This window comes from Tripterygium wilfordii, chromosome 8 (genome assembly GCF_013401445.1).
Source record: "Tripterygium wilfordii isolate XIE 37 chromosome 8, ASM1340144v1, whole genome shotgun sequence".
In the NCBI taxonomy this organism is placed as follows: Eukaryota; Viridiplantae; Streptophyta; class Magnoliopsida; order Celastrales; family Celastraceae; genus Tripterygium; species Tripterygium wilfordii.
Window position 1 is genome coordinate 12,369,048 of NC_052239.1, and position 51,660 is coordinate 12,420,707.

Below are 51,660 nucleotides of genomic sequence, written 5' to 3' on the forward strand. Positions count from 1 at the left end.
CAAAGCAATGGACCTCACTTGTCATCTCATTCATCCACACTATTAAAATGCAACACTTATTTTACACTCTTACATTAGATCCTTATGTGAGAAATCCTCCTCTAATATATATATATATAGGAATTCTCACATAAGGGTCTAATGTAATGGTGTAAATATATATATACACACAGTGTAACCTTAGACATAAGAGGAGAAGATCTCTATCTATGGCCAGTAATCAATCTAACCCTAAATACAAGGAATCAATCACATACAAATATGGTAACATAATATTCTTGTGATTACTCCAATATATAACACATGTCAACATTTTGTTTTCCACCCACACCCCCATCATTTGAGAAAAAACGTAAAGTCTAAAAAATAATAAAAAAACTTACTTCTTTTTGAAAAGAAAGACATATGATCGACCAAAATTGATAGGTCGACCGAAACAATTTTGATCGACCTATTTCTTTCTTTTTTTTGTTTTTAGTTTATATTGATAGTTATTTTTTAAAGATAATATCGCCAATATACGATATCCCAAACATGTTGTATAGGTGATAATATCACCATTATCTTTTAAAGATAATATCACCAATATCTATTATCGATTTTATTTTTTTAAAGATAATATATAATAATTGATTTCAATGTTATAATTAGCACTTAATATATTGGTGATAATATTATCAATATTTTTTAATTATAATATCACCAATATATATGATCGATTTTATTTTTTAAAATATAATATCACCAAATTCACATAAAATTTGGATGATCAAATTTTTTGTTTTTGACCTATGCCTGTTATTTAATTTTAATAATAAAAAATATAAAATATATTTGGGTAGAATGGAATTGTTCCGGTCGACTTCTCTCTTTCAGTTTTAAGTAGGATTAAATAAAAAAAAAATAACTATTAACTAACAATTTGTATAAACCAAAAAATATAGAAAACAAAAGAAAAAGAAATAAAACAAATAGGTAACCAAAAAAAGAAATAGGTCGACCGAAACTATATGCATAGTTATCAGAACTGAATCGGACATTGAACCGGCAATAGTACCGATTCCGATTTTTCCGGTCCAATCGGCGGGTCACCAGTTCAACCGGATGAGTTAATTTATAATATATAAATATATTTTATATTCATTTATAGTATATACTATATAGTAATAAACTCAACTCAGTTATTCAAAATATCATAAAAAAAAATACATTTTACTTTTAGCTTTTGTTAATATCTATGACATTGCAATTAATTATCACTACATTTTACTTTCTAGAAAGATGTTAGAAAGTGGGGTTGAGGGCTCGATGATGACGGCCGCAAGAGAGATAACATATGAAGAAAGGGACAAGGGAAAGTAGGGTCTATGGCCCTTTTGGGTTGTGAAAAAGACAAAAAAGCATATATTTTGAAAGAAAAATAAATGGAGTAATTTAGGTGGTATCTCTTCACATCAAGTACCAGTCCATTCGATTCTCTTTTATGGCTCTTCACTCTTCCCGTCTTCCGTCTTCTGGGGTTTTGGGTATTTTGAGATACAACGGGAGTATGTGACCATGGCACAAGATGGTGGCGCTATGGCTGCCAGTGGAGAGACCAAGAGAAGACGAAGAAAATGGAGCCTTGCTACTACTCTGTCCATATTGGAGACAGAGAACAACAAGGATTCTATCTCCTCTGTTACCCTGGTTGGTTCTCTGAGATTAGATTAGCCCAATGTGGATTAGTGAGGCACTCCTTGAAGGTAGAGAAGATCCTATTTTGGAGGAAAGTCAGCTTACCAAGATGTCCATGTATCAACCGTCGGTTTAATAGAAATGACAGTTCATGATTTTTGAAGGTCTGACCGTTGGTTCTTCCGGTTTACTTGTCATTCTGGTTTTTTGACGTTCCGACCTGAACTATCACCGGTTCTGATAATTATGCTTATATGTCTTGGTTTTAGTTCACTTTATGTCTTTTCACCAATGATTGAGGGTAAAGGGAGTGTAAATAGAGTTTCTCAAAAGTTAGCCAATCCACATTAACTTATCACTGCATAAATTTTTTTTATTTTTTATTTTTATTATAAGGTCATAAATTGTTTCTTTATTATTATCTATAGTCAAAACCCCATCCCACAACCAAAAAAAAAGTTCAGTACCTCAAATATCAGAAACATTGGTCCGATAAATTTTTTTAAAGCAAAAACCAACACCAAGCTTTAGTTAGCAAGAAATTGGGGATTGGCTTCTTCATTACAAGGAAACTAAAGTTTGCAGAGCAGAAAAGAAATTGACCTTAAAAACCTAGTCAACATGGCCATCTGCACGATTACAAGAAAACAGTTCATCCGAGTTCCAGGGCAACTGCCCAAGAAAGTGAAAGACTCAAGTTGGATTTCCTCCAAAACTTCCATCGTAACAAACCATCCAGAGTTACTAACAAGATCAGAGGGTCGGACATTATAATATCTTAAAAAAGAAAGAAAAAACACAATGTGATTGTACTACTGGTAATCTATACATTAGTATGCGTATCAAACTGACTTAGTTGTCTAATTGGATGACTCGGAAATGGTTGTTAGATTTGGCTGTAGATTTTTGTGGTGAATGAAATTGGTCGTTGATTTGAACGTCAGATTTTGTTGTGGTTGTTGGAACAGAATGTTGGGTTGTGGTATGTGAAATGAGTTTCTTATTGTGTGTTTTGATCATATAGAAGGTATGATGAAGGCAAATATTAGTTGGTAGACTTAAAAGGTAGTGGAATATTAGACGTGCATGTCTCATTAAATTTTGGGGTTTTTTAAAACATTTTGAATTGTATTTAATGTATCTTGGGTACATTGGAGTTTCATTATTTCATGGAATATTATTGATTCTATTGGGACTTGTTAACTTGGGATTTAAATTGATGTTTCTGGTTGACTTCTATTAATTTTACGTTGGTGTTTCAATGTTCGCATGGATAGTGGCGTTAGTAGTATTGCCCAGTTTGACTGATAGGTTGCATTAGTCATTCTTTTATATTGGTTTCGTGAATTGTTGATTATGAGAGATTATAAATATTGGTGATTGTGACTTGGTGTGGGTGGTTATTCATTAGTGTGATATTTTGGGATTTGATTTTTGGTAAATTGTCTAGTTTTTATCAAAAAGTTGAGCCACGATTTGGAGAGAAACATTTCACCGTTGCATGCACGCTGCTCCCTATTCAATATGACAGAGAAATAAATATGTATCCCATTGTGAATGCTCTAAATATTTTTAGTTTCGAAAGTGATTATAGTGGATCTATCTTATAAAGAAGGTTTGAAGATAATTAAAATGCATATATGGCATGTGAGACTTAATTCAGAGAAGAAGTTTGGAGCGGACGCATTTACCAAACAAAAAGAGACTTACTTAAATGAGTCTCTTCATTCTCCATTGCAACCCCTTTTCTTTGGTCAAAATAGAGAGAAACTGACAAAGAGAAGTAGAGGAAATTACAGAGGTATTGGGAAATCCTATAGTTGTTTATCTCCTTCAAAAGAGATTTGCAATCATCAATGATAACGCCAATGTAAGAGCTATCCAAACATGAAGACTTCATAGCCTGCACGATGATCAGCGCATCAGACTCAATAATAACATTGGAAATAGCATTATCTCTTAACCACCGAAGGGCCTCACGAAAGCTTAAAGCTTCAGCCAACCTAGCATCCAAAAACCCTCTCAAAGCACCACTACCAGCAGCCTGCATTTGACCCAAACCATCACGTAACACCCAGCCGAACCCCAATTTATTTTGAGCCTGGAATAAAGCACCGTCCACATTACACTTCAACCAGCCAACACTTGGTTTTTGTCAGCAAACCACCCCTTCATCCATCAATGGCAGCTGATCACCATTGGGAAGAACTTGGGCAGATTGCCATTGGAAACGGAAGGAGCTTGCTAAATTCAACACTTGGGAAACGGTTTGTCTCTTATTATTCCATACAATTTCATTTCTGTTTCTCCACAAACCCCACAACACCATGCATACCAGGTGCACCAAGTCTAGGCAAGAATTATGAAACACACCTGAAATCCAATCAACAAAATTAGAGGCTGTATCTCCACCCAAGCCAATAATAGAAGATCTCCAGCAACCAGCAGTCATCGGGTTAAATCATGTTAAATCATGATTTAAATAAACAATGAATATTTTATGTGCTAATAATGTTTAGAATATAGTAGATATGGAAAAAAAAATCCAAACTTTTTTTTGGATAAAACCTAAGTCCAAAAAAACACCATAAATCCGAAAACCTAAACTCTAAATCCTAAACACTAAATCATAACTCCTAAACTTTAATATGTCATTTTCAAAGAAAAAAAAATTATGATTTTGGGAGAGGGTAAATTGTAACAAATTATAACTAAAAAAATTGTAGCCCCAGCTCGCCTTTAAAGGGATGGGAGAGCTCCAATTCTCTCCCAAAACTCTGTTAAATCATGAATTAAAATATTTGATTGGGTATTTTTGGTGTTTCATAATGTTGGAATATGATAGATTTTTGAGGAAATTTTTCTCTAAAATACTAAATTCTAACCCTACACCCTAAAATTAAACCCTAAACCTTAAATCCTAAACTCTAAATCCTAAACTCTAAAATTAAACCCTAAACCCTAAATCTTAAACCCTAAAACCTAAACTCTAAACCCTGAAATAATTTGTAACTTATAAACTCTAATACATCATTTTCACACAAAAAAAAAATCATGATTTAACATGATTTTTTGAAGGAGAATTGTAGCCCCCCATTCCACATGGCTTGGCTAATTTTCGAAGTGAACTGTATTGGGAATGCAATAATTTGATCATCAAACCTTTATACTAATGAATTAGTTGCATCCTTTTTGAGACAAAATAACTAAGTTGTTTCAAACAAACAATTTCAACCATATCTAGAAATACACTTTTCCAGCTGATTGGCTAATGTGAGTTTGAGCCTCTCCCATCCCCCGTAATTGTAACGGTTCACTTATTTCATGAGTGCCGCATAGAGATAACGACAATAAATACATTATTCTATAAAAAAGAATAAATTTAATAAAAGAAAACCTTCAAAGAGAAGAGGGTGGGGGGAAGAAACAAGAGCACAACAAAACATAATAAAACAGCCCAAAGGACGAAAGGTAAGCCAAAATTTTCTACATCAAAAAAAAGATGGATACACCTTCATGAGAGACTCGTGCACCACAGAAGCTCATTCCGGCCTCCGAACAAGTGAACTCTCCAACGAGTGGTCGTAACAAAAGCGCCTTAATATGTTCCAGTTCTGAATACTCCGGGTCCAAAGATTGAATCACACACGAGATATCCACCTTTTATTTTCAATGATCATTGAACCGAGATGGGAGACTTTCAGCAACTCCTCACGTAAGATTTCTATCCAGGGAAATCTTAATAAAAAAAGAACACTGTACAGCCTCCATCCATCACCAAAAAGTGCGCTTTAATTGATTGCCTGATTGGCCCTTCTATGTTACCTCTTTGGCCACAATGTTGAACTCTTCATGCCTTTGTCACCAAATGGTGGAAGACTTCATTCCCTCTACATAGAACCAGATTAGCAAAATCCCAAAATGGAAAGAGTCAACTCACAAAAACCTCCTCCTGAAATTTCGGGTAGTTGCTTGATACGAACGCATGAGCAGTCCAACACCAATCCCAACCCCAAGGCACATCCCTAGGCCAATTCCAACACCAACTCTAACACCAGCATTGAACCATGAGAGTTGGCCATCCTCACCAGTGTACATCTCTTCCGAATAGTAGCTGTTTCCAATTTTTCCGGCCATGTCATAAGCATCAGTGTCTGCATCTGTTTCTGTTATCTGAATAATCACATCAATCAGTCAAGACCAGGGAAGCTAAGAGTAACCATACAAATACAAGCAAATGTAGCAATGAGCTATTCAGCTTCACACTTTGCAAATTTACATATACTATTTGATCCACCGCTTGTCATAATCTGAAAGTTGGCTCCATATGTACTTCAAAACTAAATCACAATCTCAGAAAAAGCATGGAGTTTAAAATAATAATGGAAAGATAAAAGCATATGAGGCAACATGCAGTGGCTTCTCCTTAAGGTCTAGGTATTCATGACTTTTGATAACCTGCATTCATTGCTAAAATTTATCGCTAAAATTCAATTCCCATGAAATACTAGATGGAGGTTCTATTTCTTTTTGTTTTGAATAATGGACTTTGATCCTCAGATGACTGATCTGGCATTTCACCAAATGAATAATAATAATAATAATGGACTTTGAATAATGAGGAAGACCTCTGCTTATTTTCTTATAACAGATATTAGCCGCAATATGGAATAGGGCATTCCATAAAGCAATAGAAACAAGTAATATATAAACATATAAACAAGCAAGCATGACTTTTTCAGTCAATAGCTACTGAAAGTTAATCTCGCAGAATTCTTTATTCAATCATTATTTTTCTACCATTTTTGCCAAAGCTGAAACATGTAAACCATCAGTTTTGTTTCACCTTCTCTTATCAGTATCAATTGGGTTATCATTTATCAGCATTGATTTGTGCTCAGAGCTCAGAGCCTAGAGTTTCCCGGGCAAGAACAAATCAAGCAGGATGATCTTGCAGTTTGTGCCCTTAGCTACTGGTTGGCTAGTGTAGAAGGAAAGAATCGTAGAATGACCAAGAATCTTCTCCCTATTAGTTCATCGATATGAAGCAATACCAGTGGCGAAGGTCTTGCATGTGGGGATTATTATCATATGAAGCTGGCTGGAGCCAAAAGGAATAAAGGATGAGAAGGAAGGAAGCATGAGAACTTTTGCTGATGTGAGAATCTAGGGCAGCACCTGACCAGTTTGCATATCTGTCCTACAGATGCTTCTCTTGGCAGATTAAGGTTTCAAAATAGAGAATTTAGGGATAGGGTAAGGGTAAGGGTATGAAAAGAAAACGAGAAATAGAAGAATACTATAGGGAACTTTGAGAAGAAACTTGTAGTTTGGTGATCCACACTGGGTATGGCATTGTGTCTGGAAGCCTAATGCTCCCCCTAGGTTGACTTTTTTTGCTGGTAAACTACTTGGGGCAGAATTTTGACAATGGACAATCTTAAACAAAGAGGATATAATTTGGTTCACCGATGCAATCAATGCCAAACTGATGTCCATTCCCCACATGTTGCACACTGCTAATGGTCTAGGAATTTACGGGGTAATGTTTAGAATCATGTAGGGATTAACTAGGTAATTAGGGGCACAATGGAAGGTGAACTTCAAGCTTGCAGTCTCCTCAGTCAAGCAGATCTAAAAGGAAACTTATTCATGCAGTTCCCATGGTAACAATGCGGTTGATATGGAAAGAAAGAAACAACCGAGTTTTCAACAAAGTTAAGACCTCCAAAAAGAGATATTCACCATAAACTGTTTTAAGCTTAAAGCTTGATTATACTGTTGGAGGCTATTAACAGTGGCTCTCTGTAAATGTGCTTGCACCTCTCTGGGTGCTTTACAAAAATTATTTGGTGGGGGGGGGGGGGGGGGGGGGGGGGGGGTGGAATACTCTAGCTAAGCACAATTCCAGAGTATATTAAAGACCTAGTACCAGAAAACCTTACAAAAAACAAGAGCGCAAAAACCTCACAAAATAAGATAGCATCTTGATATTGACAAATCCATACACAACCCCTATTTGTAATCATATTAGTAATTTCGAGTTGAAGACTAAATAATAAGAAGTTAAGAACTCATAAACTAACTATGACTAAGAAAATGCATATGAACCTCCCGGCTACTCCGACAAAGTTCCAAAGAAAACACGTTGACCTTGCAAATTCCATCACCAGTAGATAATACGAATTTAAATCAAACCTTACAAAATTCATATCCTAATAATTTCAACTCCAGGGCCGCCTACGAGAGACAAAACAACAGCAGGTTGAGCAGGCCATTTGCACTAAGATTTGAAAATGAATTCCGAGTTAAGATAAGAGTAGAGTGGTTTTGAGTTTTTGACTTGTCACATACCTAGTCAATCAGGTTTGTCATTTGTTGAGATTTATTTTCTTTGGAATCTTTCAAACTGATAATGGTAACGTAGGAAGGTTATTTAAAAGTCATAGTGGTGTAATACTACTATGCTAGGGCCTAGGAGGAGGAACTAGAATACCAAGAAGCCAAGAAACAAAACATGTAGTGTCGTTCTCCTCCTAATCATTTTTTAAACAGAAACAAAATCAATCTTATCCTAATAATGTACAACAAAGAAACAGAGATTGAATTACTGGAAAAAAATTGTATATTAAATAGCATCTTTACTTTAATGTTGCACCCTACCGAAATTGAATTTCACAATAATTGAAAATTAACATAACAGTGCTGGAATATCATTTTTTTTTTATTTGTCATCACCAGTGTTCTCAACAGTCAACAATTGGTTCACAACAAGAGCACAGAGCTCCAGCTGCCTTAATTTCACGTATTAACATATTGATCACCAAATCAATCAAACTTTTCTAAACAAAAGAGATCTTATTCTCCAAAGCACTTATATCTTTCAATCTGAATTCACATCTCTAATTAGTCAACCAAGTTAAAAAAAGTATTTCTAGCATCTAAACCCATCATATTAATAATGCAGAACACAAGAGATGATAAAAGTGTTATGAAACTGAAAACTACCTGCACTTTGCTGTGGCGAACCAGTACATTTCCACCCTTCTGCTCCCTCCCAAACTCCTCATCCTCAGGAATCGCATCAAGCGTCCCATGCCTCAAACCTTTTCTCCTTGGACTTACCTGGATCGTCTTTGTTAATATCACAGGCACACCGCCACAGCACCCAGCGATATAAATCTCAATTGCAGGTGCAGATACCCCCAGCCTCGGCTGAAAAAACGCTGAACTGCCAGCCCCAATGCCTGCGGTCATATAGCAATCCATACTCCAACCAGTTCTTGAATCAATCTCCAATCCCACGGTCCCATTCCCCCACGTAGACTCCATCCTCTCCAAAGAACCGCAGAGAATCATGTCCTCGTTCTCCAACACCTCAAATTCGATACTGCCCGTAACACGTACGCCATCTGTGCTCACATAAGTAACCTCGGGGTAATCCTTGTTGAGGCGATCGCGACGGAGTGTGAGGGAGGCTGAATCTGCAGCGGGGATATAGGAACCATTGATTTCAAGAGAAACGCCGATCTCGCGACGGAAATGGCAGAGCGTGAGGTGATCGGGAACGCTGTCCATCACGCAAGGAGCAATCCGGACATAAAAGAGTCGAATTTCAAGCCATGAAGATTGATTCAACGACGGATTTGGGATCAAGTGATACGAATTCGACGTTTTAGGGATCGAAACGGTGAGGTCACGAACTTTTTCTTTGTTATCATCCATGAGACCCTAGAAATTCGGTTTTCGGGATGGGAATGATGCGAGAATCGGGGCTGAGAAAGAAGCAAAAATGAGAGAATGGCTTGGAAAATGGGGGTTTTGGTTTCATGTATGGCAAAATTAGGGGTTTTAGGTAGTGATTTCGCGAGGTTTGTTGGGGATATTCGGTACTGGTGTTTGAACGACCAAGTCAAAAACCAAAAGAGATGTCAAGCTTGCGACCTATCCTCGTCGTTTAGATGGTGCCTGGCAGGGATCAACGTTAAGTTAATTGTGTTAAAAAGGTTCCCTTTACTCGATCACAAAAAAATGTAATTAGGCCGAGACCCATAATAAAATAAAAAATATTTGGGGTTATGGGCTCAAATAGACATCTATAAGCATTTAGGCAAAATGTAATTTTTTCCCCCTCAACTATACAACGATTTTATTTTCATCCTTAAATTATTTTTCCCAATTTCGTGTCCATATGGAAAATACTCCTTTTGTCCTTTAAGTGAAACCGAGGTCTGAAAATGCATGTGTTGCACCCAAATAACACATCATAGAAATCCTATATGACACGAAATTGGGAAAAATAATGTCTTACTTTGTCACACACGTAGCACTTGCCTTTAAAACTCTTGAAATTGTCACTCTTAGAGACTTTTTCATTGTACTTCCTTGTCTTATTTTCAGAATTGTAAGGTTGCTTTACAATATTAGCTTTTGCTTCATTGTAACTTGTTCCTTTATAAAAATCACGATTATCTTCCTATATTCGCAATCGTACAATTAAATCTTCAAGTTTCACCTCTTTGTGTTTTATGCTTAAGATAGTTCTTGAAATCTTTTCAAGTTGGTGGCAAATTTTCAATGATTGCAACAACTTGGAATGATTCACTAAGAATCATATATTTAGCATGAATTTTATGACTAATTACTTGAAGATCTTGTACTTGATTAATCACTTTCTTCGTATCAACCATCTTATAATCCATAAATTTACCAACCACAAACTTCTTTGAGCCGACATCTTCTGCCTTATATTTAATCTCTAAGGATTACCATAATTTCTTAGCCGTTTGGATTGGACTTTAAACAATATATACGATGTTGTTGAATCTGTTGAGGATGTAATTCTTCCTGCATGGGAAATCTAAATGTTTCCAAGTATTTATAGTAGTCTCAATTTGCATATTATTTTCGGCCACATCAAGTTTTGGCTCGTCTGCATAAAGGAACTTGGTCAAATTCAAGATAATGAGATAAAATAATATTTTTTATTATCATCTCTTGAAATCTGCACCATTGAATTTCTCTGATTTTTCTCCATGAGAAAGAGGCTTAGTTAGCGTAGGAGTATAGACTATATTTGTTTTATTATATATTAAAACTAATTAGATTATTTAATACACAATGTGGCGGGATTCTTAGGCCACCATATATGGACATGAGTTATGTATAATTCATATACATATACATGAGTTATATTTTTATATCAACGGTTGAACCTTTGTTGTTTCGGTTGAATCTCGAAAATCTCAAACTTTTAGTCAACACGGTTTGAGACACGGTACGATTTTTAAAACTATGATATAGAGTGATATTGGAACAACCATAGTGACCCTTGGGACATTTGTCAAATTGTTCCCACTGTTTGTTATCTCGTTTGACATTTCTGTTTGTCGTCAAACAAATTCAATTATAAAAATATCACAAATCAATCTTAAAAATGTTGTACGTTGACTATAATGTTGGGGCCCATGAAGTATAATGAATTTGCTTAACAAATTATTGTATTTTATCATATATAATATAGTAACAAAAATGAAAGAGAAATCCAAACCATAATAGTATAGAAATAGAAACTGTTTGTAGGAAATCGAATTGAGTACACGTAAATGATCAAGTTAAGCATTAAACATTATCTCTTCAATATTCATTTGTCCCCCATAATTGCTTCTGATAGTCAAACAACAATCTCCTAGGATAAAACTTTTACCCTGAAGGAAACAATAATGACAATATTTTTTGTTATGCAAATGTGATGCAGATGTTATGTAAATGTTGACAGATCATGTATATTATACATAATGTTTGAACAAATACATGTCTGTCGAAAAAAAAAAGAACTCAAAAGGTGTGTCTAATGGCAAAATCGCTCAAGCACTTTTTGAAATCGTTCAGGCAGCTTGATCTCTAAACTATATAACGATTCTATTTTCTGTTCTCGCTCAAACGACTAACATCCTAGAATTGCTTTTGTTTTCGCTCAAGCTAATTTTGGAATCGCTCAAGCTTATTTCTCTCTAACAACACTCTTTTGCTTACGTTAATCTATGTTCAACCAGCATACATTGAAACTACTTTTCATTTACATCTATAATGTATTTGATCTAATGACTACTTGACTTTATTGACTACAACTCTACATGAACTCCAACAATAATATAATGTTTTCAACTGGATAAATGAAAGGGAAAAAAAAAAACACCCTACTGTAGCTCGTCTGAGTTGATTGAATTGACTGGTATTTTTTTTTATCGTGTTTTGATTGAATTGAATGGTAGATAATATTAAAAATGTGAACCATACAAGTCCACTCTTTGGCTGTCAGTTGAAAGTACGTAGGTCGGCTAGGCTGTTGCATCATGATAGGGTTACTACACTTTTTTGGATGTATACGACTGCTAAGAGTATGTCCAATGGACACTTGATAACACATTTTCAAGTGTTGAAAAGTGAACTTTATGGAAAATTTAGAATGCTAAAGTTCTACAATGGAAGAAAATGAACACTTGAAAACACACTTTCTTGATAATGACACTTGAAATATAGGTTGTTGTTAAAAATGACACTTGAAATATGAAGTATGTATATAGTTGATGAATAATGAAGAAAGATGATGAAAAGGAAGAAAGAGATGATAAAAAGGAAGAGAGAGGTGATGAAAAGGAAGAGAGATGATGAAAAATAAGAAAGAGATGATAAAAAGTAAGAGAGAGAAAATAAAGAAGATGAATATGAAGTGTTGATGAATAGTGTATATTGTGGGACCCACTCACCCAATTAAGTTATGCCACGTAGGAGAGAGTAGAAGAGAGAGAATGATTTTGAAGTGCTTGATATAGTTTTTATTACTGGAGTTGCTCTAATCTGCTATTATAGCCCAAAGACATGATCCACCCTTGAATTTAATATCAAATGTATAAAGTTGGGTCAAATAACTTCTTTAGAAGCTTTTGATCAATTTGGGATATGTTAAAACTTAGCTGGGCCAATTGCTTTATCATCAGAAGTGTTACGGATCTTAACAACTGAGCTATTTCTCAATTATCTTAGTTGTTGAGGTGTATGCATAAGATTTGATGTGCATGTAGACACCTTAACGACTAATATAATTGGGATTCCAATTGCCGTGATTTTTATCTTTTTCAAAGAAATTAATATTGAACCTTGTCTTTTTTGGTTGAAGACCACTTTAAGCAATTTAGATTTCTATACGTATAAAATCTAAAAGAACAATTATTATGACCACATACGTTGATACGTAATAACAAGAATGAGGGGGACCTTCAATAATGCAATATTGCTTTTCATCAGCATCAATTGTGGTGGTGATCACAATTTCAAGACCTGCATTGATAAAACTATTGCATATCTTTTTTCTTTTTTTTTTTATTTTAAATATCACTCACAAATATGTTTTTTATTGGAATCGAATCTTGAACATCTAATCAAAATTATGGAATATTACGAGTTTTATTATGTCATTACACATATGTGGTCGGCTTGTTGTGGTTCCCACAAACTTCTCACTTGCGTGGCAATTGACGGGACGAAAGATTACACACCTTGTTGTGAACTAAGGTTCAAGTCTCACTAGAGGCATGAGTGTATACATGAATTTTCTATGTGTTTACTTCATCATTTGATATTTCGAACACAATAAATTTAATTTTTGTTTCGAATTAAAATATAGTTAGATACTTTAGACCGACTATCATAAATTTATAATTTAAAAAAACTACCGTACACACCCGAGCATCCCTCCAAGACCTAATCCTGCATGATCCAAGTCATTTTCAAGTTTGCTTACGCCTCAGCATCATTAACACCGAATGATTCGATTTTGTCTCTCTCTTCCTTTATTTTATACTTCTTTTCAAGAAACAGCATTAATACTCCCTATTCGGTCTTATCTCCCGACTCTCTCTAACCTTCTCCTCTCTGTTTTCGATCTGCGCACAGAATCTCTGTAAAGGCAATCCACCAATGAAGGTTTGTTTCCCACTTAGGACCTACTCATTTACCGAGCTGGACTTTCTCTGTCTTTTTTTTTTTTGTGATGGTTTAGGAATTAAAGGCATACTACTTGGATATCCATTTTTTGATTCTTGGTTCAGGCATTTAGTCGAATAGATCATGTGTATTGTAAAGGTCTCTTTATAAATCACACTTTTCCTGTGTAAAGCAAGATTTTGGGATATTAGTTCAGTGTAGTCTAGTTTGCTTCTCTGATTGAAAGATTATTAAAGGCTTGGTTGATTCTGAGTTTGCATCCTTAAACTTGATTTTGTTCATTCACCTTTGCTTTCTCTGACTATTTCCGTGTTTTGTCAAAATGTTCTAATACTAAAAGAAAAAAAAACAACATGTATTTGTGTATGTGCTGCTTTTATGTAGCCTGATTGGTTTGATGTGGATCTGTTGAATTTGTTTATGCAGAAGGTTGTATTAAAGTTGGATTTACATGATGACAAAGGCAAGCAGAAGGCTCTCAAGACTGTCTCTACTCTTTCTGGTATAACAATTTTGTCTTAATATTGTATTTGCTTAGATTGAAAATTCATGTTTTGACTGTTACCAATTGGATTTTGGTTCCTTTTATTTGAATTAAAGTTCTTTTCTTGTTTCTTTTTCTATTTCTCCTGAAATGAATCCTTGCCAAAGTTGATGAACAAAATCTTATACAGTAGCTGTTAAACTTTACCCAATCAAAGGGTGTCTCTTATTTTCTGCCTATCATTGAAAAATGGATTTGCTTTTCTCCTTTTGTTCTTATGTTGCTTAATGAGTTTTAGTTATTTGATTTATTTAGGAATCGATTCGATCTCCATGGACATGAAAGAGAAGAAATTGACAGTAATTGGGTCAGTTGATCCGGTGAATGTAGTTAGCAAGTTGCGCAAATATTGGCAAACAGACATAGTCTCAATAGGACCAGCAAAAGAGCCCGAGAAGAAAGAAGAACCAAAGAAGGAAGAAGCAAAGAAAGAAGACGAACCCAAGAAGGAGGAAGCCAAGAAAGAAGAACCCAGTAAGGAAGAACCCAAAAAGGAGGAAGAGAAGAAAGAAGAACAGAAGAAGAAAGAGCAGCCACCAGTACCAGATCCTGTTTTGGAACTAGTCAAGGCCTACAGAGCATACAATCCTCACATGACCAGTTATTACTATGACCAGAGTATGGAAGAGAATCCAAATCCCTGTGTTATTTGTTAAACAGGCAGGCCGTGATTCTCTTATGTTCCGAATTCTGATTAAGCTCTTATGATCAGTGCCTGCAAAGGCGCGTAGGAGGCAACATCCAAGTGGAATGGGAGGTATTGTATATATTTGGTGATGCCTCATTGATCTATTTACATATATGTGTTGTTGTTGTGTATATTCTTGAATTCACTTTGAATACAACAATTACCTTTAAATTAACAAGAATCAATCAGTTTTGCCTGAACAATATGTTATAGTTGATTGATCTCTATATATTCGACTAGTTTAAGTTGTGTAGTCAATTCATTTTTGCCAAAATGAATATCATATGTATAGACTTTCTCTTGCCTGTACATTGATGCACCCTACAAGAGCATGACATGTACAAAGTTTGAATCCATTGTGAACAAGGAGCTTCTGTTCTGAATAATGTGATTGGAGAAGCTGACATGATGAGTTCTCTCCGTTGGGTCTTAAACACTAGTAGCTCTTCAAGTTGTTCTTTAGTCATGAACAATATGACTATCAATTTTTGTGCTTTTCAATTGAGGGTCCAAATCCAATGGCCCTTTCAGACGTAGGGAGGGTGCATGGGATGGGACAGAGGCAGCTGAAAAGCAAGAAACTCAACAGGTCTGGGAAGTCATTATGATATTGGTGGGTCACATTTGAATCATACATATTCCTTCAACAATTTGTTTCTCTCTATGCTGCATGTGTGTTTCATAGCAATTGAAGGGTCATATTCCTTCAATTGTAATGTCTCAAGTCAGCAACAACAACCAACCATACATGAATAGGGTTAGGTTACCAATCTATACTTGTTTATGCTTGTTTATATTATAATTTGTTTGATCTGACCTCACTTAATGGCTATACTTGTTTATATTATAATTTGGTTACAGTAATGATAGATATCCCAGTAGTTTGGTATCTCAATTACAAACACAAGACAAGACTAGTATACAAAAATGGGTAATATACAACCAATCTCTTCAAATCCCTTACAAGCCTTGGAATACAAGGGGGCTTCAAATTAAGAAAATGTTTATGCTTCCAAACAAAAATTAATTTTGTCAAAATTGATGGTTCCCTTTTACCTTTTCACATTCAAACAACTTTTATATTGTAGCCACCTTTTTCTTTTCCTTTTTTAGTTATTGATAAATCACCATTTTTATTGCTAATAACGAGAGAGACTGAGAGTATACTCGAACCTAGGACCTTAATTGTTCTAGTTGAAGTCCTAAAGAACTATCAGATCCGGCTCTGAACTTCTTTTTTTTTAACGTTATCAGGGTTATAGGACTGTAAATGAGCCGAGTTGAGCTGAGCTTTGCCTTTTCGAGCTCGTTCCTTAATGTTTTTAGCGAGTTCAAGCTCAATCTGAGCTTTAATTAGACGAGCTTGAGATTTTATGTTCAATTCAAAGGCATGTTCGACGTTGCATGGTTCGATTAATAATATGAACGAGTTTGTTCAGGAGTTTAACGAGCATGTTCATGAACAAATTTATCAAAGGAATATGCTTAATAATATACGTGTTTTTTTTGGAGTGCACAAGCTTGTTCACGAACGCTAAACAAATATTTTTAGAGCACTTAACCAAACTTATTCGCGAACAAAATAAACGAGCTTGTTCGCGAACATAACTGAATACACGGTTGTTCGAGCTTGACTAGTTTATCTATCGGGATTAAAAAATATGTTCAAACTCGTTTGTTTACCTTCTCAAACGGACACTAATTGGAGGTTCAATCGGGCCAGTTCGCGAGCACAACCACCCCTCGGCTAATTTGTAGCCCTACAAGGATATGAGCTGGTGTATTGAAGTACTACCACAAAAATTGATTAATATTATCTCAAAATTATGCAAATAAGAAAAATGGAACCAAGTTTGAGATGATAGCTGAGTCACGAACTAGATCGCTCTCTTTAAGACGATTTCGTGGCTCTGCCTCTGAATTGTGCTAGTAGTGAATAGCAACGGCGCCCCGGGATAAAACAACATAGATTCTCTATGATGAATGCTCTTTGCATACAAGATCACCAAGAATCGCAAGAATTTTTTATTGACCAAAAAATCAGAACCACCCATCTTTTGATATATATAATATCGAAAATGCTAAACTTCCATACAACTATTTATCCATAATCTTGCCAGCTAGATATATATGAAAATAAAGAGTCTACAACAGTGCAATAAAGGCTGAAACAACGTAATAAAATGTCAAAACAATGTCATAAAGGTCTATGCACAGTCGTCAGAAAATCCCCGACTTGGATCTTACTAAATTTTTGTTTTTCGGTGACACTGAGAGCAGATTCCGTCTTGTCTTACTATCCTGAGCTCGATTCCGACGAGTTTAGCTTACCACAAACAATTTGGACGCTCCTATAAAAACAATTTGAAAAAAGTTTGGTTTATTGAAAAAATAATATAATAGGTGGCCTAGATAATATAATAAGAGTGTGAAACAATTTAATAAGAGACCGATATAATGTAATAAATGCTCGTGTTTTTATTATTCATATAGTGTAATAAAGTATGACTAGACGAAAAATATCGACAATGGATTTTCTTGAAAAGTGTTTTACGGGCTTGTTTGGGCAATAATTTTACACAACAATATATTGTTTGGTACAATATATTGTTTTGACTCACCAAACAAAATTTTTTGGGTTAGAATTCCTAGACAATTTTTGAGTACTCCAAGACCATTTTATTGTCATTTTGGAATTGTTCCAAATTGAACAATTCTCAAACCATTTTGAGTGTGTTTTCTATTATGTCCTTATATTATTTGGACTTCTATTATTAAGATTATTGAACTTTTATTATTAATATAATAAATTAATGTCATGTGCTCACCGAGATAATGGGACTTTTATTATTAATATTATAAATAAAAATTAATTAGTAAATTAATGTTATGTCCTAGCCGAGATAATGATACTTTCATTATTAATATTATAAATAAAAATCTTAAAATAAATTTCAATGTTTTTATTAATATTTTAAATTATTTGTTATGTATTTTCCTATTTATTTGAATATGTTACCACTGGATTGCATAATACCCCTGCACATAATTTGTCACAACAATTTTAACACTGATATGCTATCAACAAAAACACAACCAAACATCTACCAGCATTACATGAACCATATATGTTACTATTTATTACCAGCATATATTGTAGACAATATATACTACAATATATGTTACTGTCAAAATTTTCTATCAAACGAACCCTACATGCTGATTTTGAATACGTATTTTTTTTAGAAATTTAACATGTATTTTGAGAGATAAAATGTTTTGAAGTTTCGATTAAGAAAAGAAAAATAATTATGAATATCTAGGGATGCTTGGTTATGTACGACAAGGACTACCAATATAATATAGTAAGATTGGAACTTGAGTCTAGGATACAATTCCCAAAACTTGAGTTTAGGACATAATTTCCAAAACCTTAACTACTGTCCTACCTTTCAACTCATGTTCAACACACATAAAACTCTTTTAAATATATACAAATATCAACAGTTGGAAGTAATTGAATCCCGTCAACATAATTAGGTCATAGGTTCATAGTTCAAACCTCTTCATAATTATTAAAAGAAATTTTTAAAAAATGAGATAATTGAAAATCGATTTGTTTGTCTTTTTTACCTTTGCTCGTGTACTAAAATGGGAATTATTCATCTATCATGAACAATTTTATTCACGGAAAATGTCGTTCATGCTCGCTTGACAAATATTGGACACATAGGTCTAACAAAAATTCATTTTTTTTAAATAAATACCTCTTTTAGAAAATAATAATTACATAATTTCACATTTTCCCTTCTTCTTTAATAGGCATGGACATAAAAATACCTAAGTCTAAGACACCTACTCTCCATCTTCATCATTATCACGTTTACCTCCATCTCCACCCTTGCATATGTCCGCCTCTATCTCCGCCAAAGCCACCGCCACCGTCCCTCCTCCACCACTATTGCACCTCCACATTCACCACCGTCGCACTGTGCGTTTCAATGAGAGGAGTCTAACGACGGTTGTAATGTAGAGAACCATCGTCGGAATCGTCTGGATTTGAGACTTTTTCTTTCATGTTAAACAGTAACATGAACTGATACATAACGGAGAGTGATGTAATTGACATTTTCATAAGTACTTATGTGTCCATGTATTTTTTGAGTGGACCTATATATCCAAAAGACTCCTTAAAGGTATCGGGCTTGAAATTTTCCCATATTTTTAATCCTACTTTCTTTATAGTTTTAGCGATTTGTGAGGCCCATTGTAGATGGATCATATGATCATCTGCGTGTGGAAAAAAATTGTTAAATACTTTCTTTCAAATATTTCTCAAGATAAAAATCAATTAATTGAAGCCTTTGATTACCATAACCAAGAAATGAAGAACATGCATTCAAGCAAGATGTCTACCCCTTTTTCATGTGTGTGTATAAAGTGCGGACGTCCGCAACTTAATAATTTGTGCACTCTATTTTTTAAGTGTTTTCAAAAGTGATAACATGTTTTAAATTAAAGATGAGATTGAGGTACGTAAGTTAATATAATTTGCGGATTTATATCTTGAAACTGATGACTGAGACTACAGTACTACTACTGTCCAACATCCGTTAGCAAAATCTTTAGAGCAAACGTGCAAGCAATGCCCATGTATTGGATAAGATCATAATCAATAAATAAAAAAAGTCAAATAAATATTGTAGTGGATATATACATGAGAATTGAGAACACAGAGTCATGGTGTACGTAGAAACATAAATTCCAATATTTTTGTCCTATATGTTTGTGAAATTTTGGGGCCAACAATCCCTTCCATTGATAGACTCGTGTCTAGTAATAAGAGATGATGTGCATGCTCATCAACTATTATAAATCCGAAAATGATAAACATAAACATCTCAGCATTTGATATTATAATTATCTCAGTTATTTAGTTAAGACGTACAAGACTCATGTAAAATTACACACTTCACATTATGCATATAAAATCTTGTATATACAGTTCAGCAACTGGGATACCAGGGATACCACTTATTGTGATCCCTATCATAATCGAAGTCAATCATCTATATATAATAATTAGAGAATTATACATGCATTTGCTGCCGTGATTGGTGCATCTCTTCCGATCCAATCCTGGTGAAAATATGGAACAAAGTAAATTTTTAGGAAATCCATATGTTTCATCCATACAAGGTAAATAAACAAGCTTTCATTAGATGCCATACATCAACAACATAATGACTAAACCCCAACTCACCAGACAAAATATATAATCATCATCTTCTTCTTAGAGATCAGGTATGACCAAGGACATTATTGATGCAATATTGGAGTCTTCACATCAGCCAAAACACAACCAGATTTGTGTGAAACAAAAATGGTGTTGGGGGGACACTGTGTCTCATCAGCAATACAAAAAAGACAAACAACTTTTTAACCTCTCATTGTAGTGCATATCCGATCCAATATTTGACCTGTTCAACAACAAAATAGACGATTTCATGCTTTTTTGTATTCCATATATAACTAGGGGTGACATACTTTGTCCGATGTAGATGATAAAATTTGTCCCGACCCAGATTAAATCAAGTATGAACATAAGTATATGTCCGAAATCTAGGTCCAAACACAGAAATCTTCTCCAATTTACTTGTCCGGACCTTAACCCAGATTAGGTTATTATCCGATTTATTTGTCTGCATTTAAACCAATCCAGATTTGGTCAATTAAGTACGTTCGAAATTCAATCCGGATTAAGGTCCGGATATGTAAATATTTCATAAACACGTGTTGTTGTCCAACTCAGAATTGATTTTTTTGTCAACCCATCTCTAACTAAAGAGCTCCAAACAATAAAATAATAAAGATCTTCTTTTTTATGGATGACCACAAAATATATTCATTAGATAAGTGTCTATTAACATAGGTATCATTCCATTAACATTTGAATATTATTTCCGTCGATGACATGACTTGGAATTTCACAGTTTGGCATTGTGACACGTCATGGATGCACATAGTTGCCTTTAATATATGGCTTGGAATGCATGTCATAATATATAAGTCATTTTCGTTTTCGGACAATCCATGTTGGAAGCCCGCAAAGTTTACAAAATACACGTCTGCGCATAGGAGAGTCGCTATATATATATATGTATATGTATATGTGTATATATATATATTGATAATACCAAAATTACCCCACCAATAAAAGTTGGACATGTGACACATAAGTAACAGCTATGCCAAGATCAATCAGCAGCCAAAGTTCCTACTTCGGTATGATTGAAGTAGCTACTTCGGTATGACCAAGAAGAGGCCGAACTACAGGATTGAAGGCACTACTTCGGTCGTTCATTAGAGTAAGATGTCTGGACCGCGTGGGAGGAAGGTCATGACCGACCTTCCTAAGACATTCCTTCCTACCGATGTGGTTTGTCCCATCTGACCTAGGTAGTAAGGTTCGGCCATACCTTACTAAGGTCAGTTTACCAAGGAAGAGTCCAAACAGGACATTAACTCCCAGGCAGAGGCCTACTCTTTTTTGGAGAGGGATACATAGGGAATTTACCCTCCGAAAGACCCTCTAGCAAACCAATGAGAGAGAGTCTGACACCTACTACAACTCAAACTGCTCAGGCGCATATAAAAAGGGGACCTCCATTCTCAGGTAAAGAGGCTAACTCCTGCACTCAAATTTACTTACTGAGCAAGAGGCAGAGCTCCAAATAGCGAGCCATCCTCCCAAGTTTAGTACCGTACTGACTTGAGCGTCAGAGAGGTCCCCCCGAGCACACCCTCGGGGCCCTACCGAAGCTTACGTTTGCTTATTGTGCAGAAAGGAAGGCAACCGATCAGGAAGGAAGAACTTGGTCTGACTAACTGATTCGTCTAGTAGGGTCGGGCCTATTTTTGACGTCATCAGTTTGGCGCCGTCTGTGGGAAGGAAAGTAAACTTCCCAAAAGATACTCACAAAGTTAGACCAAGAAGAAACAACGATACTTCAGATGAATGAAGGTCTCCTCGGAAGAAGGTAGACCTCCTTAGAAAAGAGAAGGAAGATCTCCTCACGGAAGGTAGATCTCCTCAAAAGAATGAAGGTCACCTCGTAAGAAGGTAGACCTCCTTCGAGAAGGAAGATCTCCTCAGAAGAATGGAATTCTCCTCGGAAGAAGGTAGACCTCCTTAGAGAAGGAAGAAGATCTCCTCGAAAGAAGGTAGACCTCTTTAGAGAAGTAAGAAGGTCTCCTCACGGAAGGAAGATCTCCTTAGAAGAATGAAGGTCTCCTCGGAAGAAGGTAGACCTCCTTAGAGAAGGAAGAAAGTCTCCTCACAGAAGAAATATCTCCTCCGACTAATGAAGGTCTCCTCGGAAGAAGGTAGACCTCCTTAGAAAATAGAAGGAAGATCTCCTCACGGAAGGTAGATCTCCTCAAAAGAATGAAGGTCACCTCGTAAGAAGGTAGACCTCCTTCGAGAAGGAAGATCTCCTCAGAAGAATGGAAGTCTCCTCGGAAGAAGGTAGACCTCCTTAGAGAAGGAAGAAGATCTCCTCGGAAGAAGGTATACCTCCTTAGAGAGGGAAGAAGGTCTCCTCATAGAAGGAAGATCTCCTTAGAAGAATGAATGTCTCCTCGGAAGAAGGTGGACCTCCTTAAAGAAGGAAGAAGGTCTCCTTTTAGAAGGAATATCTCCTCAGAAGAATGAAGATCTTCTCGGAAGAAGATAGACCTCCTTAGAGAGGGAAGAAGGTCTCCTCATAGAAGGAAGATCTCCTTAGAAGAGAATGAATGTCTCCTCAAATAAGGAAGACCTTCTCAAAAGAAGGAATGTCTCATCGGATGAAGGAATACATCCTCAAAAGAAGGAATGTCTCATCGGAAGAAGGTGGACCTCCTTAGAGAAGGAAGAAGGCTTCCTCACAGAAGTAATATTTCCTCAAAAGAATTAAGGTCTACTCGAAAGAAGGTAGACCTCCTCAGAGAAGGAAGAAAGTCTCCTCGGAAGAAGGTAAACCTCCTTAGAGAATGAAGAAGGTCTCCTTCAGAAGGAAGATCACCTCAGAAGAAAGAAAGTCTCCTCGAAAGAATGATGACCTCATCAGAAGAGAATGAAAAATTCCTCATATAAGGAAGGTCTCCTCAAAATAGAAGGAAGATCTCCTCAGAGAAAAATGAACATTTCCTCCTCAAAAAATCTACCTCAAGAAAATTACCAAATAGAAAGAAGAAAATGTACCTCATTGAAAAAAAAAATCTTCATCAACAAATTGTCGGATGCGGAACTAGATCGGCCTACTAGTTTAGTGTTCACTAGTTCGGCCACCTGGGATAGCATGCACTACTTCAGCCTACTAGTTCAGCGCTCACCAATTTGGCCACCTGATAGAGCACATACCAGTTGAACACACACTAGTTCAGCCACCAAATAGAGCACACCACCAGTTCGGCCTCCCTCCTGGTATAGCACGAACTAGTTCGTCCTCCCGGTTTAACTTGCTCCAATACGGCCTTTCAATTGCCAGACAGAAGGAAAGAGACCTCCTCGGCAAAGAATTTTACTCAACAAGGAATCCTCCTTGGCAACAGATGACTCCTCTTACCAACATAGAACCAGAGCGGGCATACTCTTCCTCGGTCCGGGGGGCATATGTGTGAAAATTCAAAGTCCAAATCAGGACCGAAGTGTCCCACTTAGGCCAGTTCGGCCCAAAAGACTTGTGAAAATTCAAAGTCCAAATCAGGACCGAAGTGTCCCACTTAGGCCAGTTCGGCCCAAAAGACTTGTGAAAATTTCAAGTCCAAATCAGGACCCAAGTGTCCCACTTAGGCCAGTATGGCCCAAAAGACTTGGGAAAAATTCCAAGTTCAAAAAAGGATTAAAGAGGTCCGACCTAGGCCACTTCGGCCCACCAAGGTCGCTTTGTCCAACCTAGGACACTTCAGCCAATTTGGCCGCTTCGGCCCACCTAGTTCGCTTCGGCCAACGTAGGTCGCTTGGGCCAAAATGGCTTAGAAAAATTCGAAGTCCCAAAAAGGACTAAAAAGGTCCCACGTAGGACACTTCGGCCCACCAAGGCTGCTTCGTCCAATCTAGGACGCTTCGGCCAACCTAGGCCGCTCCGTCCAATCTAGGACGTTTCAGCTAACCTAGGCCGCTTCGACCCACCTAGGTCGCTTCGGCCTAAACGGTCACTTCGACCAAAATGACTTAGAAAAATTCTATGTCCAAATCAGGACTGAAGTGTCCCACTTAGGCCAGTATGGCCCAAAAGACTTGGGAAAAATTCCAAGTTCAAAAAAGGATTAAAGAGGTCCGACCTAGGCCACTTCGGCCCACCAAGGTCGCTTTGTCCAACCTAGGACACTTCAGCCAATTTGGCCGCTTCGGCCCACCTAGTTCGCTTCGGCCAACGTAGGTCGCTTCGGCCAAAATGGCTTAGAAAAATTCGAAGTCTCAAAAAGGACTAAAGAGGTCCCACGTAGGACACTTCGGCCCACCAAGGCTGCTTTGTCCAATCTAGGACGCTTCGGCCAACCTAGGCCGCTTCGTCCAATCTAGGACGTTTCAGCTAACCTAGGCCGCTTCGACCCACCTAGGTCGCTTCGGCCTAAACGGTCACTTCGGCCAAAATGACTTAGAAAAATTCTATGTCCAAATCAGGACTGAAGTGTCCCACTTAGGCCAGTATGGCCCAAAAGACTTGGGAAAAATTCCAAGTTCAAAAAAGGATTAAAGAGGTCCGACCTAGGCCACTTCGGCCCACCAAGGTCGCTTTGTCCAACCTAGGACACTTCAGCCAATTTGGCCGCTTCGGCCCACCTAGGTCGCTTCGGCCAACCTAGGTCGTTTTGGCCCAAAGGGTCACTTCGGCCAAAATGGCTTAGAAAAATTCTAAGTCCCAAAAAGGACTAAAGAGGTCCCACGTAGGCCACTTCGACCCACCTAGGCCTCTTCATCCAAGTAGGCCGCTTCATTCCACCTAGGCCGCTTTGTCCAATCTAAGACGTTTCAGCCAACCTAGGCCGCTTCGGCCCACCTATGACGCTTCGGCCAACCTAGGCCGCTTCGTCCAACCTAGGACGCTTTGGCCAACCTACCGCTTCGTCCAAACTAGGTTGCTTCGGTCAACCTATGACGCTTCGGCCAATTAGGTCACTTCAGCCAACCTAGGCCGCTTCGGCCCACCTAGGTCGCTTCGGCTAACCTAGGCCACTTTGGCCAAACTAAGCCACTTCGGCCAACCTAGGTCGCTTCAGCCCACTTCGGCCAACCTATGTCGCTTTAGCCCAAAGGGTCACTTCGGCCAAAATGGCTTAGAAAAATTCTAAGTCTCAAAATAGGACCAAAGTGTCCCATCTAGGGTAGTTCAGCTCGGTAAGGTCAGTCTGCCCAAAAGACTTGTAAAAATTTTCCAAGTCCAAAATAAGACCAAAGTGTCCCACCTAGACTAGCTCAGTCAAAATAGGTCGGTTCGGCCAAATAGGTCAGTCGCCCCAAAAGATTTGTAAAAAATCATAAGTCCAACTCAGAGGACCAAGTGATCCCACTGGGTCAGTTCGGCCAACTAGGTTAGCGTGGCCAACTAGGTCAGCTCGGCCAACTAGACCTGTTCGGCCCTCCAGGTCAGTTCGGTCATTCATGTGCTCATAACAGAGAAAGATGAAGGAAGGGAAAAGACCCAGCCAGAGAAGCTCTTCCCCCTGATAAAGTCTCCTCAGAACAAATGACTTGGTTAAAATACACAAGTCTCAAAAGAATGGCCAAGGAGACACGCAGAGGAAAGTAACCAAGCTAGGTCATCCCAGTTGAAGGCACGTCGCCACTTAGACGGAAAAATAAAAAATAGCGCGGAAAGGCTCGTTAAAATAGAGAGTAAAAGGTCGTGAATCTCAAGCTACATTGAGATAAATACAGGCTATAATTACCCTCCCATCAATTCGCCAAAAGACGTATCGATGAGAGTGTAGGGGGCATATGATAATACCAAAATTACCCCACCAATAAAAGTTGGACATGTGACACATAAGTAACAGCAATGCCAAGATCAATCAGCAGCCAAAGTTCCTACTTCGGTATGATTGAAGTAGCTACTTCGGTATGACCAAGAAGAGGCCGAACTACAAGATTGAAGGCACTACTTCGGTTGTTCATTAGAGTAAGATGTCTGGACCGCGTGGTAGGAAGGTCATGACCGACCTTCCTAAGACACTCCTTCCTACCGATGTGGTTTGTCCCATCTGACCTAGGTAGTAAGGTTCGGCCATACCTTACTAAGGTCATTTTACCAAGGAAGAGTCCAAACAGGACATTAACTCCCAGGCAGAGGCCTACTCTTTTTTGGAGAGGGATACATAGGGAATTTACCCTCCGAAAGACCCTCTAGCAAACCAATGAGAGAGAGTCTGACACCTACTACAACTCAAACTGCTCAGGCGCATATAAAAAGGGGACCTCCATTCTCAGGTAAAGAGGCTAACTCCTGCACTCAAATTTACTTACTGAGCAAGAGGCAGAGCTCCAAATAGCGAGCCATCCTCCCAAGTTTAGTACCGTACTGACTTGAGCGTCGGAGAGGTCCCCCCGAGCACACCCTCGGGGCCCTACCGAAGCTTACGTTTGCTTATTGTGCAGAAAGGAAGGCAACCGATCAGGAAGGAAGAACTTGGTCTGACTAACTGATTCGTCTAGTAGGGTCGGGCCTATTTTTGACGTATATATATATATATATATATATATATATATATATATATATATATATATATATATATATATATATATCATAATGAGATGTTTGTTTAATGCATTAGCTATGGCATATATTAGTAACTTGTAAAATATCTCTTTATAGTGGGCATAAGAATGAATGAGATTGCAATGTTATATAGAACGAGAAGTGAAAAAGAAAACTCTAATTATTTTAAAAACTAATATTATGTATAATCATGGTGAAGATTATTCTAAGTAAGGGTGATAATGATCGATTTTTTTTTTCAATTTTTTGACATAAATTTCACCAACCAGTTGGTTGGTTATTCTCAATTTTTTAGATTTTCGATGGGTTCTACAAATAAATATGTAAATTTTTTGACCAAATCTGACCACTTGGTCGGTTAACCCAACGTTCGATTTTGTCGATAACTTTTATAATCCTAGTTTTAAGGAGATAAATATTATAGAAACAATTGTACTTATCAAAAAGAGCCAATTGAGCGTCATTGTGAAGCATTACAATTTAGAAATCGGGAACATGAAAACAGACAGATAGCACAATTACAACTTCTTCCCCAGATTAGTTGTCTATGGACAACTTGAAAATAAATACGATCCAACACACAAACAACATTTTAGATCCTTAAAAAAAAAGCTTATATAGCTTGACTAATGGGAAAAAATGGTTATTCCATAGCCTTCATGAGTGAGAGAGAAAGAGAGAGAGAGAGAGATGGAGCTTAATTCCTTGCCCTAACAAGGGGTGAGTGAGGGATTGGAGAATGTGGAGACATGACACCCTCCTCGAATCTCCGAGCGGAGAAGCTCAGACTGAGATCCTCTTTCCAGCGCTGCCTCTTCAACGGCGCCTCTTTTCGCTCCTCTCCTTCACCAACAAATGCTTGCATTCTCTTGAGAGCCACTTGGACTGTTTCATCATCCATGTTTGCAAAGCATACCCTAAACCAACCCGGCTCGACGCAATGAAAAGAAGAGCCCGGAGAAACATTGAGCTTCACTTTGTCAATAATGACTCTCCACAACACCATTTCACCTTCAAATGTCTCTTCTTTAAGTAGATGCCTCAAATCCATCCAAACATAAAGACCAGCATTGCTTTTCAAGCAACTAATACCAACTTCTTCAAGTCCCTTAGTGATAATCCCATGTCTCTTAGCGAGCCTCTTGGCGCTCTCCGTGAGGAAATTGTCGACAAATTCATCGTCGGAAAGCATTGCAGCTAGCAAGTATTGAGTTTGCGAGGAGACTAATCCGAAGCTGGACATTTTCCGGCCACAACTCACCACATCATTATTGTACGAATAGACAATGCCAACCCTAAAGCCAGGGAAACCCAAGTCCTTAGATAAACTGTAAACAATGTGAATAAGGTCGCGGTTGCAGCGATCAGCCATCTCTTGCACAATCTCTGCGACGCTTACAAAACCGGGGGAGCTGAAGACACAGGACGCGTAAATTTCGTCGCAGACAAGGTGAATGTTCTTTTGATTCACAAATGTGACCAAACTCCTTAGTGTGTCTCTGTCCAATACTGTCCCAAGTGGGTTTGATGGGTTCACCATGATCAATCCTTTCACATTGATGTTAGCTTTTTGTGCCCTTTCATATGCTGCTTCAAGTGCTTCTTTTGTTATCTGAAAATTGTTTGAGCTATCACAATCTACAGGTATGATCTGTACCCTGGTTCGCCATCGAAGGTCTCGATCAAATCTGCAATAGTATTCAAAAAGGAAAACAAAAACATTTTTGAGTAAAACTGTCCAATGTTTGTTATTCTTTGTCAAACAAGGAATATACTAGAAAATGAAGAGTTTGATTCAATATATGACTAAAATTCACTAATTACTTGGAAGAAAAACAGCATTTGCCTACATAAAAGTTCTCCAAATTTTCCAAATAAGTTGCCATCCAAGAATTTGCTTGCGCGCCCTTTGAACTATCTGGAAATTATGGGTAGTGTCAATTATTTCATTAATTTTTTGGATTAATTTAGATTAGTATTTACAAAGGAAGACCAAAGCTTGTAAGTAGTTGACTTAACCTTCCATGACCAAAACATAGTTAAATTAATTAATGCATGTTTTTTACCTAAATCCTAATAATCAGTCAAATTGGTCTAGGTTGGTGAGCTAAGTTTGACTTATGTGGTAACCATTAAACCTTTAATATAGTGAAAAATAAGTGCTTAGTGAAATTCTGAATTAATACCACTTTTACACATCGAAAGATAATCAGTGTGTCAATTTACACATCGTTATTTAAAATATTTCAATTTGGTCACCCAATAATAAAATTGTTTCAAAGGTAGATTTTTCTACTTTGGGTCAGTCAAACTGTACATGTGGTAAGCAATATTTGAACAGTCAACGTGCCACATGTGCAGTTTGACTGCCCCAAAGTGAGAAAATCTGTTGAGAGACCAAGTTGAAACAATTTTATCATTGGATGACCAAATTGAAACATTTTAAATAATGATGTGTAAATTTAAAAACTGACTATCTTTCGGTGTGCAAAAGTGGTATTAACCCGTGAAATTCCCCATAAGTAGTAAAATAATATATAGTAGTGTTGAAAAGTCAACTATTCCCAACATAAGTACGTACGTACATACATACATATATATAAACATATATCAATTACGATAGCAATTGTCAGCTCGTGAGTTGTACGTACGTGATTTCATGTGTATCTTGTGAGATATATTGAGCCCACAAATTCACTTAAATTCTATGCATCCAACTTAGTAGCTGAAATAACTGTGATACCAGCTGATGGAATGTTTATCATTTTCGTACATGTATATGTAAACACCAAAATTAGCAAAACAAAAAAGAGAGAAGGGGACCATACGCGGGATAGTACGGTGAGGGAACAAGAAAAGCGTCGCCTGGATCGGCCAAACAGAAGATGATGGTCTCATTTGCACCGGTGGCTCCACCGCTCATGACTATGCGGTTGGGATCGAATATGACTCTTCCACCTCTCTCTCTCCCCATAAACTTGGCTATTGCCTCTCTAAATTCAGGCAAACCATGGTAGTCCTGAAAGTTTGCAAGCTCTTTGAACATTTTGACTCCTTCAGTAGTGCATATGGAGGCCTTTGGATTCTTCTTTATCCAATTCTGAACCAAATCGAGCGAAAGCTGCAGGAATATATATATATATATATACACACACAAACAATATATAACATAATTAAATAACAAGTTTAAATATGAAAAATGAAAGATAAAAAGATCCTATCAACTATCAAGGTTGAACTGCAAAATTACCTGGTTTTCTGCGAGACCCATCTGGATAACTCCGTCGGGATTGTGGATGGGGTGAAAAGGGTTCTTGTCGTAGGCCTTCCATCCGTCGAAGTAAGATGAATTCTCACCATGACCATCATTGGTTGCAAGCTCAGACAAGACTGCTTGCTTATGATGACTCATTTTAGTATATCAAGTGATGAATACTATTTGAGGATTTGTTTGTGTTGCAGGAAGAGATAAATATGAAGTGGTGATGGAGGAGCTAAGTGTGTGTGGGAATTTATAGGCAAGAAAAGAACAAGGGGAGGGGAGGGGAGGGGAGTCTGGAAAAGAAATAAGGAAGGAAAAGTCTTTATTTCAAAGTCTAAAGGTTTGATCAGACCAACACCCATGAACGGAAATAACAGAGACGATGTGTTCTTGTTTAATTTGGACATTCAAGCAAGCTGCGTAATTGATAGCTAGCGTCTTTAGTGAAATCTCTCTCTCTCTCTCTCTCTCTCATGAACAAGGAAAAAAACACACACAAGACCCACGTGTATGACAAATATTCCCTTGTGCCTAAAATCTGACGTCATTATATTTGTCATGGAATGACTCAATTTATGTTCTTATTATTCTGTATATTAGTATATATTCTATAGAAACTTCAGTTGCTTCTAAGAGAGAATTAGAAACTTCCCCAGAAGTAGGAAATCCTTTTGGTTTTTGATGCTGTCCTGCCCTGGAATAATTATGTTATAGGGGTATCTATTTTTGTTCCAGTGTTTTTTTTTTGTTCCAATAGACAATTGGCCAACAAAAGTGATATCCCAGTATTTTTTGTTCCAGCTATCTCATAGATTGAGATGGACAAATATGATCCATGCGAAATCGTGACCTCATATGATCTTATATGAAATCTTGTGCGTCCATTTCAGCAATTGAGATAACTAGAACAAAAAATACTGAAATTTGTAACAATGCTAATTTGCCAAACTACGTGAAATCCGTTAGGGCACTAGATAAGGATAAAAAGATGTGCATTGACATAAGAAAAAGACGTGTATTTTAAGTTAAAAAAATTAAGTGAGAGAGTGTTTATCACACATGACATAGGGCTCTGAGGACACACATTATCAATACCCAATTTAATTAGTCTTAATTCCATTTTGGGGCATATTAATCATTAATTTCATTATTTCTTGTAATAATTTGGGTTGCTTGTGAGGAAGGAAGTGTTCCACCTAACAAGGTCCAAACACACACAATTAATTACTTGATTTGGGTTCCCACTTTGATGGATGTCCCGAACCACGTTCCTTCCATGTAGGTCTCAAATTAGGAAATAACGTTAATTATGCTTATTATCTTTTTGGTCTTATGCATGAAAATCTTGCCTGTCTCATTAATTTTAAGTCTTCAAGCAATTATCACACACTTCACTAGTATTACTTCACGCGGTCATACCAAAACGTGACAAATGGCTTTTTGGAAGGATTAATTGTGCTGTGTAGCCTCCTTTTAATTTGACCTACATACATACATACATACAAACACATATATAAATGGTTCATGCATGTGTATCAATATAGATCACGTTTATATATTACCTTTGCCTCTCTTCTCCGTCCATTCTGTACGAATTGTATGTATGGAATAATGGATAAATAAGTAACAATTCAAATGGATCATGTGCATAAATATTGTATTGAAATGGGGCAAATTATATATATAAAATATAAATATTTACTTTGACTTAAATATATATATCATATGGCACCATATCATGACCTCATAGGATTCATATGAAATTTTGAAAACAACGCATCTGAAATTTTTTTGGACTATTTATATGTCGTTTTCTAATATACAATCCAATAAATATAACTTGATCTGCAATACTAAAACCATTTTAATTGAATTACATACAAAGTTATCTTGCGATCTACTTGTAATAAAATCAAAGCCCTATCGATCTTAGCATAAACTTACCTTCAAATTGAGTCACTAGCTAATTAATTATCTAACTAGTAATTAAAGCCCTAAACCCCACCTCCTGTAATTTAATTCTGGAGAGCAACATATTAGTTACTTTGGTATGAATGAATTTAATTATTAATTGTATCATCTTTAATTTATGACGTGGGACAAAAATGGAATGTTCATTTTGTATAAGTAACTCAAGAATATATATTTAATTAAGTCAAAGTAGAGTTTGAAGGCTTGGCAGTTTCACACAAGTTACAGTTATTAGAAGACACTTGTGCACCAAAGTCGGCTCTGTATATGATAGTGTTTCGCAATGTGTTTACACTGCGTTCAGTTGCACCGCATCTTACAGCACCACAGTTTTTTGTGACACGCCAACGCTTTTACAGGAAAACTCACCTCACAGCACCACAACTTTTTACCTTGCAGCACCTCACCGTACCCCTAAACAGTTTAATATATGTTGAATTGTCTCACGTAATCAAATTAGGTCAATTATTTTATTTTAAATTAATGTACAATGTAAATGTTAAGTGATTTTATATTAATATTATTAGTCATATAATATAACCGTAATTTGGATACGCCAAACGCACCTCACAGCACCGCACCACAGTTTTAAAAGTGATGCGTCAAACAGCTTTTTGAGTTTCAACTCACCTCACAGCACCAGACAACACTCCCAAACAGTACCTATATTTGTCACGGCATGTTTTACTTTGTGTACATGCATGGTTGGTTGCTAAGGCAGCTATGCATATTTTCTTTTGATAAAGAAGGCAGCTATACATATATAGCTTTACATGTTCCACGTGTACATGTCAAGGAAATTAAGCCATATATATATATATATATGTTGAAATATATGATCAGGTTCAACTCAGTCATTCATTTTTCAAATGTTTCAAGAATATATATTTCAGTGACCAAAAGTTGTCTTTCCCCTATATTCTTGAGTTACTTATTGAAAATGAACATTCCATTTTTGTCCCACGTAATAAATTAAAGATGATACAATTAATAATTAAATTCATTCATACCAGAGTAATTAATATGTTGCTCTCCAGAATTAAATTACAGGAGGTGGGGTTTAGGAGTTAGATAATTAATTAGCTAGTGACTCAATTTGGAGTAAGTTTATCCTAAGATCGATAGGGCTTTGATTTTATTACAAGTAGATCGCAAGATAAATTTGTATGTAATTCAATTAAAATGTAGTATTGCATATCAAGTTATATTTATTGGATTGTATATTAGAAAACAACATATAAATAATCCAAAAAAATTTCAGATGCGTTGTTTTCAAAATTTCATATGAATCCTATGAGGCCACGATATGGTGCCATATGATATATATATTTAAGTCAAAGTAAATATTTTATATATATATATATATAATTTGCCCCATTTCAATACAATATTTATGCACATGATCCATTTGAATTGTTACTTATTTATCCATTATTCCATACATACAATTCGTACAGAATGGACGGAGAAGAGAGGCAAAGGTAATATATAAATGCTGTCTTTCCCCCAAGAATATATATATTTAATTAAGTCAAAGTAGAGTTTGAAGGTTTGGCAATTTCACACAAGTTAAAGTTATTAGAAGACACTTATGTACCAAAGTCGGCTCTGTATATATTTGTCACGGCATGTTTTAATTACTTTGTGTGCATGCATGGTCGGATGCTAAGGCAGCTATACATATATTTGTGGGTTGGTGAATATATAGCTTTACATGTTCCACGTGTACATGTCAAGGAAATTAAGCCCTATATGTTGACATATATAATTATATATATAGGAATTCTCCTATAAGTACACAAAGTAAGAACATAAAATAAGTACAGCTTGTTAACCATTGATTTAAGTAAAATGACTAGTGAATCCCACTGTTTTGGGTCTCACATGTTTTAAATCAATGGTGAAAACATGTATATTCTTATTTTATATCCTTACTTTGTGTACTTGTAGGAGAATTATTCATTTGTAGACTTATTTTTCAACCATAAATGTAGTGGGTCCCACAACAAATGTGTGACCCTCACTTTTGTTGAGTTTTATTACAATCATTGAATTTTGTGTTCACAAAGTTGATACACATTTTTTGTTCATATAAGAGAATATATATATATATATATATATATATATATATATATTCGACTAATATATATGTGTGTGTAAAGTCGATCTACTAATCAAGTCGAGATGACCACCCGGTTTGATTAGTTATTTGAATATGACAAAGATCCAACAGTTGATATTCCATATCATAACTGTTAATTATTATGGTTTGATTACTTTGATATATATTTAATCTACCAAATCTTTGACCTTCCAGAATCCGGGATATTTAAACACAACAAAATCGTCTTTTTAGGGAAGATAATCGGTGGCCTTTGGCTACAGTTTAAGAATTTAATTTACTTTTGACTGATCTAGATTAATTTGATGCTGATCACTGAAGAAATTAAGACCTTACTTTAGTACACTTTATATGAAACTCTACATACGTGTATAAACAATATATATGTGTTGGCGTGAGTTATGGAATTAGTTTAAGAAAGTATATATGTAGTCTTTATGAGAATCCTCATGTCATGGAAAGTGTATATGTAAACCCTTGTATCAAGGGAGTCCATAATGTTAGCCTAGAATCATGCAGAGGTCAAATTAGGGTTGTTGTATTGTAATATAAGAAGATGTATTATATTCATGGTGAATATACGAAACACTAAATTGTAACAATATGTGTATGTATAGAGGAATTCTTTTATGTGGATCAAAAGGTGTGGACCAATTTTGTGGATCAAAATCCACTGGTTGTAATAAAACACAACATAAGTGGGGGCCACACATTTATTATGAGACCCACTACATCTATGGTTGAAAAACAAGTTCACAAAGTTGGTCTATACTTTTGGTCCACATAAGAGAATTTCTGTATATATACACACTATAGTATAACTGTATAAGTCCCGATGAAGAATTGAAGACTAGTCCACGTATTGTATTCTAAAATGTATGCATGGTTCACGTGGGTATATGTATCATCTTTGTATGTATATATATGAACATGCAAACAAAATGTCTCTTGCACTTAGAATCTCAGTTGATCTTGATATACGCTGCAGTACACGATCTTGCTTTGGAAAAAACAGTAAGAATATGAGAATTTTTTCTCTTAAAAACAAGTGTACAATGGAGAAACACAATGTCTCATTGTCTACGGATACTTGAGGAGAGCTTGTGAGTTTGGAACCAACCAGGGTATGTTTGAAGATTCTAATATACGTAATGTTGAGAAGATTGGAATCTCATTTAATATATATACATGGATGGCCCCAAAACTTAATGAGTTCCAAACATGTATGTTACCCACGTACCCTCACAGGTATACGTACATACATACAAAACTCCTTGGACATATCTCTGGTCATGTATCTTTTTTTATGGTAACGTGATACCCACCCAGTTGTTCACCAAACAACTGGTTGGTAAACCTTAGGCCACATGGAAGACCCCGCAACTCTCATGAACCAGTTGAGTCCTAGGTCGAGGCCCAGTGCGAGAGATAACGCAGGGTGGCATTAGCACACACGCTGGACTGAGCAATGACCCATTTTGTAAATTGCGATAATAGAAATACCCATAGAACTTAAAACCAAGTCTAGACCCAAACACGTAAATCTTGTCCAATTTATTTGTCCGGATTAGGTTTTATCTGATTTACTTGTCCGGATTTAAACCAATCCAAATTTGGTCAATTAAATATATCCGTAATCCAATCCGAATTAGGATCTGGACATATAAATTTTTCGTAAACACATGTTGTTGTTCGACCTAGATCGGAACTAATTTTTTTCATCCCTATTTACTGGTATGCGTGTAGCAAGCAATAGCATAATAATTTGTCAAACCATTTCTGTGCGTGCAGAGAATAAAAATTAGACAAGTTAAAGAAGCAAACGGTGGCTTTTTGACATTTCATAGTCAGCATGTCAAAACTTAAAAGCTCGAATTAGGTGTTCATTAATTTGGACCCGCCTGTCTGGTGGTGTTCCACTATTTCCCATGACATTCTTCATTCTATTCTTCTTTTTTTTAAAGAAGTTGGACACGTGTCTTCATTGAATTCAATAGTGGTCCATTGATAGAGACAATCTCAATCATAAAGCTTTTTATTCTGATTTCTCTACGTTGTATTTTACATATAAATAAACGGATCTAGGAGTTGCACAATTCATTTAAAATTATAGAGTTTGCAATTTGAATCCAATGGTTTGAGAGATGTGCCACATCAAGCAACAAATTTACTTTTTCATATTTTAAATTTGTGTGACTTTTTCTCCAACATTAGATATGATCAATTGTAGACTTTAAAGAATTGCGGAACCCCAAATCCATAATAAGTTGGACAAGGCCATAGGCGTCCAAAAGCACACAAGCGGCTCATACTCGGGCATCCAAGCCCAAGTCAAGATCAATGACCAAGTCGATCAAAGCCCAAGTCGATCAACGCCAATGTTGATCAACGCCCAAGTCGATCAATGACCAAGGTGATCAACAACAATGTTGATCAACGCTATGAACAGTTGGCGAGAATTGGTCATGCTCGTCTCAGGTATCAACCATCCAATCTAACTCCATTGCATATCATGTTCATGCATACATACGATTCATATCATGTCAATCGTACGACCAAACCACACCGAGGCAACAACTATCTCAGATCATTGTCGGACCTATCCTTAATAAGACAAATATGACCTCTGATCCAAGCACGTCGAGTCAGTCGACTTGCAACATTGAGCCGCCTGATCTTTGTACGATCCCATCATGGCCAACCAAAACAAGCCTCAATAATACTATCTCCCACCTTACATCTCATGTTAGCAGTCGACACTCGACACCTTTAACGGATTTACTTTACTCCGACATACTTGCATTACCTGACATCTACATACTCACGCTCATAGTTCACATCTTTCATCTCCTACTTTACATCTTTTATATACTTGCTTTACTTGACTTTCTCCGATTACTGACTTGATCATCAGAGGCTCTTTGGCAAGTACTCCACTGGTGCCCAAGTCTTTCATCCTTAACCTCGCTTTGTTCCGCAGGACCCCGCTGTAGAAGACTGAAGATAAATTACGTTGACTATTCAATAATTTGTAGATTTGGACATCAACACTATTCATAATTAGTTGTGAGTAAGTTTAATTTGATCAATTAATTTACATATGCATAGTTGTATACCCATTGTGACTCTAAAGCATGAACCCAATTAAGGAATATATTTTAACTCCACTCAATAGTTAAATTTCTTGAGGCCATCCCAAGCTTAAAGCACTTGCAATAGTGTGCATTTCGGGGGTGAATGGTGAAAAAGTGGTTTTTGATGGGCCAACAAAAAAAATGATGCTACAACAATACTTTTTATGTTAGTCCATTTTTGTTAGGCCAATCGGTATGGCATGAGAGTTGTCATGCCTAAATCAATACAGGGCCATACCTTTATTACACTAAAAATCATACCAATAAATTTATACCATTGTACAAATCCATTTCATGGACCCAACCACATAAGCAAAACAATTCCTCCAATACATTTTGTTGGTCCCAACAAAACCACACCATTATGGTTACTCTTATAGACTTGATAACAGAGACGGAGCCACCAAGGGACTGGGGGCACCTGAATTTTTAAAAATTTATACTATATATAACTGTTAGTTGACATAATTTTCATTTTCTATTTGTCTATTTTGTCTCTTTACTTATAGTGCTCAATTTTTGTGTTTTTAATTTTGTCTATTTTATCTCTTCATTTATGGTGCTCAAGAATTGGTGCTACATCTAATTGTCTTTGTTTATTTCATTCAATTTCAGTTATTTATAGCATTTTATTCATCTACAATGTATTGGCCACAGATTCAGTCGGACTCGATATTAATAAACAAAATATAAATAGCCCAAAATATTTTTCGAGGGCAACCCCTCGTTATAAATCTTGGCCACGTCCCTGCTTGATAATTACTTGGTATGAATTAGGGCTATCAATCAGTCGGTATGATCGGTTATTAGATATATTCATTCCCGGCCCGAAAATTCAGTTTTCTTCATTAGTGAAAACCAATAACCGATCGATCGGTTTTCGTTATAATGAGGTTATAACTGACCATTCCGCTTTGGTCGGTTTTTCGATTATTACCTCAATTTAGAAAGAAATCTAGAATAAGTAGATCCATAAAAAATCTATAATCAATACTTGAATCAGACTATTGAAATCACAACATTCTATTCAATATATATAGAGGAATTATCTCATGAGGTCTTAAAATGAGGTTCTAAAATGAGGTCCTAGCTTTTAGGATTCACTTTTAAGGTACAAAATATTTTCCAAAAATCTGAAAAAAATATATTTATGTTTTGATCGGTCTTACGAACCCAACAATATTTTTTTGTTCGAAACAAAAATCAAATGCAACCTGAATAGTCTATGAAATGTTTTTTATTTTATATCCAATGATCAAGAATTATCATGCACTTTTCATATTGAATTTGATTTTTGTTTCGAACAAAAAATATGTCATTGGGTTCGTAAGATAGATCAAATACAAATATATTTTTTTCAAATTTTTAGAAAAATATTTTGATCTCTAAAAGTTAAGACCTCATTTTAAGACCTCACTTTAGACTATTAAGTCATGAGTAGTCAACTAAATACTAACGACAAATCATTATATACTATATAGTATATATAAATATATATTATAATATTTATTATGACGGTCAATCGGTTTTAACCGATAGATTTTATAAAAATATTCAAAACGGACCAATTATTTGGGTTTTTTATTTTTAAAAATCCGATCGGTCAGTTTTCAGAAAGGAAAAATAGTGAAATAGACCAAACGGGTAGTTCGGACAGTTGGTTCGGTTTTCTCGGATTTTTTTGAGAGCCCTAGTATGAATTGCTTGTGTCCAAGAAAATAATTGGAGCCTCGGAGACGCTTGTTAGGGAAGAAAAAAATATCTATCAAAGTTCAATAAAATGCTTTTAATATAATTCAATTCAATGGACGTACTTGACATTTTCTGAATGGAACTTAGGATCACGAGACTACGGCCCCGTTTAGTACACAATTTGGAGCAGCATTTCTACTACTTTTGAGTAGAAAAACTAGTTTCAACCAAACAACAATTGAAAAGCACAAAAAACGAGAGATTTTTAACCAGTATTTTCGTTGAACTCTCACATGCTAGTTTAGAGGAGCTTTTTTGGAGCATTTGTAATTTGTTCTCATTTTTGTCCCTGATAAGTTAATGTTATTCCACCATTACCCCTGATTTATTGGGATAGAATGCACAAACAGGATATTAAAATCATTCTCATTAAATAATTAAAATAATAAATAAATTAAATGCTAACAAATTGATAATTAAGTAATTTATATGTTATTATTATCTTTAATTAATTTAAAAGTCATTATATTATTTTTAATAATTATATTGTTTGTTCGGATACAGCATATACAACAAATATGCATAATACCCCTGCACGTAATTTATCAGAAAATGCTACACAGCTCAAATGTTAACAGTAAAAGTACAACCAAACACCTACTCAGCATTCAACCAGCATTTCTACTACTAAAATTGTCTAGCATTTCTGCTAGCATATCTGCTACTTTGCAAATGCTCTACCAAACTAACCCTACGATTGGTGTAACGGTCATACTCTATTGATACTTTATACTCTAGGTCTACATTCAGTTTCATCAAACACCTAAATGACGTATTTCACAGCATATACTGTGTAACATAAATCAAAATCGTATACTCTATTAGTCATAGCTGTACCAAATGGAGCTGAAAAACCTATAATATGTGCGAATATCTAAATTCAATTCTGACTTTTAAACTACTACAAAATTCTCCAATTCAGCATGAGCAACTAGTAGTCTCTATTTATCTATCAATGGTCAATAGTGCACTCCAACAAATGTTGTTTTAGAAAAGAAAAGAAAAAACCATATCTACTGCCAAAGTATTCTGGTTTTGATCCTGGAAATATCTAATAATTCCGTGTCCTAGACTCCTAGTCCTAGCATACACAGGCATCATCAGAGACTGAAAGCAACAAGAATCCATTACTCTCAAAAGAATTTTCAAACCATCAAAGTCTAAACTTGTCCAGATACGATGTGTTCTTAGATACCATATGTGCCAGCAAAAGAAAAATGCTCCAACCTTACGTTTACAATGAACATTTATTTCATAGTAATGTAGGATCTAGGAAATTTCTTGTGCGTCCTTACAGGACCATTGTCAGAAAAAATAACACTATCAAGCCGGCTTGATGTATGACTAACAGAAAATGAAAATGTTCTGGAGATAACGTAATACTGCTCTGATAAGGAATCTGAAGCCATGTGATTGGAGAATTGATTACTGACTAGCCCTCCCTGTGTTTGGAGAATTGATTACTGACTAGCCCTCCCAAAGAAGTGTTCTATTTGCAAGCTACCTGCTCTGGCCTCATATTTGCTTCTCTTTGCATATGCTGAAGAGTAAAGACTCCTTATCCTGCGTAAAAGATTTACGAGCTCAATTTTCAAAGAGAATAGTAATATTTAGAATCCTGGATGAAATGGCAGAAAGGACAATATAATGATAGAGGAAAATCAAATAAGACTTAGTTACTATGCCAATGACATCAATTGGAAAAACAAGTCTATAATTCAATACTCTTCCACAAGATGATTGGGAGGCTGTGAACCATTGGGGTATGGGCTGCAAAGAACATAGTTACAAACGTATCCATATTTTGATACATGGCATAAAAATGTATAGACTATCACTAACCGATGAGCAATGATTCTGGGATCTCAAAACTTTGACTTTGCCTCCTCTCCCATGAGCTCCAAAAGCAATCAAGTCAACATTTGTATTCTTAGCCTGCATGGCCATAGATCAATTGCTTTGGCTGCGCTTGCACCACTTCCTAGATATCGGCTTGTTCCGTCAGGACCCAGCAATCCACCAGACACACATACTTCTTCTTGAAATTTAAACAATTATAGGCAAATAAATTTTCTGAAGCAAAATATAAAGGACAAAAGAAACTCTTTATGTGCAAATTTTAGTAATTTTACAAAGTTTGGCTCCATATACTGCTAAAATTATTTTTTTTTGGAAAGTACTAAAATTATCGATATCAGCTCAAGTTCATCACAATTGATTACCTGGTTTTGTCAGTGATGGACTGATGGGGATGATAATTCTATTGTAATATTCACCGTTGGTTGAATTTTGGTAGTGTACTAGTGTGACAGGCGTAAAGTGAGATCCTCATCCATAGCATCAACAGTAAGCCCAGCATGTTTACTAGGTTCTTGCATCGTAACTTCTCCGTCAATACCTGTAGCTGCCTTTGGACTTGATAAAGAAGACTTACCGATGATATCCTCCCTGATTATGTGTTTGGAACAACTGTAGAAGCATCTTCATCTATTAAAATGAAAGAACCTCTCTCTATCAAGAGGTATTTTACTCTTTTGATATGTAAGACACTCTGGAACCACATTGTTGCTGGTACTGAAGTTATATTTTTTCCTAGTACATGATCGATCCCCAATTGAGTTTCCAATCTGACCCAGATTATCTTTGACCATAGAAAGTTGTTCACTTTGATCACCAGATGAAATTTTGGAGTGGACATTGCCACCATTTAGAATCACCCTGTAGTTGGCTGATAGACCTATAATCACTAAAAAATATGCCAAGAGGGGAGCATGTGGAGGGGTGTAATTTGTCCACTTGGCTGTGTTTGTTTGGGCCACTTGCTCTAATATTACTATTGTGATCTGTTCTTTTACTGTTGCTGATTTCTTTTGCTGCGTGGTTATATAGGTTAGTTAGTTAGGATATAGGTACTGTCCAGAGCAGTGGGGGGGTATGAATGGTGACTGAAGTATCTCTGTGAAGATTGTGCGCATCAAATTCATCAAAATTAACTTCCAACAGCAACAATTGCTTTCTAGCACATTTATGACCCCTTATGTATTTTTCATCACAATAAAAACACAATCCCTTAGATCTCCTTTCCTGAACTTCCTCTGGAGTGTAATTCTCTTAGTAGGCCACTCATTGATTGGCAGCTTCTTATAGGTATCTACTGGTTTTAAACTTGTAGTGCTCACTAATCTTGCTGGGTAAGTACTTAAAGAAGTTGTCTTAGAAAAATTGGGTTTCTATCCATTGCTCTTGAAATGAGTCAGTTTAGCATCCAACTAAACAGCTATATCAATTGCCTTATGAACATCTCTAGGTTTCAAGATTTTGACATCAAACTTAAGTTCAGCTTTCAACCCACCAATGAAACAACTCTTAAGAAAATCTGGACTAATCCCTAGAATTCTGTTAGACAATTGCCTAAATTCACTGACATACTCCTTTAATTCCCCAACTTGCTTCAATTTAAACAAAGACTCAGCACAATCCTCATATGCAGAAGAACCAAATTCTTTACAGAAAATAGACAAAAATTCATCCCATCTTGGAGTGGACTTTAAACAATCCATCCACCTAAACCACTGTAGGACATTACCATCAAGGTTGAAACAAAAAATTATTACCTTCTGATGGTCTGTAGTATTGTAGAAAGAGAAATATTGTTCTGCCTTCTGAACCCATGCCAGAGGATCCTCTCCTTCAACAAATTTGGGGAAATCCACCCTTTGCCAACTCTATCTCTGCTGAAATCCTTTTTGATCTTGCCCTTCAATCTTATTAATATCACGGTTGATTCCTACTTCAGATCGATCATTCTCCTCAATCTGAACAGGTTGTATTGGTTCAGATTCCTTCTGTATGATTAATTCCCGCCGAATCAAATCAATTCCAGCCATGAGTTTGGCTTCAAGTTAAGTCTCCAAATTGGAAGAAATACTTGTCAATTGCTTGGCCAAAGCCACTGATAAGTTTTCCACTGAAGCTTCGATTACTGACGTGATTTTTCGTGGTTGATGAATATGTGTTTCTACGAGCCATGCAAGACAAGGGAACAATATGCTTAATCCATAACCAAATTGCTCCGATAGCAAATGATAGCACCTTTCAAATCTAATCAAGCAGGGAAATGATTTCGTAGCTAGATTGCTATAGAAGAAAGAGAGAGAGAGAGACAGAGAAAAGAGTAAGGAAGAAGAAGAAGAACGAATTCTATTTCATTTCATAACTGCTCACTTACAAATTGTAACCACCTATTCAACAAACCAATGCACCATTCCTGGCTTGACAGCTGGTAGGTTTAGTAATAGAAAAACTAACATAAGCTTAACAGAGTTAGTTAACAACTTAGTTATATTAACAGTTAGTTAATAAAAGCTTAACTAACTTACTTCCTAAACCATTTCTGCTTTCAGCAATTTGATTTCTACCACAACAGGTTAGTGTTTCTTTATTCTTCGTGTCACAATTATAATAGTTTGTTAGGTTAAAATGTTAACTTATTTTCATTTTTGGATATGATTTAAATTGAATAAGTGATGGGGATTTTTGTTATGAAATTAGAAAAGTAATGGGGTTAGAGCATATGCAGGTTATTGTAACATTGTGTGATTAATTACACTGGTGTAATTAGCAATCTTAATGTAATTCTTCAATCAATGTAAACATACCTTAATGTAATTGCACTGATTATTGCATTTTGTATATATTAGTGTAATATAATAAAACACTATTAAATAAAATAACAAAAAAAATTTAAAATATAGGGTTTTATTGTCAAAAATATCATCATCTTCATCCTCAAACATGACACACGCATTCTACATGTGATCCATCTCTAACATCTGTTGGAATCTTCGTCTCCGCCGCCAAGAGCTTTGTCTCCGCCCCTCATGGCTTATTCAACAATTCTATGACATTTTTTAGTGATTTTCATCCCAATTTTTGTTGTATTCGAACTAGATCTACTCATACTCATCACGGGACATGTAATCTTGTTGTTTTCATTCGATCTATCATCACATCATTATTTTTGGCATTTTTCTTTGGTTTGATTTGGGATCTGCATACTATAGATGATAAGTTATATGTTTCAGTTAATTTGATATCTGTCATAATGTTATCTGTCTTGCTAAATATTATACGTCTTATTAAAATGTTATTTGTCTTTAATGAAATGTTATCTATTTGAAGCTCTGAAACATATAACATATCAGAACAGATCTGAAACAGATATAATATTTGTAGATTCATATCCGATTTTAGAAGGAAAAAATAGAGTTCGAAAAAGTAATAAAACCTCAAAGGTGATGTGCCTTGGTCGGTGGCGTTGGTCGTATTGACCGAATCTAGCTCTTTGATCTGGCTAACCTAGAGTTTCATTTCAGTAGTTCGTTGACAGCCAACTTTCGATGGTCAGTGTGGAGGAAGGAGAAGAGAGAGAAAATGAGAGGAAGAAAAAGCATTGCCATGCATGACAATATAATTGCTCTCTGGTTCATTTTGGTAAGTTGTTAGGCTTTAACATTTTTTCTAAGATTTTTTTAGGGACAATGCTAAAGACCCCCAAAACTCCCCCAAATGTATGTGACATTAAAATAGCTGTTAATTAAAAACAAATATGTAGGACCCACTTCACATCCAAACCTACACATTAAATGGGGTCTATTTTTTGGGTTTCAAGCATTATCATTTTTTTAGTTTGTTTGTCTTTATAAGTAAAAAGCCCATAAAAGTTTGTACTGTATTAAAATATTATTTAGTTGAACAAAAATACAGTTTTAGAAAGAAGACAATTAATTTTCTTTTAAAAATATCATTTAGTTGTTTTAAATAAAAATATGCAGTATTAATTTCGTTATGCAGTTTTTCTCGGCAAAAAGATATTTTTCGTCCCTCAATTATGGGGTGAGTTTCATTTTCATCCCTAAACTTTTTTTTCTTCCATTTTCATCCCTCAACTATTAGAAAGTATCATTTTCGTCTTTTAAGTGAGATTGAAGCCAAAAAATGCTTGCGTGACACTTATGTGACACATTGGAAAAATATGATCTGACAAACAATAGTATGTCACGTTTATTCTAGGAATAAATGAGATACTTTTCCATAATTAAAGGATGAAAAAAGAAGAATAAAAAAGGTAAAGACGAAAATGAAACATAACCAATAATTTAGAGACAAAAAGTACCCTTTCACCGTTTTTCTTTAATTGGCATGAGTCTATTTTTTGCGTTTACATTGTAATTATCGATAAACGTGCCAGCGTATACTTAAAACAAAAATAATATATTCTTTGATGATAGAATCTCAGCCGTCCGACCCCTGATCGCTATAAAAACCGGAAGATATACCGGCTTCGGTGGGGCCCGCTAAATCAAGCTTAGCTGTCAAACGCAAATCCTTCGTCATCATCTCATGCGCCGCCCACGCGCCTCCAAAATTGTTACAAGTGTCCGATGATTACAAAGACTTAAAAAAAGACGGCCTTTAATCGCTTCACTACAAAAGACAGATCCTTACTCCTCCTCCTCGTGACGCACCCTTTTCACTTTTCCTTTTTGTTTTTGCTTTGTCCAGTCATTGATGTCCTTGGGAGGAGAAATATTAGGGGAAAACAGCAAAACATGAGTGGGAAATAGAGATTCAGCATTAATCAATATTAAAGCAATTGCAATAGTGCAAGTTTTGCTCGACCGTATGAGATTTTGTGTTTTATTGATGTGGCTATATTAAGAGACATGTTTTGTTGATGTGACTGTATTGAGAGATTGTGTTTTGGTGTAGTTTTGTTGTGGACAACATAGAGGCATGAGATATTGTTGGCCTCCATGTGTGGGTGAGAATGAATAATGTATAGGAATTTGTGTTTTGCTGATGTGGTTATATTGAGAAACGTGTTTGACTTGACTTTTTATGTAATAAATGTGAGACTCAATATTGATTTTTATTGCGAAAACACTACATGTCCATAATTTTGATGTCCATAATCTAAGTGACATGAGAACAAGTGAGAGACCATCATTTTGGTTTTTATTGGCCCAACAAAACTTACACTATTGCAAGTACTCTAATCACTAATGATCCCTCATTTCACATGATTATGTGATCAATGGCCCGTAGAATGTGAACGCTTTTGTGAAATTACTATATATTTTAGCATTTATTTTAATGTATTTCAACTTTAATACATAATACCATTACACGTAATTCATACAATAATTTTAACACCATATATGCTACCAACAAAAATACAATTAAACACTTATCAACATTTTAGAAATCATATCTAGAACCATTTTTTACCAGTCTACAATGACAATGCTACATCCCTATTTTATGACCCCCAAACCTATGTGATATTAAAATAGTCATTGATTAAAAACGTGCATGTAAGGCATATTTCACATCAACACTCCACATTAAATGAGGATCTTTTGGGATTAATTTTTGAGAATCTCAAACATTATTCGTCTACAATATATTCTACAATATATGTTATTGTCAAAATTATTTATTAAACGAACCCTACACATTATATGAATCTCAAAATCTCTAAATTAACGTTGAGTTTTCAGGAAATATGTACCTTTCTATTGTAGGCACCTTTTGTTGTTGTGTTAAATGCTATTAACAGTATATTTTGATTTTGATTTGTTTGGGAGTAGTGATGAAGAGAAGGAAAGAAAAAGGTAAAGAATCCAAGGATGCCATATTAAGAACGTTATGTCGACTTTTATTCTCCCTTTGGTTGTGGAAACCGGCAACTACATCCGAATTAACTTACTTTTTTATTATTATTTTTCCTTTTGTCGGTAAATTTGACGAGCCTCCGCTCCACACGTTAGCGCGTGTAGAAAAGAGAGAACATTACTTCCCTCCTTTGACATTTTCTTTATGTCAACCCACAGAAACCCAAAAAAGGGAGCATCCTACACACAAATCCCACTCTCTTTCTCTCTGTATTGCCCTTTATATATCTCTAACCATGCTTTCAAAAGTCAGCGTCTTGTTTTGTCTCTCTCTCTCTCTCCTTTAGCAGTAGTTGCAGAGACAAGGTAGGTATAGGATCATCAGAGCTTGTCTATATAGAAGCTATGGAGGAAGACGACTGGGGTTTGCACGCGGTGGTCAGGAGCTACATCGCCGCCACTAACACCACCACATCAATTGCTCTGCCGGCAGATTTTTCCAACCAGACTTGCTTTTCTTCATTCACTGCTGGTGTTGGTGAACAAAGTGGGAATCTTTTCTCTGTTTCAGATCCTTTTCAAGCAAGGAATGCTTTCGATGATTTCCATGATCTCTATAAGCCCTTTTCCCCCAAATCTCTTCTTCCTTCGCCAGTACAGACCAAACCCATATCCTCAATTTCTTCCTCCCTCAACCTCTTTGTAGATCCAACACAGTTAAATCAAGTACAGAAGAAGCAGCAACAGCAACCAAGGCAGTTCCATGGTGGGTCTGTGAATAGGACTAATACTGCCACCGGAAATTCTAATACTTCTCGATCCAGGAAAAGGTACAAATACTTTCTTGCTACCATTGGTTGAAATTTAAAAGAACCCACTTTTTTAATTTGATTTTTCTTCACTGGTTCTGATAAGGGTTTGTTGAATTTCTGCTCCACAGGAAAAACCAATCGAAGGAGGTGCGCAGAGTACCTGCAGACGCTCTGTTTTCAGACATCTGGGCATGGCGTAAATATGGCCAAAAACCCATCAGAGGCTCACCATATCCAAGGTGGGTTTTCACATAATTTGTGTTTTATTAAACGGTAATTGGATTTTGCGTTGAAATTCATTAATTTTAATTTCTTTGTAATAAACAGGGGTTATTACAAATGTAGCAGTTCCAAGGGTTGTATGGCCAGAAAACAAGTGGAGCGGGACCAATCCGACCCGGGAATGTTCAAAGTCACTTATTCAGCCGAGCACAACCACCCTGCTCCGACTCACCGGAATTCACTCGCCGGTAGCACTCGTCAGAAGCCTTTGACGACCACCGAAACAACAACGGCCATCGCTGATAAAGCTTCCCCATCCAAACCCACTTGTGCCCCCTCTCCAGTGCTCTCCATGGCACAAAGTCCAAACAGCGAAAGCAGAGAAGAGAAAGATTTTATTTTAGAAGACGGTGAAGAGGTAGAGTTTGGAGTCCCAGATTCGGCTTTGAATGATGATTTCTTCGCGGGTTTGGAGGAATTTGTCGCCGGCTTAGGTGCCGAAGACTGCTTCACCCACCCATTCCCGTCGGGGAGTTTCGGCCACCACTGGCTTACCAACAACGCGGCGGCTGCGGCCGGCAGTATTTGACTTTTTGAAAAGTCAACACTGACAGATTTCTTTCTATTTTTAGAAATATAGAATCTAGAACCCAAAAACCTAAACCCCAATTAGTGAGTCTTGTAGAGTAAGGGAAAGGACCAATTTTTATTCTGTTTTAGCTTAATACTAAATTTGTTCAATAATGCTTCGTTCATGGAAGTTTCTGCATTTTGAGAGTGGTGGATTCTTTTTTTCCTTTTTCCCATCGCACACTTAAAAGCAGCATTCTATAAGACCAAATAAAAACAGCACTCTTAAGACCGAAGAGGGCGTGGAACGGAGAACATGGTCTCCAAAGAGGACGTGGAATGGGATTCCAACTCAGCCCCATATGGTTAAACACTAATGTGGAGCATATTTTTCCAGAAACTTTCTTTTTTCCAGACAAACAAAATAAAATGGATTATTACCAGCAAATGTCAAAAAGAACTTCTAGTCAAAAAACAAAAAGGAATCCTACACCTAAGAGTAATTAATCTTGTAAGTTGTAACTACTTGTACCAATTCAGTGAGGAATGCTTGAATGCAGTCTCAAGTACCCAGGAAAGTATGCAACAGCTCTAGCCAAGAGAAGAACAAACATCAAGGAACATAAAATATTTTGCATTTTCTGCAATCAAAACTCTGAAAGAAAACAGAACTGGTGCCCAGAAACATCATGTAAACTATGTTCCGAGTGCTATAGCTTACTTTTTGAAGTTTAATGCTGGGCCGCTGGCTTATGAGCTGTGAACAATACACTAGCTTATGAGCCGTGAATAAGTTGTGAAAAAATATATTACGTTTAGTTTAAAAGACAGAAAAACTATCAAAAAAAAAATGACAACTATATAAATCATGTGACAAATACAAACTATTGGCTATACATGTTTCTTACACTCCAGCATTTTCAAGAAATCCTTCAGACATACCTTGCAAAGTGGAAAATACGGCTCTGAGTTTGTCAAGCTGGATGTACTACTTAGTTTGTCAAGCTGGATGTACTACGCAGGCACTTGTTGGCCAAAGACCAGGACAATTCCATTATCAGGGGACCTGTAATCCATTGCTTCTCGTTCAGCTGAAAGCAGCCATTCAAACTGCTCAGAAATTTTACAAGTACAAAATTTTGGCGTAAGAAAAAACAAAATGGAGCACCAAATAGATAGGGAAATTGTCAAGGCCAATACACATCATTCAACAACAACAAAGGCATCTGTATTATAAAGAATTGATCCCCAAAAGTAGACATCTTATAGAAGAGATAAATCATAAAGTAAAGTAGAAATTATGAAAGAACTTAAATGCCAAAAAGAGAAGCATGGAGAAAAATATTGCAACATCAATATGATTGGATTTTTTCTGCCACATTGACAACTGAAGATAATTAATCAATGCAGGCATCAAAACCATGCTGCAAGTCTGAATCCTACAAGCACAGTTTACCGAAAGACTGTGTATCCTTTCCTCTACTTGCTGAAGATACTTTAGGCAGTAGAAGTTTGAATCTGATACCCTTGCAAAAAGTCTCTCAATTTATCTGTCTCACCAACTAATGACAACCACTCTGTAAGTATTTCCATGGTTATGTAATCGGGACAACACGCCTGCTCAATCATTCTATCCATCAATACAAATGCTTTCTCCAACAAATTGTTCTCCTTAAGACCTTTGAATACAGCATTATATGTGGTGACATTCGGCCTCACTCCTTTACATCTCATCTCATCCATTAAGAAAAGAGCTTGCTCAATATCATTATTCTTACACAGCGAGTCTATAAGGATATTGTATATAACAGTGTTGGTAGGAACCTTTGAAGCAGAACACATTTCTTTGAAAATCTTCATGGCTTCGTCAACTTTTCCATTTAAGCAATACGAATGAATTATAGCCCCGTATGTAACAACAGTAGGTACCAGGCCGCTTTTAGTCATCTTTTTCAAAATTATATGGGCAGTTTTGAAACTACCATTTTTGCTGAAAAAGGAAATCAAAGTGTTATATGTGACAGAGTCGGGCTTCACTCCAAGTTCCTCCATTTCCTTGATCAGCTCATAAGCTTTGTCAATCTTGTTCTGCCTGCAAAATCCTCCAATCAGAGTATTATAGCAAACAACATCAAGGCCATAGCCAGCCTCTTTTGCCCTTGATGCAATGGAGCTGGCATCATCTAACCTTCCTGCTCGGCTCAAACCAGAGATTAGTGTATAGTAAACAATTGCATCTGGAGGGCATCCTTTTGCCAACATTTGATCAAACAATTCTAATGCCTTAGCAGTATTATTGACATTACAAAAGGCATTGATTAACACAGTATAAGTATTAGCATTGCCTTTCAGACCAAAGCTTTGCATCTCATTGACGAAATTAACTGCAGCAGTGACTCTCCCATGTCTGCACATACCATCAACTAGAGTATTGAGAGTGATTACATTTGGGGGAACTCCTTCCTTGTTCATCTTATCAAACAACTCATGTGCCTTGTCAATCTCTCCAGCTTTGGCAAACCCACCAATCAAGCAATTATAAGTAACAGTATTAGGGGCACAACCGGTTTGGCTTCTCATTCTTTCCACCAAACCCAATCCTTCCTCTTGCCTCCCGACTTTACAAAGTCCATCTATCAAAGTATTGTAAATAATCACATCAGGCTGAACTGCAATTGCATCACTCTCTTTCCCTCCATTCATCCTTTCAAACACCTCCAGCGCTTCGTCGACCCTCCTATATTTGCACGAATGATTTATAAGAATCCCAAAAGTAACAACATTGGGCTGAATATCCATTTCCTTCATCTTTTCCATTAACGCATTCATTTTCTTAAATTCACTATGCCTTTCTAGAGCTATCAAAAGTGCATTGCAGGATGCCACTTCTACTGCAGCGCCCATGTTCATCAATTCATTCAAAATATCCCAAGCCCGTGCAGTCTTTCCATTTCTACTCAGCCCAGTAATCAATTTTGTGATCCATACAGAATTAGGGGAAACGCCATATTCACCAAATTTCAATGCTAATTCAACAATCTCCTCCTCCCCCATACTCCCCCATGACCTTTCTCTCCTCAGCAATGAAGAGAAAACAATTTCCACAGTAATCTCATTCGGCTTCCACTCACCTTCCGGTTGGAGCATTTCATCAAGCACATGAAGCGCATCATGGAGCCGCCCCGATTGCAGCAGCAAATCAATCAACAAATTGCGAACGTGGGTGTTTCTAAGAAATGGGTCGAGTTCATTGAACACAGCGAGCGACTCATCCACCATATTGAACCTCCGGAAGTAGCGAATGAGCAACGTGGCAGAATTGATAGTAAGCGGCAGATTACGCTCTTTAGAGATTTTGACAAGCTCGGGTAGCTTGGTCTGAGCATCGGGTTCGCGGCTGGCGAGTTCAAGAACAGCTTGGAAGATGGAAGACAACAGAGCCGTGTCCAATGAAGGGGAACC

At 36.4% G+C, this 51,660-nt stretch overlaps 5 protein-coding genes across 7 annotated transcripts in view; 2 read left to right on the plus strand and 3 right to left on the minus strand.

Moving 5' to 3' along the window:
* Positions 1 to 3,462: 3,462 nt before the first annotated feature.
* Positions 3,463 to 9,644, minus strand: LOC120003235 (uncharacterized protein At1g01500-like). Of its 2 annotated transcripts, XR_005469314.1 has the most exons (3): positions 8,686 to 9,644; positions 5,190 to 5,850; positions 3,463 to 4,050 (listed from the first exon to the last, which is right to left on the minus strand). XR_005469314.1 is itself a non-coding variant. In XM_038852124.1 (2 exons), exons 1-2 carry the CDS (start codon positions 9,400 to 9,402, stop codon positions 5,614 to 5,616), a joined length of 954 nt encoding a protein of 317 aa, XP_038708052.1. In that variant the 5' UTR covers positions 9,403 to 9,644; the 3' UTR covers positions 5,092 to 5,613. The 2 variants fall into 2 exon arrangements, 1 of the variants encoding a protein (XP_038708052.1); XM_038852124.1 differs by lacking the exon at positions 3,463 to 4,050 and having other exon boundaries at positions 5,092 to 5,850.
* Positions 9,645 to 13,460: 3,816 nt separating this feature from the next.
* Positions 13,461 to 15,228, plus strand: LOC120004270 (heavy metal-associated isoprenylated plant protein 39-like). 2 transcript variants are annotated; one of them, XM_038853561.1, is made up of 3 exons: positions 13,461 to 13,662; positions 14,110 to 14,185; positions 14,466 to 15,228. In XM_038853561.1, the coding sequence occupies exon 3, from the start codon at positions 14,500 to 14,502 to the stop codon at positions 14,881 to 14,883; it is 384 nt and encodes a 127-aa protein (XP_038709489.1). In that variant the 5' UTR covers positions 13,461 to 13,662; positions 14,110 to 14,185; positions 14,466 to 14,499; the 3' UTR covers positions 14,884 to 15,228. The 2 variants fall into 2 exon arrangements, with proteins under 2 accessions (XP_038709489.1, XP_038709488.1); XM_038853560.1 differs by having other exon boundaries at positions 13,474 to 13,662; positions 14,483 to 15,199.
* An 11,885-nt stretch (positions 15,229 to 27,113) lies between these two features.
* Positions 27,114 to 30,222, minus strand: LOC120004434 (1-aminocyclopropane-1-carboxylate synthase-like). Its single transcript, XM_038853785.1, has 3 exons — positions 29,928 to 30,222; positions 29,506 to 29,798; positions 27,114 to 28,365 (listed from the first exon to the last, which is right to left on the minus strand). Exons 1-3 carry the CDS (start codon positions 30,087 to 30,089, stop codon positions 27,375 to 27,377), a joined length of 1,446 nt encoding a protein of 481 aa, XP_038709713.1. The 5' UTR covers positions 30,090 to 30,222; the 3' UTR covers positions 27,114 to 27,374.
* Positions 30,223 to 46,900: 16,678 nt separating this feature from the next.
* On the plus strand, positions 46,901 to 48,405 carry LOC120004056 (WRKY transcription factor 22-like). Its single transcript, XM_038853279.1, has 3 exons — positions 46,901 to 47,424; positions 47,535 to 47,645; positions 47,734 to 48,405. Exons 1-3 carry the CDS (start codon positions 47,000 to 47,002, stop codon positions 48,215 to 48,217), a joined length of 1,020 nt encoding a protein of 339 aa, XP_038709207.1. The 5' UTR covers positions 46,901 to 46,999; the 3' UTR covers positions 48,218 to 48,405.
* A 965-nt stretch (positions 48,406 to 49,370) lies between these two features.
* LOC120004055 (pentatricopeptide repeat-containing protein At3g61520, mitochondrial-like) overlaps positions 49,371 to 51,660 on the minus strand; it is a 2,668-nt gene continuing 378 nt past the window's right edge. Inside the window, exon 1 of the mRNA XM_038853276.1 lies at positions 49,371 to 51,660. This exon is cut by the window's right edge and continues 378 nt beyond it. Within this exon, the coding sequence (XP_038709204.1) occupies positions 49,696 to 51,660 (1,965 nt within the window). The 3' untranslated portion in view covers positions 49,371 to 49,695.

Bases quoted from the DNA above. Each gene is read 5' to 3' on its own strand.
- LOC120004056 (XM_038853279.1), top strand. From the start codon at position 47,000: ATGGAGGAAGACGACTGGGGTTTGCACGCGGTGGTCAGGAGCTACATC. The intron at 47,425-47,534 runs GTACAAATACTT...TCTGCTCCACAG, and splicing joins ACTTCTCGATCCAGGAAAAG to GAAAAACCAATCGAAGGAGG. The intron at 47,646-47,733 runs GTGGGTTTTCAC...TGTAATAAACAG, and splicing joins AGAGGCTCACCATATCCAAG to GGGTTATTACAAATGTAGCA.
- LOC120003235 (XM_038852124.1), bottom strand. From the start codon at position 9,402: ATGGATGATAACAAAGAAAAAGTTCGTGACCTCACCGTTTCGATCCCT. The intron at 5,851-8,685 runs GTAGTTTTCAGT...GTGATTATTCAG, and splicing joins TTCGCCACAGCAAAGTGCAG to ATAACAGAAACAGATGCAGA.
- LOC120004434 (XM_038853785.1), bottom strand. From the start codon at position 30,089: ATGAGTCATCATAAGCAAGCAGTCTTGTCTGAGCTTGCAACCAATGAT. The intron at 29,799-29,927 runs GTAATTTTGCAG...ATATTCCTGCAG, and splicing joins TGGGTCTCGCAGAAAACCAG to CTTTCGCTCGATTTGGTTCA. The intron at 28,366-29,505 runs GTATGGTCCCCT...ATACTATTGCAG, and splicing joins CCCTCACCGTACTATCCCGC to ATTTGATCGAGACCTTCGAT.
- LOC120004270 (XM_038853560.1), top strand. The intron at 14,186-14,482 runs GTATAACAATTT...TGATTTATTTAG, and splicing joins GACTGTCTCTACTCTTTCTG to GAATCGATTCGATCTCCATG.